A 69,312-nucleotide genomic window follows, 5' to 3' on the forward strand; every position below is an offset into this window, starting at 1 on the left:
GACCAGTCAGGCTTCGGGCACCAGAGATTCTAGTCCTTCACCAGCCCCGGGAGCCACCGCGGGTCCCTCCACCCTCACAAAGCCCAGATGCCTGGAGAAAAAAAAAAAAGAAAAAGAAGTGTGCTTGGTACTAAGCACCAGATGGCTCCTTTTCAGATAAGGCTTTCGAAGTGTCCAGAGTGTTCTTTCTTCTCAGCTCATCCCTGAAGCAGCCCCTCTGATTGCACCTGCCCCCCACCCCCGACAAGCTGCTCCTCCCTGGAGCCTCTGTGAAAATGGGTCAGCCTTGCTGTATTCTGGAAAAGCAACTTCTCTCCTGGCTTTCTGGAAGAAACAGTGCCTTCTTATACCTGCAGGACTTGGCTCCTTCACCTTCACCCTTTCCCTCCGTCCCCCTCACTGCCTGGCTTCTAGCACCTGAGTCTTAACCATCCTACAAGGCCCTGAAAAATCAAACCTCCCCACAAAGCCTTCCTAGATTGCCTAGTAGGAGTCTCTCTCTCCCTGTTCTCCTGTTGCCCTTTATTTGCTATAACCCTGTGTTAAGTCTACTTGCACCATACTTACCATAGCTCTAAGTTTCTCTCACACTGTTGATTTTAAGGCCTTGGAGACCAGAGCTGTGCTGGGCTCACCATGTTAGCCTCGAGGCCTCCCACAATGAAGCTGCTTAATCAATGTTTGCTGGGTTCATTAGAATAGGTGAGTAAAAGCTGGAGGTTATACTGTCGCAATGAGGAGAAGCAGGTGTTCCCAGAATTAGTCTGTTCTGCTAGAGCTGCCTGGATTTCATAACCTGGCATTATTGCAGGGGGACTTAGGGATGTCTGGCAGGAGCCATGGTTACAGGTCTGGGAACATCCACCAGTCAGGCCTGCCAGGGAGGAGGAGGAGGAACCACATTATGGCCATGGGAAGAGTTCAGGCTCAGACATGGTGGGTCGAATCCTGGCTGCCTGTACCAATTTTGAGCCCTGAATAACAAGCAAGTGTCTTCTCATGTTCTGATCCTCCATTTCATCACCTGCAAAGTGATCGTAGTCACCCTACTCTTGTAGGTAATTGTAGGAAGATAACTGTAGGTGCATGGGGCCTGGTACAATATAGACGCACAATGAGTTCTCTGAGTAACTCACTTATTGATGGAGAATATGAATGAGGACAAGGCACACACAGCCCGGAGATGGGGAATCCACAGCCCGTGAACAAGGGCGGTTCTTGTGATACAGGTTAGTGACATTGTGTAGGTGTGGATACATCTGTATGCTGAGCCCCTGAGACCTGAATTCTGTCCTAAAGACTCGGGTACCCAGAGAATATGTTGAATAGCTTTTCTGAGCATTGACTACACTAGGTCAAAGCTATGCTTCCCATTATCTCCACACGGTTATTGTGAATAATAAACCACCACAGGCTATTGAGTCTTTGATGAAATGCAAACATATTGCACAGCCCGGCGCCCAGCCGCTAGTAAGCAAGCCATGAATAAGGGTTCCTTTTATTATGATCTTTTTTTTCCCCTCTAGACTCTAAGTTCCATGGAGTCAGGATCTATGTCTGTTTTGTTTCCCACCCTATACTCAGATCCTTAACACAGAACCTGACAGGTGAGGCTGCAGGGAGCTTTATGAATATCTATTTAAGAAAGGAATTAATACCCATCTGGCATTTTTTAACTCTAGAGCATGGAGGCTCTGATGATCCTCAGTGTTGAGTTTATTCTATGGCATTCAATGATTTCTAGTCAGACAGGGGGACCAGTTCAAGTCAGGAAGTATTTCAGCCATTGAATCTGTGATTGTGTTGCTTCATGAATAAAAATAAATCAACATTTTTTCCTCTCTCTCAATCTAGTTATTATCTCTGTGCAATAATTGGGGATTGGGAGAAATTCTTGTTCCTTCTCTGTTAATGTTGACCAACAAACTTGTGAACTTGAATGAATGTTAGTAATTAGTATTGATTAATTTGATTTACAAGCTTGGGCACATAACTTTACCCTGGAAATTCTGCACATTTTCTTGACCACAGCCACAGACGGCCAGAGAATAATCTGAATCCTGATCACTATGAGCTTCCTCTGGACCAAAGACCCACACTTCTGACCCTTCCCAAACTCATGTCTCCAGGAGTGGAAAGGAAGAGGGAAGCCACAATGTTTCACACTCCAAACTTTGTGTAAGGACTTTGCATTTCTCTAGTAGTATTTCATGCTGCCCACCAATAAGCAGTTTAGATCTTCTTCTGGGTACATTTCCCTTCTTCCTCGAAGTCAGGTTTAGCCACATGATTTGCTTCGGGCATGGATGTGTGAGCAGAAGAGATGCACATTCTTCCTGAAATAAAGTTTTAAGGGCCAGGATGCTATTTTGCACACTCCCTCTGCCACGATGATGTGCTACACGATGAAGCCTCCTTCCAGCTTGGACCCAAACTGAGGATGATCTGGAACAGGGTTCCCAGCTAATCTCCAAGGGTGAGTGGCATTAACAAGAAGAAGGTCTTTGGAGGGTTAAGACACGGAAACTTGGGAAGTCGTTTCTTCCTGCAGCAGAAACCGAACTATCCTGACTGATATGTTAGTTCATTTAATCCTCATAAAAAAGATCCATGAAGTGGTGTTGGGAGATGATTCTTCATGGATCTCATGTATTTCTACATACATGTCTTATAAGCAAAGCTATAGCCCCCTTTATTCCAGAATATCTTCTCAAGGACATCTGGATAGCAAATGGCCTGGAAAGATAAAGATAATATCTCCCTCCAGAGGAAAAGGCAGGCATACTTACTGCTCATTATAAATTCAGGACCCCTAAGCCTGGGGTCACACTCCTATATTACACTGCTCACTGTGTGTGCAGGTAACCAGTGATACCATTTGCAAGAAGTTACACAAATATGGTGATGTTCATGTTTTGCTGTGCCATGAGGAATAAAATCAGTTGTATCTGACCCAAAAGTCCATGTCTTCTGCCAGCATCTTTGAAACTGTGACAGGCTAACATGTTAGATGGAAGTAAGGTACAATTTCAGACTTTTCACAGTCCTTGACAGTGAGTATTAGCATCACTATTTTACATATGACAAAACAGAGTCTCAGAGAGAATAAGTTACCTGAAGTCCTGCTACTAATAATTGGAAAATATCATTTTTCTCATTATTCCCCATTGCTTACTTTGAAAAAACAAAACTTTAAATACAATTCATTTTTTCCTATATTCATAAATTCACTCATCCACTTATCCAATTAATGTCTATTAAATAACTAGTTCATTTCAAGCACTATGGTAGAATGCTATTCTCCAGAGTTCTTTAAAAATTAGCATTGAATTATCCCAACATACCTAGTTTTGATACCTAAAGTAAGACATCTGAAGTTGTCTCAATCTCAGCATACACCATACCCGTCTGCAACTGCCTTCCCTCCAGCAAACAGATGACCTGGAGAGTGTGTTTCCCATAATTTAATGTCAAGGGCACATTTTGCAGCGATAGGTGTGTGAGCTCTGGAGATCTCTGGAGGAAGCACAGAGTATGTGTAGAGTCAAAGACCTTTGAGGCACCAAGGGCATTTGAATCCAAGCAGTGGCCTCACACCATCTCCCCGCCCTCTTATCAGCGCTGCAACAGCATGAAGAGACACCGGGGGCTCAGTGTTACCAGCATATTTGAGCTGCGATGGAAGTACGCACTTCCCAACTACAAAACCCAAGGCCCTCAGATCCCAGGAAAACTGAGTTGGAGCCTCACACCAACCAGCCCTCAAGCTATCCTTTTCCAGTAAGACCCAATGGAAGGGACTTGGGCCCATAGATCTGGGTTCAACTCTTGACTCAAACTCTAATCTACGCTAGTGATCTGGGTGCAAGATTTTTAATTTCTCCAACCTTCAATTTGTTCATCTGTAAAACAGGATAATAATATCTCTAATTTATAAGGTTTTTATGGAGATTAATGAATGAGATCCCATATGTAAAACACAATGTCCAGTACATAGGAGTCTTTCAATAAATAGCAGCAACTCTTATTACCATCATCATTTTGCTTTGACTGAGTAGACAGAACATCCCTTCAAACAAAAAGAAAATTAAAAACTAGGTGCAGAGCCACTGGCTGAAAGCCAAAGGGGAAGATAAAGCACTATAATTGCCTCTCCTGGGAAAAGCAATAAATCCAGGCAGCTGTGCTGCTCCCACTCTGTGGCAGTGTGAGAGGGGGGCTGTGTCAGAGAACTTCTGTCCCAGAACCTGAGTGTCCGCCATGTACACGGCACTATGTGGGGTGTTGTAAGGGGTACAGAGAAGAGGCAAGTCTGTTCAGCCTTCCAGGAGTTTATTATCTACAGAGACTGGCACAAAGGGAGGATTAGATAATAAGAGATAGATAATAAAGGTAGGTAATCTTTATTATCTACCAAATTTTGGAAAAGCGAGGATTAGAAAACTCTGCATTATGGGGAAAACTGAGAAAAAGGAAGTGATGTGCACAGGTGTTCACGATGGGTGAGCTTTCATTCTGGTGATAGGGCATTAAGACAGTCTTCATATATGGATATTTGGGATGGATACTGATGACATTTAAGAGCGACATGGGACAAAGGAGGGCAATTCAGCAAAAGGAAAATCATCTGACGAGGACTGGGTCCATTAGGGAACAGAGAGTAATGTGATTTGGTTGGAAAGTGTTATGGGATAACCAGGAAACAGAGTCTACGCAATGGATGGCCTTGAGAGGGTGCTTAATCTGGTCCTCTGTGAAGAGTGGCAGGCTTAGAACTATGTCTCAGCAAGACTACCCTGGCGGCTCTACATGGGACAGGCTGGAGGAGGAAGACTTTGGCAGCAGAGAGACAATTTAGGTTTAAGTATAATGCACCTGAGGCAAGAAGAATGGGGGCCCTGAATTGGGGGGAGCATATGCAAGGATATAAAGAATGAATCCAGGAAAGGTGAAAATTCTGGATTCAAGGAAGAGAAGCTTGAGGAGAAGCTTAGCAATATCTAAGCTATGTGGCAAGCATCCCTGAGCTGAACCTAGAGGTGCTTTACCCCAGTGATGTGGTCACCACCCACACACTATGGAGACCGCACGTTGCCGAAGATCCCTGCTAAACAGGACCAAATTGGCCAAGGATTTAGGGGATGAACTAGAACAGTAACTTTCTGACAAATAAGGGGTATTACCTACACAGCAACAGACTAAGCAAAGAACCCATAGGTTCAACTGTTCTGAAAGCTTTGAAATCTGGGCATGATGATGAATGACAGTCCACTGGTCAGAAGACTGAATTAGGTCAACTGAACTTGCAAGTTTGGCTCGGGTTTGAGTGTTTCCAAACCAGAGTACATGAGGCTTCCTGAGGAGGAGATTCCAAAGAACTCCCCAATCAGGGACATTTCCAACAGTCCTGTATGCAGTCTGGAAGGAAAGGAAGAGGAAATTAATTTTTGGTTGACTACAGACATTAAATATTCGACTATCCCTTTCCCAATAACAGCCTAGTGGGAAAAGTTAATGTGTGTGGCTTTGGAGAATGAGCTTTACAAAGTAAAGCACTGTTTCTCCTTGCAAAGCAACCTGCAGTTTGAATTGAGATTCTGACATATGTTTATGCTTTGACCCAATAATTTTACTTCTAGAAATCTAGCCTAAGAAAATGATCAAAAGTACAGACAAAATTTTATATGCCAAAATATTTATAAAGGGAAAAAAATGGGGAAAACAAACTGAACTGTAACAATACAGAGTTAAATAAATATGGTATGCCTATTTATGAAATATTTTGTAGACATTAAAAATCATGTGTTTAAAGAATAAGAGAAGATGTTCACAAACGAATGCTAAGTGGAAAAAGCAGCCTGCTAAATTATACATACATTGTGATACCATGATGATTCCACAGTGGAAAAGTAGCAAGTTCAGAGGGAGGAAATCAGGGTGGTCTTTCTTCTTCATACTTTTATGAACCTTCACATATTCCTACAAGTATCTATTAACAATAATAATTAACATTAGTTGGAGACTGTGTGCCGTGTACAGTCTTACAAACTTTATACATATGTCAAGTCACTTAATCCTCATAATGCCTCTACAAAATACACAGTTATCAAACCCGTATTATAGTTAAACAGAGCCTTGGAGACAGGTTCTTCGTTCAAAGTCAGAGTAGAGACTCGAGGTCAGGCCCCTCTGGTCCCAATTTCCCAAACTTTCTATAGTAACTCATCTCCAAGATCAATCAATATACAGGTGGGGGTAATGCTCCTAATTTCAAAAATATCTTTTTTATTCCCCCCCTACACTCTACTTTATAAGGGAATACCGGGCATTTGGTGGAAGAAAGCCTGGCCTTCAGGAATTGGACTCTGCTTTTATGCCAAGCCATTCACTTTTTATGCCAGTGTCACCAAAACGCTGATGATTGGACCTTCTTTTCTGTGGGAGAAGCAGGGATTATAAAAGGTCAAAGAAAATTACTTCACATTGCTAGCAATTAGCTAATTAAGTAAATTATGTGACATATTTAACACTAGGACTAGTCATTAGAGTTTACAAGTAGATTAAGAATAAATAGGAATGGGTTTTGTACTTTGGAATAAAATGAGATGGGAAAGAGATGTCTTTTTCTCCCCGGGGAACCCTTCTGCTTTGAGAAGTGCAGTCAGGCTCACAGAGGCCCCAGGCCCAGCCCCTTCTCAGCTGAGTGAGTCCCTTACCCTCTCTGGGTCTCAAGTTCCTCATCTGTAGGACAAAGACAGGCCCAGATGATTTATACATTCCTGGCTCTGATTACCACTGTTTCTATGACAAAATTGTCATTGCTTCTATGACAAATTCTTTGACAGAGAACAAACCTGGATCTGAAAAGGGCTGGTAGGTTGACTCCCAGGCACAGGAATCCAGCATTTTGCATGACTCTTCTCCTCTAGAAAGAGGACCCCTTCCGTTCTCCCCAGGCTAGCCCCCCAGCTGAGATCACAAGCCTTTCATCAGAGCTTTTTGTGATCAAGCAGCTGAAATGGGGGTGAGGCTAGGAGAGAAGGTGTGATCGGGGAGGATGGAGAGCTTGCAGGGGCCCTAAGGATCTCCAGACCGTATTCCTGCCCATGATTCCTGATTGGAACTGCCCAGAGAACTGTATTCTGATTTCTTTGTTATGGTTTCTTTTTCCCCTTTAAAGCGCTATCTATGGGAATAAAGGTTCATAATCTCAGGGATCGCCAAGCTAATTTATAAAATGAGAAAAGGAAGTTATTTTCTGTGCACGTAGCAGGATATTCCCCTTGACGACGCACACTCTGGGCTGGCGGTGCCTGGCTTGCTTCTCCAGCCCACTTGATATTCTGCTCACAGTGCAGAACACAGGAGGGTCAAGGCCAAACATAGATGATGCACAATAGAAACAGGCCAAGAGCAGGCTGTTTTCTGGGGACTGGGTATTATTACTCTATCACCGTTTGGGGACAGCAAGAAACAGAAAGAGGAGCAAGCCCTCAGTGGTATCAGAGAGAAAAACATCCATGCTAAATCTCAACAGGATCCACCAGCAGGAACCTCAAAGACCAAAAACCTGTCTCTGAGCCACGTGGCCCCTGGTAAAGCAGTAACAGCAACCATACATCCAGCGAGCCAGAGTCCAGGCACTCACAGGTCCCACGCAGTACGTGAAGTTGGGTGAATTGAGGCAGAGCTGGAGGCTGCCAAGAAGAAATATGAAAACAGATGCTGAGTAAAAGATCACCTGTGGGCATGTACTCTTCACCAGGAGAGAGGACATTTCCTCTTCCACAAGCCTCCCTGCTCAACTGAATGGTTCTTAATGCTAGAGCTGGAATAAACACAAGGAGCAAGTGGTGACTCCCATTTCTTGACTGATGCTGCGGACCAGAGCTGGTGCTATGGACCAGTTATTTCAGCAGCCAGTCAATCCTCCAGGACCACATTGCATAGTTACGGACACTGAGACTCAGAAAGCTTAAGAAACTTGACCAAGATAACACAGCTAGTAAATCACAAGCTGGGGAGGCCTGGAACCCGAGTTTGATTGTTCCCAAACCAGACTCTGTTCCATTATGCCACATGGTCACCTCCCAGCCATATGTTGAGAGTTTGCTATCTAGTAAACACTAGGGGGATAGCAGTGTGTGTGTGTGTGTGTGTGTGTGTGTGTGTGTGTGTGTGTGTGTGTGAGAGAGAGAGAGAGAGAGAGAGGGAGAGGGAGAGACAGAGACAGAGAGACAGAGAGAGAGAGACAGAAAGAGAAAGACAGACAGACAGATTATGTGTGTGTGTTTGTACAGAGATCTCCCAACCCTCTGGGATATGAACACAGATCAGTCCAGCAAAGCAAACCGCCCAAACCTCTGCTTGGCCGTCTTTCCTGATCCAAGAATCCTCTCCTGAGAAGGCAGCCAAGCCAAGTTGCCAGCCTTTACTGCTCCAGCTGGAAGCAGATGGGACTGTGACCCACCCCCACTGTGTCTCCCATGCTACTCCCATCATGCGGCCACCTCTCCAGCATATTATACCCACAAAAGTTACATGCCGGCCCCTGGGCCATCCGTAGGCCAGCTTACCATGCCAGCTTCCCGAAGCTTCTCTCCTGCTGCCAGGGAGCAGAGGCTTTGGTGATGAGAAGCCGTCCCAGTGAGCATTCCTCCAACCAACGCATGTTTCTGGTTGTCACTAACTTGCTGTGTAAAAGCAGAAGCCTGTGTCTCCTTGCCGCTTCCCCAAGACAAGAGAGGAAATGAAGAGATTAAACAAAAGACACAAATGAGATCTTCCTAAGATGTGCCTATGGACAGGGTGCCTGCCTATACGTCGGCAGTTTGAACTAGAACCTTTTGAGAGCAAAGGCGCCCCCCTACCCCTGCTGTTCATAATTACGTCAGGACAGTAAGCACAAAGTGGACTGGCCCATGCAAGACAAGCGATTTCAGTGGAATAAGTCTCTGCAAACAGGTCCATGTCATGGCTCTTTCCTGGACAGCATGTGGCATATTAGGAGGTGGCAGTGGTGGCGGTGGTTTTCAGTAATAACCTATGAAACAAGAAGAAAAAAAGCAACAGAGTTTTTTTAGGGGGCTGGGGAGCAAAGGTAGGTAAAGTGGCCTTTCCTGCCATTATCTCTCCTTGCAAACTGTAAACTATCAGAGATGTCCCCCATCTACACTGGCCCCACCTTCCCCAAAGCCTTTAAGCTCTTCCCACCTCGCCAGTCTTCCCTCCCCCCCCCCCCCCCCCCCCCCAAGGGAGTGGCTCTCAGCAGCCAGGGACTTTGGAATCCTGCAAAAGGTAGACAGACTTAAGTCCACTCAAGCTCCCCCTGAGGTGAGGTTTTTCAGATGAAAAACCACCTCCTTCCCCCTTCTTCACTTGTCAAAGGCTTTAAAGGGAATAACCTGGTACTCACAAATATTGAATCCTTAGGATTAACTGGTTCTAAGTTTTGTCGATATTAATGAGAGCCCAATGCTAAAAATGAGTGATGGGCCAAGCTGGCCTCCTCACCCATGCAGGAGAGGGCCAAGGAAAGTAGCACCACCGAGAAGTATAGCCCCTAAGGTTGTAGGATATTTTACCTCAATACCCAGGGTGCATCGTGGCTGGAAGAATGAACAGGTGGACACAGAATAAAATGCACAGCAGACAAAAGTTTATTAGAGTTTAAGATCAGAAAGTAAGAATAGCAGAAAAGCTCTCTTTACAGAGAGGGGGCATCTGAAAGTGAATGCCCACGGATTATAGACAAGGGACTCATTTTATAGAGTTTGGGTTGGCCCCCTTAACCTTCTCCAGTTCTGCTCTTCTTGGGTAGGTAACTCTAAATGTCTAGTCATTCCTTTCTTTTTTCTTTTTTAGGTTTATCTATTTATTTTGAGAAAGAGAGAGAGCACAAGTGGGGGAGGGACAGAGAGAGTGAAAGAGAGAATCCAAAGAGATTCTGTGCTGTCAGCCCAGAGCCCACTGTGGGGCTCGAACCCCCAGACCATGAGATCATGGCCTAAGCTGAAACCAAGAGTTGGAAGCTTAGTCGACTGAGCCACCCAGGCCCCAGAGACAAACTGTTTTGATTGACTCGTTTCCATTACTTGAGGGGTGGTATGTGGCCATACTGTTCCTTGTGGGTCCCATGTTTTATGGTCTATTTATTTTTAGTTAGGTCTTTTGTCAAATTCCTGAGGGAAACCTAAGGCGGAGTAGCTGGTATCTTTTACATTCTTAAGAGGAACTTTATGCCTGAGGGAGTTTGCTCAAGGTCAGAAGTTCCCAGGAGAAATGTTTCAAAATCTGTGTTTTTCCACCACCCAGGGACCTTCAAGCCCTAGTCTCTCCCCATCTGCCTACTGAATCTTGTCCTCCCCTTTCATACTGAGATGCCCCATCCTCTCTGGGGCCACTCCAGAATCTGCTCTCTCCTGCTGACAAAAATGAAGTTTCTTTCCCCGCAGGCAAAGAAGACGGCCATGCAAAGCAGCGCCCTGCGGCCGGCAGCAGAGCAGCACCAACAGAGACCTTCCTGGGTGTTTCTGAACTGGGTGCGTGGAATCCAAAGTCTACTAATGGCCATTTAAATACCAGCACCATTAGCCCCGTCGCTGTAGAACTACCACCAGATGCATAACAGCCGTATTTACTGGTCTGTTTGCAGCTGATTGTACCTTCTCTAGGCTCATGCCCCATTCGTTCAAATGGCTCTCTCCCCATCTGCTTCGATGAGAGCGCCTCGGTACAGCCCCAGGACATGGGTCCCATGTGCTCCCCGGAAAGGGCCAGCACAAGACCAGGAGGGGAGCAGTGTAGAGGTCAAATGACTGCTACTGTCTGATTTTTATTAAAAACAACATTTAAACAGAACAACCATTCTATTGCCACTAGAGTATTTTATTTTTCTGCTGGGAGAAGAAAAGCTCTGTGAATGTTTTATTCAGCAGGAACTAGAACACTGTTATTATAAACTTTCTTTCCCAAACTAATTCCCTGAGCTTATGCTGCCAGAATTCCTCCTCTCCAGGGCAGTTCTGCCTTCACTCATTGACTTCTGAGATCCTTCTAGAAAATCTGCCACCCGGACTCCAGCAAGCAGCAGATGGTCTCAGTGGGGCTGTGGAACTTATTGTGATGCAGCCCTGCCCAGGATGGCTCTGAGAAAAGCGACAAGCTGTGTTATCATTGGAAAGGAACACCATGCTACTGTCCTTACCATGGTTCTCTTTAGGAGTAGATCAGAGCCTGGTGAAACGCCCTTGGGGTGGGGGGTGGAGTGTCCCTGTCTGCATGGTCACCTCAGGAGTTCTGCTTAAAGCATCACCTTCCTCAGTCAGCCTGTCCACCAAGGACCCTCTAAGTCAGTGGAGTGAAATATCATCCAGGGGGAGAATGTGAGACATGGTATACCCCAAGTTCTAGAAGTTTCTAGATGGCTCCACAAATAGAAATCAGAGCCTCTCATAAGACACTAATGGATCCCTTGGATGGATTCACCTTTGATGTTGGTACCATTCCATTATCTCTGATGGAGTCTGACAGAGGAACTAGACAGTTGTAAAATTCAGCTTCCCTTTGAAAATTCATTCAGACTGACCACTGTTGGAGGAGAAAGTCTCCCGCTATGGCAGCATCAGGCAAAGCCACCACTGGGAGTGAGCATTAAAAAAAATAGTGATGAATGACCAGGACATGACGAAGGAAATGCTAAAAAAAAAAAAAAAAAAAAAAAAAAAGCAGTGACCAGAGACAAAATGGGAGCACCAGGAATGATGAAAGCAGTAGTCACCGAACAAGGCTGCTGTGCCAGAGAGTCTATTGGCACGGGTATCAGTCCCAACTTCTAACATCTTCCCTGTATCCCAGGGAAAGGAAGGGTGAAACCACATCTCCCAGTCTCCTGTGTGGCTACATTTCTGGGTTCGTGCATGTTCAGTGAACAAGATCCACTTACATGAGCTTTGGAAGGTAGAAGGCGTGGCAAGTGTGCTCGTGGATAAGTGGGCACCAGCAGAGGTGAGGGTTGGCAGCTAATGGGCTCCACATGCTAATGGCTGGTACCACTTTGGAGGGTGCAAGGATGACACCAGGGGTAGTGGCAGTTGACAAAAGTGTGACCTTGAAGCCAAATGTTAAATGGCAGCCTCTAGTTGTCATGCCTCCAGCCTTTCCAGGGACTTTTGTAAGTCTTTTTGTTCTCTATTTAAATCCATCTTGCAATACCTAGAGTAGTGAAGCAGACTGGCTAGCTCTTCACCAACCCATTTTCTTTTCTCCTGTGTACCCAACTAGCCTGTATGTCTCCTGGCCTTCCTTAAGATGAGGTGTGACCCTATGTTAATGGACTGGAACCCATTACAGTCTATCACAGTAAGACACCACTTTCAGATCTGAGCTAAGCAGCCAACACCTCAAAGCCTCCGGACTCTTCTTGCTTCTACTTGCCTGATGCAGACAAGCACAGTGACCTTGAAAGCTACATGTGGAGAAGGTGGAACGGCAGGATGGAATAGAATGAGTCTGGGTCCCTGCATCCCTGTTTGGAAGAGAAGCTCTTGGCCATCATCATGTCACCAGATAAAACCACCACCAGTCTTTGAGGTGGGGGAAAGGTATTAGATATGAAGAAGATGTTATATACACCATGACCAAGAACAAAATGGTGAAAGTAGCAGTCACTGAATAAGGGAGAAAAAAACCACCTGCTACTGTGCTAAGTCTCTAAAGCCCTGAGGCTTTTTTTAATATGGCGGTTAGTGGCACCCCAGGTACAAGGCATTTCTGTTTCTGCTTCTGCACTGAACGGACTGATACTGGCTACCAAGGTGAAATCAGTAACCTGATTTCAGAGTAAATCACTAACAATACATAAAAACATTATAGGCCACAACCAAAAAGAACACATGAGCTGAAAAAATCTACCTAAAAAGAGAGATCTGGAGTCAGTTTAAATTTCCTGAGTGAAGCCTCAGGAATGATGTCATATAAACCCTGGTCCGCGCCGTCATTCCCTCCGTATCCTCCTCCACCTGCCGCATGCACTGAGCACCAGACAAGCCACGTGGAAATCCCCAAGCACATCACAGTCTTTCTTTAATAATCCCCCGAGGGGCTGGGGCCTAGGAAACTATCCTTCAGGTTCCATGTCCAGAGATGGCACCCAAGGAGAAGCCTCCTGCTGGGCAGATTAAAGGCCATCTTTTGCCACAGTGGGCCTTGATTCCAAGAGCTGTTCCCTTTGAATGAGCTCCAGGAGCAGATGCAGATCTCAGAGACAAGTGGGCATATCCCAAGCTACAGATGTGAGGCCTGGCAACTGAATTGACAACTCAAATAGCATCTCTCATCGATGAGCCAGGCCAGCTGGTCGGTCCCACTGGCTGGGAGCGTGCCTTACCAACGTGCCTGCCTTTTATTTTCTGATGTGTCACAATTCACGCTTTTGTTGTTTCGGAACATTCTGGAACACAGGAGGCTAATCATCCCTCATGTGACATCTGTTTGAGATGACTGAGGACTCAGGCCCAGAACATCCCTACATCATCCTGAAGGCAGCCACACAGTCACCCTCGGTCCATCCACTGCCATTTCCTTTTCAGTGGCTCACGAATCAAGAAGAGATGGAAAGGATATTCTTCAGACTGGCAATGTAAACAAACCCTAAAAGAGAAATAAACTGTACTAAAAGTAGAGTTCAAAATAGATACCATATCCATCCCTGTTCTGAGAAGATGATGTTGTTGACTACTGCAAAGCAAGTAGCAGAACACATGCATCTATTTTGTCCCACCCCTGATGAGAGCTAGCCTTCACTGAGGTTTCCGGGGGTGTAAAATAAAGAAAAAGGAGCATCAGGTCCTGCTGCTGGTACCAACATGTGTTTTGATGTCAGAACACAATAAACATTAACTCTGAGGGAAACTCATGGAGTTGAGGACAAAGAGAGGGTGCTCCTGCCTTTAGACTCTTTCACCACAAAATGACACCTGCTTGAAGAGGTCCTATTCACAACAAGCCGTGTAGAGGAGAAGATGTAAACTCTGACCTCAATGAGCTTTGTATCTTGCCAACCGACCACTCTGAACCTAAAATTCAAAATGAGAAATAAGGATAACAACCCTTTGTTGAGGGTAGAACATGTGCCAAAAACTGTGCTAAATACTTTCTATATTTAATATCATTTTATTCACCCAACAGGACCCTGAGGTAGGTGGTGTTATTCCATTATATAGAGAATGACACTGAGTCTCCGAGAAATTAAGGAAATTGCCCAAAGCCATACCACTTGTAAGTAGCAAAACCAAAAGTCACGGTTTTGCTTGACTCCAAATCCTGTGCTCTAACCCACGTGCATCTTTAATAAGGATCAGGACTCATCTGGATAGAGATGCTTGCAGCTCAAGGGTAGAGATCAGAGAACCAACGTTGAATAAGTCTGAGAACAAAGGAAGTTTCAGGTTTGCAGCATGGCTGCCAGGTAAGTAGGTTTGATTGACACCCAGAGCTAGGTCCTTCCCACGGCAATTCCAGGCCAGGGGGAAACATGTACAAGGAAGGAGGTCACCACAGCTCTCCCCAAAATAATAAAAATGTAGGGAATCCTGAGAGCAATGCTCAGTTACCCCCTGGGGTAATTTCAGTCCACAGGTTCTCTTTTTCAACCTAAAGAAGCCAAACTCAAAAGGCTACATATTGTATGATTCCAAAGAGATAGAAAAGATATCAGTGGTTGGCAGGCAGTAGGAGATGAAGGTGGGGTCTGACTACAAAAGGGCACAAGAGCACTTTGGGGAAGTGATGGAAATGTTTTACATCCTAATTGTGGTAGCCTTTATACAACTACATGTGTTTGCCAAAAGTCATTTAAAGCTGGCAGATTTGGGACACCTGGATGGCTCAGTTGGCTAAGTGCCACGACTCTGATTTCAACTCAGGTCATGATTTCACAGTTCATGAGTTTGAGCCCCATGTCAGGCTCTGTGCTGACAGGGCAGAGTCTGCTTGGGATTCTCTCTCTCTCTCTCTCTCTGTTCCTCCCCCACTTGTGCTCTCTCTCTCAAAATAAATAAATAAACTTTAAAAATTGGCATGTTTTACGTCCTGTAAATTACATCTCAATAAAGCTGATTTAAATATAGGCACCCAATTTCTCCCCGCAAAGGGCACTAACTGATGAATCCTGAGATAAAGTTTCCACTGTGTAACTGCATTGCAATAAACTCCAGAACCGAATCCTTCAGTTAGTTATTCAACTTTCCCAGTATGGAGACGTCCAGTAGGCAGCCCCTTGCAGCCCAATACGCCACATCCAGTGGGAAGAAGATTCTGAAGGAAAATATCAGGCAAATGCCTCTGTAGCCATTTAAATAAGAAGCTGATTGCTAGGCTTACCTTGGTTTCCTGCCTTCTTTTCTGGATCTTCAGAGGTCATACTATGGATGTGGTAGAAAATTCATCTGGAAAATTACCCCCCCCCACCAGATTAATATAGCATCACTGTTTTTTTAACTTCTATCTCACATGACATCCCCGTCTTTATCTTCACATCTTGTTGCATTTTGAAGGCCATACCTGTCTCTATGCTCGGCCTGAAAAATACAGAATAACATTGCTAAAAATACTAAATATTGTAGCTACCACCTGCTTCCAAAAAAATATGGCATGTATTAAAAATGAGCATTTCAGTAAGACTAACTACACTAGCCAGCTCTATCTTCCCTTCCAGCTCTAGGTCACCTGTCCCCCTTTACATTGTCTTTGGTAAAGGTATTTCTCTCTCCAATATGGCCAGTTAGTCTCTTTGCTTCTGGCCAAGACCTTCTGGTTAGGGAAGATCTGGAAGCTTCTGACCCATTTTTAACAGCTCAGTTGGAAAAGGAACATAAGCCACACAAATATAGTCTAACATTGGAAATAATCAGATCAGTCATGCAAATTAATAAGTACATAAGGTCATATCCCAAAAGAAAAGAGTACAGTCTCATACAACAAAAGCTGCCAGAAAGAATGGATTTTAAAGGGAAATGAAAACTAAAGAGCCAGTCCTGACTTTGGACTCTTTTGAAAGCTCTTGATGTTATACGCTGTTAGGTGTATGCTCTCCTGGGCATTGGTATTTGGGAAGTAGCCATACTCTGTACTTCACAGCAAGGCAGAGGCCACCCTATTAAGCAGCTATTTATAATAAAAATAAAAGAGTTAAAAAAATAAAAGACAACATTTATATCAAAACACACTTTAATCATTTATGAAAAAGGGACGGTTACAGCATTTAAAGAGCCAATCCTATAGACTGGGACTCATGAACAGCAAGGGGAAACAGGCCAAGACCAGATGAGAAAGCCGTCCAAAAGCACAGAAGCACACACACCTGCTAGGTTTTCAAACTGCACTGATATGCTAGATATTTTCAATGGTTGTTAGAAAATATTTTTTCCCAAAAAGAAAACTAATTTTCTTATGACTTTCAGGCTTAAACGAAGACAACACTTGCATGAAACAATTGATATGACTTAATACAAATGTCACATATGCTCCAAGGGCTTTGTCATGTAACCAGATACGCTATTATTTTATCACTGCCATCTGTTCTTCTTAGGGTCCTGGAGTCATGTAAGTGAAATTCTGTGATGAGACCAAAAATGTAATTTTGTTTTTCTTATACCCATTCCATAAAAACCTGGTAAATTTTCATAAAAAGCAGGAGGTAGGAATCACGTGGAGGGAACTAGTTGGTAAGTCTGGTTCTAATCTTCTGTGCTGCCTTTGGAATGGAGTTATGAGGTAGGAGGGTTCTACTGACTCTTCCATAGGTGGTCAAAGAAGAAAAATCAAATCCCTCATCAGCAGGTCCATCTGGGACTGATTTCCAGTGTATAATTTAATGCATAAAAGAGCCTCTCTCTAGAAAACTCTGAGCATCTTACAGATATAATACAAGCATGCTAAGTTTACTAATCTGCTACATATAAAACATTGTCCAGCTGCTAATAAGAAAAACCAAAGATGGCGATTTGATCCCTCAAGGAGCTTCTGGTATTAATCTGCCTAACTGAGCCCAGGTTTCTTTCAGGCATGGATGAATTAGCCTGGCTACATAGAGGAGAACTGGTCATAGAGACACATCCTTATGAAGAATCCCCAAAAGCCATAGAGTTCTCTTTAAGTTCCTTGATTTCCAGAGCTGTCTCGCTGACACCTTCCTTGAACCTATAATGCCCCAGACCCTCACAATCCCATCTACCCTGGAAGGACCTTATTTTCACTAAGGAAATGCATTTTCTGGAGGCAGACGGCTTCCAAAAGAACTTATCAAATCAGGGCAAATATCCTAAGTCCTCAGCGTGATAGAACTATGCTCCCAAATATCACTACTAAGCAAACACACTTCCAAATCCCCCTGCTGATAGCTAAATAAGTGGAAAAGACCATTTTTTTCAGGGAACATTTTCTTTATCTCTTATTGTAACACATTTACTTGGGTTCCTTGTTAAAGATCAGATCGTAATTCAGAAGGTAACCATCATTATAGACAAAAAGTTTCTGGTCAAAGGGGTGGTAGTTAATGCTCTGCACTCTTTCCTGCATCTTATTCATTACAATGTCTAGTCTGCCCTCTCTCCCTGTGTTTGTGTCATAGTAGTAGAAAATCTCTTCTGTTCTGGTGTTCAGAGTGCGGGTGGCATACAGAACCCCACATACCATGAAGGCGTTAGAAACCGATGGTTTATACTGCCTGGTGTACCAAGTATTTAGCACTGTGAGTGTGGTGTCATTGAGTTTACTAATCACCATGTTACCAGTGCTGGCTTCGGTTGAATAAATCACCCACAATCCATTCTCATCCACAGCCAAGTCAATATCTTGCCAACCGACATTAGCATAAGAAAAGCGGTTATTATAGGCAGCATCAGGGAGAGTTCGAGTCAGTTCAACCCTGTTGTTATTTAGGTTAATTTTGGCAATATTCCGGGTGTTGTACCAGTTGACATACATGTAGTTGTTATAAACTGCCGTACCACTGCCTTGGCCATAGGTCATCCGATGGTCTTGGGCATTTATATACAATAGCAAGTCATCCAGTGTATTGTGGAGTCTGTAATATTCCAGAACTCTTCCGTCTGTATTCAGAGGTGCCACCCAATACAGCCCTCCATTTGGTTGCTGAGGAGAGTAATTTCGACCCCAGGCACCATACTTATAGGAAAACCCTCTCCAGTTGAGCTGAACTATAGCCGGCTTGCTGATATTCACCACACCACCATGGCCACAGCTCCCTGTACAAGAATAAGAACATACAAGGGCATTCTTAGAGAAAAATAAATGGTGATATACAAATAGTTTAATGTCCTAAGAAGCAGAGAATCCATAAATATTTTTCTTGTCAAGGTTCAGTGACAACAGTGGTTCTGATGGAGAAGAACCAAAACCTTCTTTTGGTGCCAATCTCACTGCAAACCTGCTGTCAGTTCTAGAGAAAAACTACCTCTTATGTCCATGAATGGCTTTTCATTCCAGAAATGGGGATGCTAAAAATGCCAAGAGCCATATTAAAAAGGTTTGAGGGCCTAGCAAGAGGAAAGGAGGACTTGGTGGATTTGACAGATTTTCTTCTACCAGAAACCATCTTGCATTTTTTTTTCATTTTTCTTCTAGAGAAATAAAAAAAGCAAGGTCATCCTAGATCCTACCCTTTTTCCATAAAGCCATAAGGTGCTATTTACCAAGATCAAGGACAACTGTGATGAAAGAGAAGACTGCCCTGGACAAGTGTCCATGCCCTTTACCCTTCTGCCCCTCCCTGGAGACCCAAGTGCATATGCACGCCAGGTACCAATCCTGCCCCAACCAAATCTCAGAAGAAATTTTAAACATGTTATTTGAAAAATACAAAAAGATGGTCCTCTAATGGTGGGGTTTTCGCCTGGAGAGACCATGGAAGTGATTTTAGGGCAATAGAGACTGATCTGTACCCAAAGCATAGCCCATTATGCAGATCACCTGGTAACCATCTTGCTGTAGTTGTAAGGTAGGTCTTGCTATTTATACCACATATTCTACTGGGCCATAGAATGTCAGGCATGTCCTTCACCTTTCTCAATCTGACACTGCCGTCACAACTCGTACAATCAAGTGGGACCAGACTCACCAGTCCACTGAGTCTACCTTCCCTGTACCACCAGTGAATAACCCAGACCAGACACCTGGCCTTGCACGTCACACTCGGAATTGCCTGCCAGCCCAAAGCTTTATGTGCTACAAAAATAACATAAAACTCCTCCAGGAATTTTATAATAACTATCCAAAGTTGAACACACATTTTGGGGGATCTTAGTAAGTATCTCTTTAAAAACGGGTTAACATTGTTCATTGGATGACAAAGAAAATTCCACTTCAAGTACATTTGAGGTCATTTTCCCTCATCCTACTGCCTGGAGCTTAGCAGGTGAGGGAAGGAGGAACAGAACCTGAATCACTTGATCTGGCTTTGAATGCTTAGAGGGAATCAGGGAGCCGTGGAGAGCACATGATGTGAGCTACAGCCAAAAGCAGACCTCTAAAGAATTACCCGATTTATCATGGGGGGCAGGAGGTTGGTTAAGGGGGAGCAGAGCTTTGCCTGTAAGTCTGTGCCTCTGACCCATAAGGAAAGACCCATTTCCTTCCTTGCTAAATGTTCCCCCCTCTCCCCCTCACTCAAGGACTGCTTAGAGGTGAAACCATTACTCGAAACCCTGCTTTTATTTTGCCAATCTGCTGGGGCTTTTTGGTCCCAGAATTAAATACGTGCTTCTTAAATGCTCTCATAAATCTGCAGTTGGTGGGAAAGCCAGCCAACCATACAACAGGTAGAGAAATGAGACCATTCTGTACCCAACCTCAAATAATTTTGCATATCATTAAGCAGAACACAGTCGCTGGTTTATTTTAATAATGCATGCACCATTTCATAAATAAAAAAGCAACGTGTTTTCAGCCAAGAGACTGCTCTCCACCAAAGAAATAATAAATAAAATTATAAATTATTATTTCCTCTCCTAAAAGTGATCTCTCAGATGAATGCTTGTTTGCTTTTGTTTATGAAACAATGCATGAATTATTAAAATAAAGTTAGCGGTGTGTTCAGTTTAATGATAACAAAAACTGTTTGAGTTTCCATATGCTACAAACTGAATTTTCTAGTTAAAATATCTTCCCAAGAACTTATTTATTTAACTACATTTCACTCTAAGGAAATGAAAAAAAGTCACGTTTTTCTTGCAGGCTGGAAGACTTAGGTATTGTTTGCTTAATTGAATCTTGCTTTCCTGGAAAGAAAATATCCCAAACCAACAGTAACAAGATACTTAAGAAAAACTTATGTCTAATCTTATTCAAGCATTATCATGGGGTTAAAGATAATAAAGTGTTCTGTCTTGGATGTGGAAATTATTAGGTATAAAGAAATCAAAATAAACTTCTCTTAAAAATTACTTCTACTACAACTACTACTACTAATAATAATAATAATGGCTTATCATTTTACAAGTTGACCAGGAAATTAAAAATTGTACCTTGTATAAATACCAGAACTGTATGAATGCTAACTCTCTTTTTCTCATTTCCCAACCACCCCTAAATATTCTCCTACCCTTTGTTGTTATACCCTTCCTACCCTCAGTGTCCTTTGGGCCACATTTAGGGCCCTGGCTGTGGTCAGAGGAAGCAGAAATAGGGAAGAGAACTAAGCACTGTTGCCAATACTACAACAGATGTGGCCACAGCAGTGACAGACCAGAGAAAAGGCTCTGGCGGGCTGCTCGGCGTGCAGCAAATCGTCCTGGAAATGATACTGAAACTGAGAGCCAGCCTGGTGCCCACTGCCCCTTTGGCCCAGCCAGAGCCCCCATCCCTCCTCGCCCCACCTATGCCAAGCTTCCCCCAGCCCTCCCTTACCTCATACCCCTTCCTAGCCCCTTCCTTCATTTCAAGGTCTTAGGGATACCCCATTCCCTTCTTAGCCCTCCCAAGTTTACACTCCTGCCATGGGCACAACCACCCATCACCTAGCCAGAATCCAAGAATGTAAAAGACCGAAGAATCATTTCACATTTTTCTAGTGGAAAAGAACATGCCACAGAACTATGAGTAAAGGTACACTTTTAGCAATTCCACAAGCAAGGAGGTAGAGATAAATTGGTCTTAGTCAGGTTGGTGAGTTGTCGGAACATTCTCCTTACCGTGGGAATCACACGTGCACCTCTCTATCAGAGCATCTACGGAAGGCAGCCTTGTACAGGGAAGATACTGGCAGACAGATTCCAATTCAAATTCTGACTCCAGTACTTACTGGCTGTGTAACCTTCTGAGCTTCAGTTTCTTTGTGTTAAAAAGTAATAGTTATAATACCTACTCTGTAGAACTAAGAAGAAGAGAGAGAAGGCATGTACATGTAACTCACCAAATGGTACCTATCAGCATTATAATCGCATCATGTTATAGCTGAAAGCTCACATGATGTCTCCCTTCCTACAAAGTGGGTTCTGGAGGTTCCTGTATCCATCCGGAAAACCCCAGCTCCCAGGACAGGACCAGCCAGCCAGGGGCACCAAATTATGTTTATGGAATAAAAGAATGAACAACTGATCAAATCCCCCAAACCCAGCTTACCTTGTTTATAAAACTAGCACTCTACTCTGCTATATAATTGAGTTTTACAAAAAGCCTGGGATTCACTCAGCAGAACACAAAGCAAGGAACCTTCCACACAAGTGTTGCCTTGGTCCACAATCTCATCATGCAGTTCATTAGATCTTGCCATCGTATTCTGAAATAAGACTTTAGCATACCCTAACTTGGCTTTTTTATTTTTATTTTTTAAAGATTTTTTAAATGCTTTTATTTATTTTGAGAGAGAGAGAGAATGAGTGAGGCACGGACAGAGAGAGAGAGAGAGAATCCCAAGCAGGCTGTGTCAGCTCAGAGCCTGACCCTGTGCTCTATCTTATAAACCATGAGACCATGATCTGAGCCAAAATCAAGAGTCAGACGTTTAACCGACTGAGCCACCCAGGTGCCCCATAAGTTGTCTTTTTTAAAGTCACATGGTTAGTAACATTTTTCTTGAGTCAGAGACTATATGAAGAGGAAACTTAGTCTTGGATCTATCAGTGCAGTCTCCCACCTGGACAACTGCACTTTGAGCAAAGAGGAAAATACCATTCACTTGTAAGAATTAGACAATTAACCTGATCATAAACACAAAATGATGAAGACTACGTTGATTCTGAATTATTGAATCTATACCCCTCAACACTCTGCTTTTCCTAAGGCTTGGGATTTTGACAGGTCACCCATATCTTTCATTAGCCATTTACTGAGCACCTACTGTGTGTCAGCACAGAACCTGACACCATCTCCAAGTACAATGGTGATCGACCTCTGGGCGTGTACGTATATTTTGCCTATCTCCAGTCATCTAGATTCAGGGAGAGATCAGAGAGAGAGAGAGAGAGAGTTGTTTTCAGGAAAAAAAGTTAGTGAGCAGAAGGGCAATTACTTTAGATTAGAAGGTTCTATGAAATGAAGCAGAAAAGGATGTCATTTGCAGCATAAACCAAATACGAAGCATGTGTTATTGAACCCTCACTACACGTGCTGGCTCTAAGATCAAGCCAACCACACACAGCAGCCTGCCACTGCAAGGGAGGGGCCCTGAGAACATGGACTTCCTGTATAGCTGAGGCCTGCATGCAGGCTTTTGTTCTGTGCAGCTCTGCAGTGAGAAACAGCAGACAGGCCAGATTTTAAAGTCCCATAATAGTGAGTAACTTTAATTAAAGTCTCCACAGGCTCGCAACTTTGTGGTGCCTGGGGAGTTCCCAATTCTGCATTATCAGCCAATCCAAACAGAAAGAGAGCAAGTAAAAGAAATTGATTTAAAAACATGACAAAAAGTCAGTTTAATATAAACATCATAAATATAATATGAACAAAGCTGGAGGAGGGCCAAGTGGCTTGGCCGGGATCCAGGTACAGCCAAGGTTGTGGGAAAGTGAGAGGAAATCTGGGTCCAATTTGCTTAAACAACACAGCTGGGCTGGGATGACTCACAAAAGTCTAAGTGTGAGGACCTAGGGGAAAGTTCTTGAAAAAAATTTCTAACAAAAATAATCCAACAGGCTCACTTGTTTTCCTCCTTAGGTATACTAAGAAATGGACTTTATCTCCCACTGCCAGTCTTGGGTTACTGCCATCTGACGCTCTAGGTCCTGAGCTACCCAGGGAGTGAGGGGCCTTGTATTTCAGCCTCAGCCCTGCCGCTAACCATCTGTGTGGCCTCACCCTCACCACCTAAGTTCCCTCCTCTGAGACATGATGGACCTGAGCTAGATGGCCCTAAGTGTCCCTTCCAGTTCTAAAATGTTTTCACCCAAAGGAAAGAAGAAGGAAGGGAGGGAGGAAGGGAGGAAAGAAGGGAGGAAGGGAGGGAGGAAGAAAGGAAGCCTTGCTCAGGTGTCATCAGGGTTTGTCATTGCTTTGACCCCTGTCCTCAAGGAGCCGTGCGTGGCCCAGAAGAAAGAGCTCACATTTTCAATGCACATTGACACTGCTGATCCCAGACTAAATTTAACCTTAGTTTGTTCCAGAGGACGAGGCACGGCCTTTGTCCTGAACTTCCTCTGTATGTCATACTGTGACAGGTTGCCAACAGCAGAGGGGGAGAAGAGCGTCTCCTGAACACCACGGAGAGGCTTCTAACTACGGCAGTATCTCATTAAAGCCTTAAAGAAGCCAGTTACATTGATAAGGATCCAGGAACACAGTCTAAGAGGACACAGTTTGTAGAAATAGACATTAATGAAAGTAACAAGAGCTGTATGATTTGATGAGAAGGTACAGGCCCTTTTCAGGCTCAGGTGCTCACAACCTGCATCGAGAGCTTCCCTGTGACAGGGCTGCACATGGAGACAGAGGCAGACGTTAGTTCCCTGGAGGGACGCACTGAAACACACAAGGACTGCTTTTGTTCACAGCAAGGTATTCACTTCTATTATCATCATTAATAATAACAAATTCCAGCATGTAAGTGCCAGTCATAGAACGCTGTGCTTCCCGAGACTTGTTTAACCCTCACAGCAACCCTGCAAGGTAGGCAGTATTCTCCCATTTCATCAAGAGGGAGATTAAGGATCTTTTGCTGTGGCCACATAGCTGGAAATTCAGGTCTTTGGGGTCCCAAAGCTATACTCCTGACCTCTACACTCCCGTGCCTCCATTCACAGAAGTATTAGGGGGCCCCCACCTCTCTGCTATACCTGGCCCCAGCGATTATCATTAGAGAGTAGGAGGCCTTCCCTGCCCTTCATGAACTCACAGTGCAGTCTGGATGGCAGGCCACGCCCACAAGTAATGTACATGTGGACCATGAAGTCCTCCCTGAATCCTCAATGCGCTAAAAAACAGCAGGTGCATTTAAGAAAAGCCTAAAGGAAAAATACACAGGTGGAAGCAGGGACGGAAAGAAAGAAAGAGGAAAGGAAGGTTCAAGGCATAACCCAGCTCATCAGACACATGAGCCAGTCAGCACTTGCAATCCACAGATTCCAGAGGCTTTCACCCGCTCCTCCAACTCCGGCCCCAACAACAACTCCATCACCACAGAGATGTCTTCCTTGTTAGCAAATGCAAAGGGGACACGTGTAATGTGTGGGTTTTGTTTTAAATCAACTCGTTGTTGGTTTTTCTCCTCTGTGAGCCCCAGAACGTGCCGGCATGTGGAGCTACTAGGAGAGAGCTCTCGGAGTGCGAAGAGTAAACTCGCGCTGCCAAAATCCCATCCCTGCTTCCACACGGCAATCCCAGATCCCTTCTCCGCCCCACTCTCAGCTCCTAACCGGGCCTGGCTCAGCTGGTGAAAACATGCTTACCAGGGGCAGGAGGAGGCGGGGAGGCAGGAACATTTTCACCTTTAGAGGCTTCACATTCCTTAAGCCTGTTCTTCAGAGCCAGGATTTCCCGGCGAATGGCGAGGACGTTGTTTTTGTCTAGCGTCTCAAGCTGCTCTACCAGGAGACTCATATTCCTTATCTAAGGAAATAAAAATGCAGAGCGTCTTTATGTTATTGTGCAATTTCTTTCATAAACATTCCAGAGCTGAATTTGTCACTTAGTGAAACATTGCTAGAGAATACACCCGAGATTCTTCTGAATGGTTTCATTTGGAAGAATACATTTTATGGTTTAGCATGAACGCCTGTCAGATCTCAGGCAGATGTGTGTGACAAGAAGAAAATGGCAAAGATTTTAACAGATTTAATAATAGAGCACAGGCTCAGTCTAAGCATCCACAAAGGTCCATTAAAGTTCATTTCTAATAACCTTCCCCTATAAACTCGTGTTTACTCATGTTGTATTATAATTAAGTTTCTAACGAATGGTGAGGGCCAGAGAGAACTTAAATTCTGAAATATGTAACTAGAATTCTCTATTACAGCCCACATCATGACCATGCTAGTAAATTCTTGTTGAGATAAATTACCCAACCATAACATTAATGTGATGGTCTTTATCCATAAAGCTTAAAAGGTTTCACTAAGACATAATCACACAAAATTCCTTTTAAGAGGGTTGCCAGTATGGGTAGAAGTGTTCCAAGAGGGATCAAGGATCACATGACCATTCAAAAGGAGAAATAGACCTGGCAATTCCAAAATCAGGTAAATTGTGGCTTTCTAGTCCCACAAGGATAAATCCAGAACAGAGAAGCCACCGATCTAATTTGGCCACAGAGTTGTTCAGATTTATATCATCTCCTTTCTAGAGACATTGAAAGGCCATTTGTTTCTGGGGCAGGACCCCTGGATGACACCTGCTTCTCAATGAACATGTTCCCACTGTATTTAACTCACTATTCAAAGACGTCCACCAAAAGCAGGACACGAAACATGCCACATGGTCATGAGAGAGGGCAGAATTGGAAGTCAAAAGAGAGATCCATAGCCTGGTCCCAGCATCTGCCCACTGAGGAGAACTTAGTATTAACACTCTTGGAAGTGAGCTCATGATTTACCTCCACTTCCAGCTGGTCAACAATTGTCGTACTTCCAACAAAACTGTCCTTAAGCTGTATGATCAGTTTCTCCATCTCCTTCACTTCTAACTTGATCAGCTCAAAGTCCAGTTCAGTATAAGAAATGGTATCCTTTTCCATGATCTCTACTCGGACAGTTAGGTTTACAAGCTTCTTTTCATATATGCTGATTAACTGGACATACTCCTTTACCTGAAAGGGAATAAAAGAGCATAAGTCAATTCCCAAAGTAATACTATACAGTCTTCCTCCACTACCAAGCCCTTGGGAACTACTTGTTTGCTGTCAATCTTTTTTTTCTTTTTTTTTTTTTTTTGGTAAATTAATAGATAAAAAAACATCAAGGTGCCTGGGTGACTCAGTTGGTGAAGCGTCTGACTCTTGAGTTCAGTTCAGGTCTTGATCTCACTGTCATGAGTTCAAGCCTCATGCTGGGCTCCACACTGCATGTGAAGCCAACATTTAAAAAAAAAAGAAAAGAAAAGAAAAGAAAAGAAAGGGATCAAAAATATATTTAACTAGTTTTTTATCTATCTAAATGCAAACAAAAAAAACACATTATTACAATTGGTGGTGTGGAATTTGCACTTACATAGACTAAAAATAATTCTGCTTCAGAGTCATCATTCACAAGTATATTTTAATTTCCATTTTAATGTTTGAAGATATTAGGTCTCCAAACTAAACTGGTTTGAAGCAGACTCCCTTGCCCTCCTCCCCCCTCCTCCTCTCAATGCACGCGTTGTATCTAAATCAGGGTTTCCCAACCTCAGCACTATTGATACTTTAGGCTAGATCATTCTTGTTGGGGGGGGGGGGGCGGGTTCTTGTGTATTATAGGATATTTTCCAGTATTCTTGGCTTCTAGATACCAATAACACCCACAGATTTTCAGCTGTGACAACCAAAAATGTCCCAGACATTCTAATGGTTCCCTGGGGGCAAAATCACCACCACCACCACCCTCCCTCCATGTAGAAACACTGCTCTAAATCGGAGTATTTTGTAGAAGGGAGAGAAATGCATTAGGTAGAATTCCTTCTCTGGTGGTCATATGCATTGAGTTTTGAGCCTCTCTACCTTTTACAAAGTGGCATGAAGACTCAACTTTACTACACAATATGTGAGTGTCTACGTGACTGTAAAGTGCACATTTCATTAAGTGTGCACCCACATTTATTCCAAGAACTGATTATTGCAATCAGACCTTTACGCATTTGTTGCATATATTTGAATGTCTGATCATTAAGTTAAAATACTTCCAAAAATTCCCTTGGTGGTTTAGTGTATAATTGGAAGCTCCAAATGGATATTTCAATAAACACATTTGGTGGTTCTTTTTGTATCTGATCTCTAAAAGAAATGCCATGGCTTTTTTAAGGACCTGCTCATTAAAAGTTGCTGGTTTTACAGTTTTTTAAAAATTCGAACATAAGTGATACTTTCCCCCAAACTGTGCTAATGTCAAGGAGTGAATCCGCGGCGCCTGGATGAATTCAGAGCCAGATGTTGGCCTGTAATCCTCCCACTACCAAAGGCAGCCCTAACTTCTGTCATTTTAGCCCTTCCACTTAACCCCACTGTGCAAATTAGAGCAGACTCATAGGCCAGAGACCTAAAGGGCTAGGGCTCCAGGCAAAGAGGATTTTAATGAAAGTTGAAAATGCAGCCCTTGGCACTGCTAGAGTATCTCCTTAGGCAACTGATGCTCACTGCCATCAGATGTGCCATCATCCAAGGCTGATAAGGCTGGTGACATTTTGGTGGATAAGGAGGTTAGAAAAAAATATATAAAACTAATGAGTTCCCCCTCAAAAGTATAAACACAAATATAAGGTAGCCAGGTTTTAATTTCTACAAAAATCAAGCATAAAACCTTGCCTGTAATAATAATAATAATAATAATAGTAATAATAATGATAAAGATACCAATCCATTGTAGGAATGGAAGTTTGCAAAATGAATATTCTTGTTGGCATTTGGCCTTGCCAGCTCTTGGAACAAATGAAACACCCTCTGTTTCCTGGAACATGTTGGTGGCACATCACAGCTGTTGTTCTACAAAAATGAGTGATCCAACTGTCATCTCTGCTAAATAAAATGTGGCTCTCCCAGATTCTCACTGAAAACCAAGGCATAACCTGGAATTTGCCACCTGTGAGAATGTGTGGCATGCCTGCCCTCGTTCAGCCACAAAATGAAGTCTTTAAAGATCTGTTTCGGGAATAAAACTCAAGGTTCTTTTCAGCTGACATTTAAAAGAAAGCTCAGTGAAGTTCAGGAGAACTAGAATTATCCATAGAGTTATTAGAAGACAGGAGGAAATTTGCGGACTCTACTGACTTAAGTAGACTGTTCATGTAAACCCTTTACATGTACTGATCTCTAGTGTTGAGCTGGTATGGCCAATTCCCAGAACATCCATCTCTTCCTGGAAGTGCAAGGTCAGAAGCCACATTGCAACTTGCACAGAGATGTAGAGCAAGAACACAGGTCTGGCCAAAGGGCTAGTCGGTTGAGCATCCAACTCTTGATTTCAGCTCAGCTCATGATCTATCAGTTTGTGAGTGTGAGCCCCATGTTGGGCTCCATGCTAAGTGCAGGGCCTGCTTGGAATTTTCTCTCTCTCTGTGTCTCTCCTCTCCCTCCACCCCTCTCCCCAGCTCTCTCTCTCTCTCTAATAAAAATAAAAATAAAATAATAAGGGTCTAGCCCTAAGAGGACACCACCCTGTGTCAACATCTTTACTACAAGCTCCTCATCACTAAGAGTTTAAGCTTTAAAAGACTCATCTATCCTTGCCTCCAAACCACCAACCTAGCAGAGCCCCCATTTTGTTTGTTAGGCACATATTATGTCACGGATGGGGTCTAAGAATCAACAGTTGTCTGGGCACGTTGTTTTGGGATGTGTGTTGTTATGCATGGTAAACATGGTCTCCTAATAGATAAGGATGCGGCGCAGCTGGCTTTTAATCTGAAGAATCAGTCTGGCTCAAGTTCCTGCCTCAAAACCTCTGATCATAATTATGGCCAGATTATCAGAAACAGATCAATGTACTCTGCAACATGCTGGTACTTTACTATATCTTTAACAACAAGATGAGTTGAGCTTGACCTGACCATGAAGACATAGGAAATACTTTGGAGCTAGATCCACCTAAACTCAAAGCTGACTTCGGTACTAAGTAGGCAGATCATTTGTCTAAGCTTTAGTTCCTCCTATAAACTGGGGGTAATGGTATCAAGCTTACGAGATTATTGTAAAGACTAGGGATAATACAGACTAAGTGCCTCACTTACTGGATGTCTACAAGTTACAGCAGTTCTTAGAGAAACCATGATTTCAGGTTTTTTTCAATCTCACCTTTTAATTTATTATATTTCACCACACAACACATTGTTCAATCAATGTCCTTTGTGTATAAGTTGCCTAAATGTCTCTCAGACTGCCTCAGCCTTCTCATGCATGAGGATCCATTAGCCACCGTGTCATATTAAATAACTTGCCCCAAATGCCACAACCCTCCAGACAAAGAAAACCCTGAGTTGTCTTGTTGTCGTCTCCTCCTGAGTATAGTCACAGGAAGACATACCATAAACAACAGAAAAGTATAAAACGCTTTCAGCCTCTCATGCAGAGGCGGCTCCCTGTCTTCCCCGTGTACTGACAGATAATGAATCAATGGAAGGCCGTCAAAACCCTCTTCTGCGGGCCTGTCCAATCGGGCCCTCCCCCCAGGCCTCCAGATGAATGGTGATTTCCAAGGCAACAGAGGGACGGCTCTAATAATTCACCTGAAATTTCAAAAGCCCTCAGCTGAAGAGATAGCTTTGGATTGAAGGCATTACTGTCCTTCTGCATCTCTCCTTGGAGGTTGATACCAGCATGGCAGAGAGAAAAGGGCCTGGGATGATGTCGCAGACCCAAATTCCTGACCTGGCTCACCCAGCCAAGAGAGGAATGACCTCCACATTGAGGTCTCTTGACCTTCATGAACCGCCATGTTTCCCTCCCTAGCATGGGAAGAACGCTGGCCTCTCTGCCTTAAATAGCTGCCCGAGAGTGGAGCAGGACTGAAAGCATTTAAACACGCAGCAAAGAGGGTCCCTGTGTGGCTTAGTCATGAAGCATCTGACTTTGGCTCAGGTCATGATCTCACAGTCGTGAGTTTGGGCCCTGCTTCAGGTGCAACAGGAGCCCTGGGGTTGACCCCACTTCTCTCTCTCTCCCCCTCACTCACTTGCACTCTCTCAAAATAAATAAATAAATAAATAAATAAATAAATAAATAAATACAATTCTTAAAAAGGCAGAAAAAGAAGCTGTTGTTATTGTTGTTCTTATCAATGTCACACAGAATTTCTGATGCAAATCTTAGCTGGCAGGTCAATACCTTTCTTAGGCCTCAATCACAAATTTCTTGAGGACCCGCTAGTGACGTTTTTGGAACTAAAAGTTCTCTCACCTACTCTGAGCTTCCTCCCCGCCAATTATTAGCAAGGCAGATGCCACCTGCCCCCTCACAGGACTGGTATTCAACGTCCCCTCCTCTCTGCCCTGAGGAGCCACCCGCTTCCCTGGAGCAGCTTGGGGCTTCAAACTGCCCTTCACACACTTGCCAGCAAAGAAGACATGCAAATCAGTAGCTTCTGCTATTTCAAAGCAAATGACTCTAACTGAAAAGATCTTTACTTAGGATTTTCCTCCACTTGTTATGTTTTTATGCATAACTTCTTATCTGTACTTGATTATGCTGGAATAAGGCTATGAATATTAATGATTGGAATTTATAATTTAGTGCTGTGCCTTTTCTGCTGATTAATTCAAGGACATTTTATTTCTTAAGAAGCTAGGTTCCTAGAGTAGTCAAACACATTTTCCTGGACATTCATCGAGACGTAGAATATTTATCTACCAATTCAGGTGGAAAGTTGGGTCTCAGCCTCATCATCGTTTTTGTCTTAAAGGATAACTGTGCTGGATGGTGAGGTAGCTAAGTTTAAATTTCTCAGGAAAACTTATTTTGAATCCTGCAGTAAAGCCAGAGATCCTTGTAAATTAATGGTGTTGTATTAAATAATGCATAATGTGATTATAGCCTAGCTCGGGCTTCACCTGTGCAGAAAATGGAAGCCTTTCTAATTGATTCTTAACGTGGCTAAAAATGTAGAATGGGTCAAAACTGGAATGCCAGGTCACATTGCTCCAGCCGGCTCAGAGAAAGGTAAACCCTGTGGGATAACATCCTCTGGCTAGAAAAAAAGGGTTGGAGTCAGGGTTTTTACCAAGGCTGCGTGATTTATTAGAATCGATTCAAATTCTTCAGTTTTGATCTAATGTGGGACATGTCTAATGTAATGTTCCTGCTGAGACAACAGAGAGTAACAGAGAGAGAGAGAGAGAGAGAATGAGAGAGGCAGATAGAGAGTTAGAGGGAGAGACAGAGAGACGGAGAGAAGGAAGTATGTAAATTGGAAAGAAAAAACAAGAGGAAGAGAAAGGAAAAGAGGGAGAGAGGAAGGTGAGGAAAAGGAGACGCTTCCAAGAGTAGAGGAGTGGAGGGGGTGAAGGGGTAGGAAGAGAAGGAGGCGGGGCTTTCCTAAAGTAAGAGAAGACAAAACAAAAAACAGAAACACCAATTAGGAAGGAAAGGGAGAGAAGGATCAGAAGGGTGGACAAGGGAAGGGGGAATGAACAGGAATAAGAAGACGAAGTGAAAGAGGAGGAAGAGAGAACAGAGGGTAGAGGAGAGGACAGAGAAGGTGAAGCTGGAGGAAAGATGAGGGAGAAGATCGATAGGAAGAAGAAACAATAAAACCAAAATCAAATAAAAACTGCAAGGTTGGGTTTTGCAGGGAGAGCTCAAGGCTTCTTTCCAACTGCATGCGCACAATACTGAAGTGAGTTTATCCATAGCGTGCATAATCTCCATCCCATTTTCTTCCTGTGCCCTCATTTTTCCAGCTATAAAGAACTCCATAGGTGTACTGTGAAATAAACGCTCACACCTCAACAGGATGCAAGCGTGCTGGCTTTGGCACATCTGAAGAAGCCTGAGCATAAAGTCTGTTTTCCTTGGTTGGTTTGTTCTTATCAAGAAGTTGTTGGAAGAGGAAGGAAAGCAATGCTTACTTTAGAAAGCTCTTTCTCGAACTTCTGGGAGAGAACGTGAGCTGTGACTTCCAAGCGTTCCACCCTCTGCACAGGAAAGGTTGTGTCTGGGAGGGTCACGGAGCAGTGGCAGGTCCCGTGGTCATCCTCGAAGCCAGTGAAATTGGAAAGCGACTGTAAATAAAAAGAAGTTCAACATCAGGAAGAAGCTGGGAAATGAGCTTTTCGATAACTGGAGTGACAGAAATTGGCCTGTCAAAAGAGGGCTCGGAGGCAAGCCAGCGGAGTCCGGTACATACACGAATGGCATCGGAGACACAAGCTAAGAGCTCCAGGTTTCCTAGGCAGTGATCGCACTCCGTGTTTAGCCACATCTCCACCAGTCAGGCTACACCAGTGTCAGACGCCCATACCTAAGGGAAGATTCTCTTTTCTTGAGGAAGTCTCAAGGAAATTATTACTGTTCCTAAGTAAGGTAAGGGAAATAAGGAGGTGATGAGCATCGGAACTTGAATTCCAGTTCTACCACTTACTGGATGTGAACCCTCTGTGAGGATCAGTGTCCTCATCTGCAAAACAGAGATAGCCCACTTCACAGGGTCATCCCCAAGTCATCAAGTAACGTAAACCAAGTCCCTGGCACATTGTAGGTGATCACTAAACGTCACTTTTTCTTTCTGTCCACGTACTCACTTTCTCTTCCTTTACCCCCAAACCCAAAGGTAAGAATGCCTTCCAAAGCAAAGAGAAAAATGTCACAGTTATGGGTTACAGGGAAAATACACAATGCAAATTCACATCCTCTTCACATGCAAAATTGTATAATTAACATTCTTTAAAATGGGGGGGGGGGACAGACATTTTTAAAAGACCAAACAATGCAAGAGTCTGAAGGGTTTATGCAAAAAAATTTTTAAGTTTTCCAGCTTACCGCTTGCAGAAAAGTCATTTTAAAATATTTGATGTTTCTTTAAAATATTCAGGCTCACACTTTGGTGCCGCTGCATATTTTAAAATGACAGGTTTGAAAGATCCTGTTTTTCTTTTGTCCCCCTTGAACTTCCCCAAGGGGATCCCAGCAAAATTAACATTTTTTTATTACTACCATTGCCTTCCAGAGTAACTCTTGGCAGCAGACTGGCTGTGCTTTACAGTGATCTCATCTGATGGCTAGCCCAAAGCTCACCTGTGGAACATGAGACAGCAGCGTCACCACCTTGTACCACAAGGACAGCAGTGGCTTGCAGAATTGGAAGAGATGCGGCCACACCTCTCAAAGTTGTGTGCTCTGTGCCTTTCATGTCTACCAGCCTCCATGATTCCTGAACAAGCTGGACCTAGATGCCTCTATAATCATATGTATTCTGTCAGTGTCCCCTGGACCAATTAATTCAGGTTTTTGCAACTAAATTGCTCATCAATTTAACCTAATCTTCTCTAAGATCAGCAAACATGCACACACATGCAATGCCCATATATATGTATGTATATCAGGTAACTTCTTGACACTGGCCTCAGTTTTCTTTGCCAATCACATCTACACCTGCAGGAATTGGGGAGTAAGGAGGAGAGACCAGCAGATTTATGCTAAACATCGGGACTGGGAGGAGGTTAAGGTAAGGGTCTTTGCCAGGGATGAAGAAGGGCTGGACAGGCTACACCAGAAGCCTGGCAGAGAGACCAACCTCCCTTGGAGCCAGCTTTATCACTCCCACTGAAGACAGAGTCCGGCCCAAGCATGCCAAGGCTCTTACAGGAGGACCAATATATCATGGACTTTTGAAAAAAAATAGCTTATTATAACAACTGTCTACCCCCCAAAATGTCTTGCATTGCATTTTGACAAGGGGAGGTTAATTAGCTGCACAGGACAGAGTTGAACCATGCGTAGACTTCTCTGGAAAGCTCTGTCAAATTAGAAAATAGTGGAGATCATCAAGCAGTCTCTAGACAATCAACTAGCTAACAACTTTTAGTCCTGAAGTTCACCTGAAAGGCAGGCGAATAATTATGAGCCCTGCTGACAGTCATTCCACTGTCTGCTATTGAACGTCTCTGTCCCAGCACTGTAGACTCCCCAGCTCTCATCCTGCTTATCATCAGCCCGGCATGCTCAGCTGACATCAAAATGGTCCATAAGTTTGATCAGTGTCTCCCATTAGAGATATTTCTGCTCCTCACATTCAAAGACAATGAAGCTAATGGTGATGGGTCTCTCTCTGCAGTAAATGCTTAAACTCTGTGTGAGTGTAACATGAGAAATGGGAGACACAGATGTATGCTTGTCCCCTGGTCTCTGAGAAAGTATGCAGTCCCCCTGTGGGGGGCAAATAGGACCCCCTGTACTTTACAAGACACCTCACACTAAAGGGTTCTCACTCAGCATGTGTTCAACTGGTGTCTACAACTTGCCAGGCTTTGGTGTTAGGGAGACGAATAAGACCTAATTCCTGTCCAGTGAATCGATCCCATTGTCATTAGAGAGTGTCCTATTTTCCCACAAGCCCAAGCCCCTTAGCCTGATGACAGAAGAACGTGACTCCCGCTTCCAACTCTGCCAGTTACCGTGTGGAACAAAGCATGGCGCCTTTTCTTGTCTGTGAGATGAGGACTTGCAAGTGGCCCCTTGCCTGGAGGGGGACATCTGAGGCATGTGAAGTGCTCTGAGCATGAGAGCTGAAGGTGTGACTCACATTTGTGATTTAAGGTTGCAATTGGCTCTAATTAGCAGCCAAGCCTAAGTGCCTGTAAAGATTCAAGGCATAAAATAATGGTACTCAACATTTTCAAAGTACAGAAAATGATACGTTTGGAACTTGCTCAATGACAGTTATAAAGAGGTTTTCCACCACTTTCCAAAGAGCTCATCAAGCTGACAGCCAGCCCTAGAAAATTGGGTTTATAGTAGAAGTGACACCTAGTCTGCCATAAAAAAAGAACTTGGGGTAGAGATACTGACTCACCAGAGGGAGATAAGTGAACTGGGAAGGAAATTAAAACCTCTAAGTACAATTTAACTACCTTTCCTTATCTACTTTTAAATATTTGTCTTTTTGCCAAACAACAGGCATATTGGAGTTCTCTGTTTCCTGACCTATATTTTATTTTCTGTTATTTTAGCTGATTGTCTTACCCAAATGCTACTTTCTGATTGGTGATGAGGTATCAAAATAAATTATTACTGCTACCCTCTTTTTTTTACTGTTATCCAGTTCTAATTGTCTCCAGAAATTATTTAATACTGTGGAATAAAACGATGCATCTGATTTCTGGCTACAAAGAATATTTATGCATATTCCCGATTCCCAACTCATGTTCCTCCTAAAAATTAGCAACTTTCATCTATACTCCCCCAAAACAAAAAAGCTTCCTACAGAGAGATGCTGAAAAGGATGGGCAGACTAAATTTGAGTTCTATAATTTGCTGGCTTAGTGACTTTAAGCCAATGACGGCACCTCTCTAAGCCTCAGTTTCCACATCTCTAAAATGGGACCATTAATTTTACCTGCCTCTGAGGGTTAAATAAGATAATACACATTATGTCCCTAACCGAGTCCTAGCATTTATTAGGCACTCAATGAACACTGTTGCAGCAGTTTGTATTTGAGCCTTGTCCAAACCATTTGTTAATCAACAAATTTTTGTCTACATGGTTCGGAAGGCAAAATGGAAATGACAAAAAAGCCTTTTCCTCTCCTTTTCCCAATGGCCTTTCCATTCACAGGATCATGTAAGCGGCGACCTGACCTGTGAACAAAGATCATAGAAGGGCAGAAGGACAGGCTTTGGGGGGGGGAAGACCCCTCCACCCCAAGGAAAGCCTGGGTTCTCCAGAGCAGGGCTCCTACAGAAAGGCCCAGAGCTGACACAGGCAAAGTTGGAAAAATGAAATGCTTCCTGGCCCCTAACATCTTACCCCTTGGTGCCTCTTCCCCTCTCCTCAAAGGAGATACAAAGAGGACTCATCTCCCTACAAGCTAGGCTCACGGCGCAGTCTAGTGGCATAGCCTAGCTGGGACCGTCCCTTCTTAGCACAGTCTTTGGTGGTGTTGTTGCTGATTTTGTTTTGTCTGTTTATTGCTACCACTGTTGTTGTTTTCAGAAATGGCTCTTGTGATTCCCTATAAGGAAAATGGAAGAGAGTTAATACTCTTCTGGGGACATATCTGTGTGCAAGAGCACTTTCCTGAAGACCTCCCCTGCTTCTGCCCTCCATCTCTTTTACAAACTAGGCTCACAGACACCCTCGGGCTCCAGCTGGAGCAGAGAGGTTCTCCCTCCCTCCAGGTGATTCTTCATCGTCCCCAGGGTTCCCAATGGGCAGCAACCAGACCAACCGTTCGCAGGGCCCTAGGATTTCTCATTTGGAACAGGACCTGGACATCTCTATTTTTAGTGTGCCCTTTCCCCCCCTGCCCACCCCTGATTCCAAAGGGCAGCCATATTTGAGAATCTCTTTAAACCTTAGATGCTTTTCCTAAAGCCCCCAGCAGAAGAACCAAGATGTCATCTCTCTTGCTAACAATTTAATTATTTTACCCAGGTTTTAATTCATTTCCAGGGTGCCTACAGTTAACCAAGGGAGTCGTAAATCTTTTAGAGTGCTCAGGTCTAGCCATCCATGAAATTATATTCAGGTCCCCAAAAAGTGAGAGGAAGGGAATTAGCACAGCTCTCAGACTGTGGGGCCTCCTCACCTGAGACTCGGAGTCAAGGCTGGGACGGAAGCTGTCATTGGAGCTGAAGCCGGAGATGAAGTTGGAGCTGAACCCAGAGTCAGGAAAAGAGCTGGCACTGGCATCGGGGACCAGGGTCTCCAATTGCCCTGTGGTCTGGCCAAGGAGGAACAGAAGGGCCAGGAGGCAGAGGAGGTCTGGCCTCATCTTGTGCTCTTAGCTGGAGCTACTGGCTTCTACACAGAGCCCAGGGGCTTCTTATAGTGCCCAGTGGGGATTTCCCCACGTCCAGTTTGTAGGAAAAGAGGAAGCCGCCAGGGAGCATGTGACCACCCCAGGAGGGTCAGGACACCCAGGAACCTGAGTCACCTTTACACCTTGTCGTTGAGTCCCACTCTGCAAGCCGCCCTTAGATCTAGATATCTCCTGCCAAATATTAACTCAAATGTACTTTTTCAAGCCCAATATCTGGTTTCCAACTTGATACTTCCTTGAAGCAGATGTGTTCAAAGTAATCTTTATGGATACAACAGAACGTGGAGGTCCCTGGAGTGAAAAACATGCCTCTGACCTTTGCCCAGAAGCCACTTCTAGTTGTTTCTCCCCACCCCTGCCCCCACCTCCCATTTTACCAAATGATGCTTTTCAGAAGAAGTTAGGGAACTTGGTTTAAGGACGGTGAATCTCCCCAGGGGGCGTCCCTCTTCAGTTGCTACTGTCCAGGTTGTCTCTGACCTCCCTCTTAGAATCTGCTTCTGGACAATGTTCTCCCGACAACCTCAGACAGAGGGACACCAGCAGCGTTTTCGCCAAGGATACTCAGGACTCTGCATTAGACAGCACTTGCCACTATGAGCCTGATGGAGAAAGAAGCCAAACAGAAGGCTGCTCCAGACCCAATCAGGGAGGCCCATGTTGAACAGTTTCTCTCTCTAGAAGGTTCTGTCCACTCTCCATTGTTCCAGACCCTCTCGTGAGCTAGTCAAGGCATATTTGTCATGAAACTGAGAAATAGGGATGTATCTTCAGGCTCCATTTGGAAAATCTGCCTTCCTCTTTGTAGAGTAAAAATGTGTTGTCCTGAATATTAAAAACCAGCTTTCTCACTCATTAGTTAGTGGCCTTAGGCAAATCACTTAGCCCCTCTAGTGCTGTAACAATTCCTAAATTGTTAGAATTAAATGAAATATTATATGAGAAGTTGCTTATAAGCTTTGAAGCACTATACAAATGTCAGATTTTATGCTTTTTGGTTTTATTTTTCATTTCCTAAAGCCTGGCCCAATATGTGAGACTGTTGGGTTCACAGCAGGGAAGGAAGGCCGCTGGCCCACTCCATCTCCCACCCTACCCTAGGAATGCTTTGGAAAACCTGATCTAAAGGGTTCTTTTACCTCATGGGCTACATAAGGTCTCAGATGTTAATGTGAAAAACAGAGCCTTAAACCCTTGGCACACTATTCAGAGTCTGATGGGAGGGGACAAGCAAAAAAAAAAAAAAAAGAAAGAAAAAGAAAAAAAGAAAAAAAAACTATGAGTGAATGAATGAATGAATGAATGAGGGAAGGAGGATTGGGAGGGAGGGGGAAAAGACGACTCCCTCTTTGTGGTACACCCAAGGCCCGTGGAGCTGCATCCCTGGTTCAGTGCCCCACATTGCCCCTTGATGTGGGGGCTGAGTGGATGCCCCACCTAGATCAACCTCCCCAACTTTAGAATCCAGCCAGCCAGGCTGTCATTGCTGCCTCCCCATTGAAATATACCCCTTAAGCCACATGGGAGAACTTCGCAAAAGAAGCTTATACCCATATTCGTGTAGATGTGGTGATCAGAGGCAGTTAGAGCAGACCCAGGAAGCACAGGAGCATTTTCCCAGGAGCTTTCTGGAAACAACTTCCACCTACATTATCTAATCTGTGGTGGAGACTGAGGGAAAGGTAATCCATGGCCAGGGTAAGAGGAGTATTTTGAAGCCCCCTCCCCCTCATATTCTGCCGTCTGTGGAGTTGTCAGATTTAACAAAGGTACAGGACACCCAGTCCAATGTGAATTTCAAATAATGAATCATTGTTTAATTCAAGTACGTCCCACACAATATTTGAGACATACTTATACTAAAATAATTGTATGTTGTTTATTTAACAGTCAAGTGGAACTGGATGCCCTGTATTTTATCTGGAATCCTACCATTGAAGGCTGCTTGCACCACCTGGACAGAGCCCCCTGGGGCAGGCAGGCTGTGAGCTGCAAAGTTCACTGCTCCCTACAGGAAGCAATTCAGCCTTGGCCTCTTTGGCTGAATGTTCTAGCTATTAGATGCCCAAACCAGAACAGGAGAAGCACAGGGCATCTGTGAGAATGAAAACTGGTACACCGAATGCATCATCCCAAGACTGAATGCTATGCATACGGGTAGAAGGACAGCGTGCCTCTCTTTTCGTTCACATTTCCCCTCTTCCTCCAGATTCCCACCAAAGCAAAGGGCAAAATCTCTCCTCATTTGCCAGCCTCGGTCTGTGGCTATAATGAGTTTTCTTTGTCCCTTTTATCAAGGAGCATGTCGGTGCCCTTGTCAGGGAACAGGAAAAAACAAAACTCATTAACAATAGTAGTCCGTAGTCATGACTACCTTCAGGGGCTTCTATGACCAATCCTTTAGGAGACCCTTTCCAGAGGGGTTATGTTCTTACAGAATGAGGCAGTAATTCTCCCAAACACAATTGTGTCCCAGCCAGAACAGAACCCTCCATCCCCCCACACTGTGCTCACGAGCTGCTTTGTTCCTGTGTACCTCCAGTTTTCAGAATAAAACTTTAATCTATTTGGTAGCCTCAAAGTCACAAAAGAATTGGCCATGCCTCAATAATGAGATTATTAATAATAATAGTTTGATCAGGCCCTCTGCAAATATCCTTGTCCTAAGAAACAACAAGCCTCCTGGTTCTATGACGGCCTCAAAGATAGGAGAAAATTATCAGCACTGCAAAGCAAACAGTGTATTATTTATAAAAATGTGTTCCGACACTGGGTTCTCTCTGGAGTAAGAGGTCACTGAAATTCACTTGAGTCATACAGCATTCCTCACTGACAGCTTGAGGGAAAGTTACTGTATGCACTTTATCGGGGAAATCCCTAAATCTGTACTTCTTGGACAGTTGCAACACACAGGAAAGATATCCATATAAACATAGCCGTAATTTAATTCCCTTGTCATTAAAAACCAATGCCAAACATAATGGTGGTTCTTTCAGAAGAGAGTGTCCTTAGGGTGTCTGTCTATGAAAAGACAAGAGAAGTCATGTTTAGTCTACAAACTAACTACAGAAATTGTGTTGGGGGTGATCATTCTCATGTTTGTTGACTCTGTCCCCAACAACCCTCAAACCTCTATTAGCAATGCCCGTAATCGTGTGTAAAAATAATAATCAACTGACACTACTCATGCACCCTGGAGAGAAGGTTAGCAATGTGCATTAGGCCCTCATTAACAATGTGTATTAGGTCCCACTCAGTGCAAAGTATCAGGCCCTATGAAGAGTTAGCAAGTAAGAGAAAAGCATAATCTTTGCTAATGACAATGTCTAATCCTTCTGGGGAGGCAGGGCCACTTCAAAGAATATTCTAGAAATAATAACAACAAACTGAACACAAAACCAATTATATCAATACTGAGGAATGACTGGATAGACTATGGTAACCCAATCCAGGGTTGATGGGGAAAATCTCACCATATGGTAGAGCTTCTTAGGATGGAGAAGAAGGCCTTGTTGGTTTTGAGCCTGAAAACCTAGCCCAGGGCTTGGTACTGTTCAATGTTCAATAAATATTTGCTCACTGGAAAAATATATTTAACAAATGAAGGAATGAATGATTTAATAAGGTGATTTAGTAAGAGGTGATTTAATAAGAATTGTGAAGGAAATTCTTAAATTACTAATAGAGAAAAATATGAATTTTTTTCAATTACTGACAGGAAAAAGGGAAATTACATGAGTGAAAGGACTCATGCAACCTGAATTCTCTCCAGGGCCCTGATTATGCCCATGCCTCTGCAATCTCATATTGCCAATCCTAGCAACTCATCCTCAGATCAGAATTCCTAAAGTTGTTCCTTAGCCTCACCCAAAGCCCCAAATCAACATTCCAATTCCATAAGCATATCATATATCAGGAACTACCTCATTTTTGCTATCCCATAATGGTTTAAAAGATTCAAACCCAAATTACAGAATTTTCAACCAAAAACTTATGTATTCAGTCTGCAGGAAAATCATCAACATTGACAAAATGCAGAACCAAACTAGTTTGTTTTTTTTTTTAAGTGTAACTTGGGGCTCCCGGGCAGCTCAGTTGGCTGAGCGACCAACTCTTGGTTTTGGCTCAGGTCATAATCTCATAGTTCATGAGATGGAATCTTGCGTCTAGCTTTGAGCTGACAAGCACGGAGCCTGCTTGAGATTCTTTCTCTCAAAATAAATAAGCATTAAAAAAAGTGTTTTAAGTGTGAAACTAATGCAAGCAGTGCAAAGTTCTGTGCAGGTGCCAAAAAGCAGCACCAACAAAAATGCGTTGGAAGGTAACATATAATGTACTAATTTTTTAGTAAGGAGAAAAGCTTTACACTTTTTACAGAGAAAGTTTGGACTAATGAGCCATATAAGCGTGCTCAGAGTATTTCCCTCAGGGACCCTGGTGTGGAGTCAGGAACACCCACTACTACCAGGGTTATCTCTGGAGCCCCCAAGAGAGTTTCTGCCCAGAGACCTAGGACCATGGACTGCCCCCTAAATTCCTCTTGCCATCTCCTGACCACAGCATTGAGGCACCGCTCACTGTATCCTCAGCAACACCTGAGTTTGCTATTGGATATTGTAAGTCACCCGCTAGCCCTCAAAGGCCAGGTGAGTCAGTTTTCCCAACCAGAAGTGAAGGTGCTTTCTCCTCTCACTTCTCTCCCCCTTCACAGAAGCTTGCCTCATATCCAAACCACCTGAGTTATAAAGTCAGGCTTCTCCACTAGTTTATAGTTAGTGGTATGTGTCTAACTTCATACATCTCTCACTGTGAGAAAGAGTCAAACTCTTTCTGCATCCAAGAAAAGTTGTCACCTGGAAATTCTGTATGTGACCACCACAACCACAGCAGTATTTTCAGATTTAGTCATGTCTTTTACTTATTGTTGTTTCCATTACTTCTCTGGACTGAATCTTCACAAACCCTACAAGTGCCAAATCCAAGTTAGGAATTCTGTACTTAGGGGCAAGTCAATGTAGTGAGAAGGACAAAGAGTCCAAAATACCGAGAGAAACTGCTGATCTGCCAACTTCCTTGCTGAGTGACTTGGACACTTAAGCCCAGCAGAACATGTCAAACCTGAGCTGTCCAACATGGTAACCACTGGCCACATGGGTCTGTCAAGCCATTGAGATGTGGCTTGTCTGAACCGAGGTATGTTATAAGTAAAAAATGCATACTGGATTTCAATGGCTTGGTATGAAAGAAAAGAACATAAAATATCTCATTAGTAATTTTTATATTGATCACATGTTGAAAGGATAATATTTTAGATATATTGAGTTTAATAAAATATTTATTAGAATTAATTTCACCTGTCTCTTTTTATTTTTTAATGTGACTTCTAGAAAAATTCTAACTACATATGTGGCCTGTATTATATTTCTTTTGCACAGTGTTATGATGGAGCATACAGCATTATTAATTGTGATGGAGAAGCTTTTGGAGGTTACGGAAACATCGGAAGTTGTACCAAATGGCTCTTTCCACTGACAGGAGGTTAGCTAACCAGGTGGGTTACTGTCATTGGATTTCAAATTTAACATTTCTTCATGAGTGTTAAATGTTACAAAAATTCTCTCTAAAGAGGCTCAAAGTGAATTTATAGGTAATTTTTTCTTTATCTTAAAAAGTTTATCTATGAGAGAAAGGAAAGATATTTCAGAGCTATTTGGGACAAAGGGAGGAATCATATTAAGAATTACCTCTAAGACAGAAGTCACGTGGCTTTTATTTGAACTCAAGAGATTAAAAACTAAGGTATTTCACATAAATTTCTTTTTAGAGTTCCTTTGTGGGTAAAAGAAAGATACAGTAATGGCAGACCTCCATTCCCCATCTTGATGAGCAGGGGTTGGGAAGCAATGGTCCCTTTAAACCACACACCTATTTCCCAGCTGGCCATGGTCTATATCATTCATCAGATCCCTTTCCTTTATGTGTATGACCTATCTAGCTTTTATAGGCCTTTTGGATATGCAATTACTATTCCAAAGATTTCACATTTGAAAAACTAGCTTTTCTGAAGCAAAGAAAATTTCCTCAAAAAAAAAAAACCACACAACAAGAATGTGGCAATTTGGATATTGCATTTCCTCAATTTCTTCAGAAGAATAGCATAATGTTAAAAGGTATTGCCACAGATTACATGCCATATTACTAAACATAGATTTATGAGTTTTGGAAAACAGAACACAATGAGACAAATTTTGAAACTGCTATTTAAATAGAACAAAATTTAATGAATCATAAAATGAAGCAATAGCCAAACATGTGCAGGAAATTTATGCAAATATGATCACAGAACTATCAAATAACTCAACCTCATCTATGATCACTTAAATATAATTGAAGTTGGCTGTTGGCTTGTCCATCCTGGGCCTCACTTAACTATCTAGCCCAGCTTTGACTTATCAGGGAGTTGGCCCATGAGGGCATAGGCAAAAATGAAAATGTGGGAGACTCTTGTTCCAAAATGACTAAGAATTCTAAGTCATAGCAAAGCATCAAAGCAAGCACATCCCCCCCTAAGTGTGGGGCCCTGTGGGACCTCACAAGTTGCATGTCCATTAGGCTGACTGCGACTATGAAAAGGGCCCCAATCAGTTATGGTCAGGGGTTAAGTCTTTCTACAGGAGGGACGTCCAAGACAATACCTGAAACATACTTTCCTCATCTCTATCATCTAATCACGTAGGTGGCAGCAACCAGTTGGAAAAGTTAGTCTCGAGGTATTACCTGTGTCTATCAAGTAGGAACTGGCAACTAACTGCTAGAACCTGAGAGATCAAGTAATATTGTGATGAGGGGGACAGAGCCTCCTCTGATGTCATCTCACTTTTAAGAGAATTTTGCATTTCAATTGCTACATGATGACATTTCACAGTTTTGACTTTCCTTACAGGACAACTTGCTGCTATATTTAGAATGAATGATGGTGACTTTGATGTCATTGGGAAAATTAATATTTAATGAAAATTTTCAAGATTATTTTAAAATTTTTTAAATTTTTAATGTTTATTTTTGAGAGAGAGAGAGAGAGAGAGAGAGAGTGAGAGCACAGGTGTGGGAGGGGCAGAGAGAGAGGGAGACACAGAATCTAAAACAAGCTCCAGGCTCGGAGCTGTCAGCACAGAGCCTGACATAGGGCTCAAACCCATGAACCATGGGATCATGACCTGAGCCAAAGACAGACACTCGACCAACTGAGCCACCTAGGCACCTCTTTGAGATTATTTTTTAAATAAGTAACATTTATAAAACATTAACTGATTTTTTAGGTATATTGCTTCATTACAATTCTCTAGTGACTAGACCAATTATTACCAAATATAAGTAGTCTATGTATATCTTGAACCAGACCATTCCCTGGGTATAGCACATTGATGATGTTCTACCTGTTCTTGTTAAGTTTTGTTTTGTTTTATATGAGTAGGTATCTATATGTGCATGTGAATGTTTGGTGTTATTGAATTCTCAATTCCTTTATTCATAGAATGGAGGAAAGAATAATCACAATGTTTACTTAATAGGATGATTCATTTATTTACAAATCTTTAATGGGCATGTCCTATGTGTGAGGCACTGTTCTAGGCGTCAGGTGACATAGTAATAAAAATAAAAATCCCTACCTTTGGGGATCTAACAGTTTCATACCAGAAAGAGAATGAACAGTATAAATAAATACAGTATATAGTATGTCCAATGGTATTAAGTACTATGGGGGAAAATAACATAGGAAAGGGAGATAGGAGAAGTTTGGGCAGGGGTTGCTTGTTTAAATAGGCTGGTCAGGGAAGGCCTTTGTGGGGAGAAGACATTTACATAAAGGTGTGTAGGGGGTAAGGGAGAAAGACATGAGGTTATCTGAGGAAAGAGCATTCCAGGGAAAAGCAAATGCAAAACCCTAGGGCAGGCATGTCACCTGGAATTGAACAACACAGCAAGGAGGCCATGTGGCTGGCACAGAATCAAGTGAAAGAGGGTTGGTGGTGTCAGAAGGAATGCCACACTGCACTGGGCCTCAAGAGCATTAGAAGGATGTTGGTTTTTACTCTGGGTAAGTGGGAGCCATTTGAGTAGAGGAGTGACATAGTCTAATGTATGCTTTAACAGGATCACTCAGCAGACTGTGCTGAGAAAGTTATGGAGGTTTCCAAGAGGATCTGGGCAAGAGATGACATGGGTCTGTCCAGAAGGGCAGCAGGGCAAATGGTGTGAGAGCTGAGAGTATTTCCTGTGGGCTGTAAAAGAAAGAGAGGAGTCAAGGCTAACCCTCAGGTCTCCGGTCTCAGCAAATGGAAGGATGAAGTTGGTTTTTAACTGGAAGGAGCACATATAGAGGGGAAGTTCTGGGCTGTTTGGGAATGTCAAGGTGGAGGTATTTTTAGACATCCAAGTTGTGATATTGTGTAAGTAACTGGATCTATGAGTCTGGAATTAAGAGGCTCAGGTCCATGATACATATTTAGAAATTGTTAGCATAGTGATGATACTTAAAATCATGAGACTTGGTGAATCACCAATAGAGTGATTATAGATTTTTTTAAAAAAGAAAAGACATTGGAGATCTGAGATCTGAAAGGTTTCAAAGTGAAAAGTCAGGAAGCTGTGAAGGTAACAGCCCAGGAGATGGAGAAGGAGCTGCCCGCAAGGTCAGAAGAAAGCCAGGCAAGTGTGACATCTTAAAGCCAAACGAAGAAAGAATTTCAAGGGGGAAAGAGCGATCAACTATGTCAAATGACTCAAATGAGTCAAGTAAAATGAGTAGACTGAAGATTGATGACTGGATTTAGCAACATGTGGGTTAGGGTGACCCTTTGGGAGCGCAGTTTCAACAAAGGGGTGAGCCCGAAAGCATGACTGAAGATGCTTATGGAGAGTGAAGGGAAAGAAATGGAAGACAGTGAAGTATAGACAATTCTACAAAGACATTTGTTTACAAGGGCACCAAACAAATATAAGACTGAAGGAGAGAATGTGTGGACAGCATATTTTGAAAATTATAAAAAGCCCCATGTAAATGCTGACTGTGAATAGAAATACCCAAATGCATTGTGTTCTTAGAATATGACTTTCAAAATTTCAGCCAGACTCAAGAATTTCTGTGGCCAGTTTTAGCTTTGGCACCTCGAAAGACTATGCTTCATTATGCCTATTGCTGTTCCAAGCAACAACTAAATCCTCAAAAAATCAAAGTTTGAAGCTCCATGCTTTAGTAGCATGGGCTACTAAACTCACCTTTCCAACCTAGTTTTACAATCAGCTCACAAAGTACAGAATGAGGAAAAAAGTCAGAATATAGACCCAAAGAAAAGCTACAGTTGCACTTTAATAAAAGGTTCTTTGTTCTTCAAGGTTGCAGAGCCTTGGAACGTTCCCAAAATAACCAATACATCCTACATCATTACAGCGTCAAGATATTATACAACAAGAAATTTCCAGTAAGAGAAGTGTCCTCACCCTCTGCCGCTGAGAATGAACACCTCTGATACTATCAAAGGGTGTTGCAATTGTTCAAAATGAGCATCTGTCCTGTTCCCAATTCAGTATGTCAAGTTAATATTTTATTCCAGAGATATGTGGAAGGTTTACAGTGTGCCTGTGGGAGTCACCAGTTAAGGCAGGGTTTTCACCCCAGTTTGCTCCATCCCTGGGGGACACAGGCCCACAGGTCACTTAGAGCCAGACTGCCCAGCTCAGAGCACTGAGCTTGAGAGGAGAGTGGGGTCACAGTTGGGGCAAAGCCAGCATTTAGAGCAACATGAGCTGAGGCTGAGGGGGCATCTGTGCTTCTCTCTAGATTCACCCAACAGTCTTATCAGTCCAACAAGCAATCTATATAAAAATTATGAATGAGAATATAAAATTATCTCACATTCTTCTTCGTCTTCTTCTTCTTCTTCTTCTTTTTTTTACTGAGTCTTTACACCCAGTGTGTATTCGATACTTCTAGCACATCTCAGTTGAAGTAGCTGCATTTCAAGTACTCAGGAGCCACTTGTGGCTAGTAGCTACCATATTGGCTAGTACAGCTCTAGACACTGGGGATTCCATTGTGAATAAATCATGTCTTGTCTTTAAGAAGATTTAAGGAGATGTGGGTACTAAACTCTGCTTCTCCACCAACTTCCTGGGTGTCCTTAAAAGAGCCACTTAACCTCCCTGAGCCTGAGATACAGATTAATATGCTCTCGGCATTTCACAGGCTGTAACTGGAAGCCTCCTCCAGGGACAGGAGTGAGGCCCAACCCTGTCCAGAAATTCATCAAGTGAGACAGTGAGTCTGGAATGTGCCCATGCTTATTTTAAAATAAAAATGCATTTAAAATGGATATACCCTAGGGCTCCTGGGTGGCTCAGTCAGCTGAGCATCTGGTTCTTGATTTCAGCTAGGATCATGATATTGTAATTTGTGGGTTTGAGCCCCATGTTCAGCTCTATGCTGACAGTGCAAAGGCTGCTTGGGATTCTCTCTCTCCCTCTCTCTCTCTGTCCCTACCTCTCTCTCTCTCAAAATAAATAAAGAAACTGAAAAAAATAATAAAACAGATACAGCTAGAAGACACAGCACAGCCATCCTGTGGCTTTCCAGATTGCTGGCACATTGAGAGTAAGACAATCATAGTCTATGTGCTTAGCTCCACTACCCTGTGTCCATCTGAAATGTCATCTTAAAGATTATGTAAGATCGGGAACGGGATACAGAAAGTGCTGATGATCAGGGGCCCAGCTGTGAGCCCACGAGGACACAGGGGGCTCTGCAGGGCTGTGGGAATATACCAAGGCTGGCATCACCCTCTTGAGGGGTCCTGAAAACAACCCCGGGGCCATTTACTGAGCACCTGATGTGAACAAGACATTAAGCTCTATGCCTTGTGGGATACATAAAGAAGCACAAGGAATATGTCTGCCCTCTACATTCTCAAAATCTAGTTGGGGGGCATATAATGTTTCTATTGCTGCTATAAAAAAAAATGCCACACAATGGGTGGTTAAAACAACACAGATTCATTGTCTTACAGTTCTAGAGCACATCTCACTGGGCTAAAATCAAAGGCATTGTCAGGACTGTGTTCCCTTCTGGATTTCCTGAGGGAGACTCCACATCCCTATCTTTTCTGGCTTATAGAGGCTGCTGGGCATTCCTTGGCTTGTGGCCACTTCCTCCATCTTCAAAGCCAGCTGTGTCTGGTCAAGTGTTTCCCATGTTACAACTCCCTGACACAGACTCTTTTCTTTGCCTCCCTCTTCCAATTTTAAGAACCCTTGTGATTACATAGGGGCCATGTGGATAAGGAAGGTCATCTCCTGATGATCTCTAGGTCAAGGTCAGCAGAGTAGCAACCTTATTTGCATCTGCCACCTACTTCCCTTTGCATGTAACATAATACATTCACAGGTTGCAGGGATTATGACATGGACATCCTTGGTGGGCAGTGGGGAGCATTACTCTGTCAACCACAGGAAGGTTAAACATTCAAATACAAAATTATTTCTGACATGAAATAAGAGCCACATAAATCATAAGTGCAGCAGAGTTCAGGAGGGGAAAGACTCCTCCCTGCAGGGGGACCCAGAGAGGCTGTCCAGGCCAACAGCCACTTGATGTGCACGAGACACGGGGACATGCCGTGGGGTGAAAGGCTTGATCTCTGTGACCCCTGGAGTCTGTCCAGTGCTAGGGCATTCTGTTCTACAGAAGCAGCAACAGGAAAAATAGCAGCAGTGGGAAAGGCCACATGGTGGTGAGGGTGCTCTAGGGAGATAAGCTTCCATGGCCAGCCACAGAGGATGTGGATGCCCGGCCAAAAGCTCATCCCCAAAATCACTGAGCAGTAATTGAAGGCTGACTAAAGAATGCATCTGATGGTGATGCGGGGGATATGGGGGCAAGAAGGGAAACAGTTTCAACAATCGAGACGGATGGAAAAGGGAGCAGGCTGAATGGGGTGGGGAGGGAGCTGAGAAAGAAGGCCAGGCACATGGGCTTCTTGCAGGCAAAATGAGAGGATCCACGGGTTGTAGGAAGTGGCAGGGACATGGGGCAGAGGGAGAGAGGACATCTTAGGAGCAGGAGTCGGAGATGTGGGCAGATCCCCAGGAGTAAGTGTTCTTGTTGGCAGCGGAAACACTGGCTATGGTGGGGGGAAGTGTCAGGAAGTAGCTAATGTCTGTGATCAAGAGCAATGTAATGGGGGTGGGGGGAGGGCAAAGACATGACCTTGGATGACATCCTGTTTAGGGGTCTGGAGGAACAAAGCGGCCACTGAGGGAAACAGAAGCAAACAAACCCTACAGGCCACCCAGAGGGAGCATAGTAGCTCTGTGGCTTATGGCACTATTAAGATATGAACACTTTATCAGAGAGGAAATATGGTCAACCATTATCAGCCAGGGTGCTTATCAGCAACTAGTCTACTGAAAAACCACAGAGAACCAGGAGGGTGCTAAGAGTTTGGAACAGGTGGGTTAAGAGTGACAGAATGTCCCAGCCTGGGGCTTTGCCAAGAGGATGCTCCTGAAGCGTGATGCCACAGGATGAGTTGGGAGTGCCGTCTTCACTCACAGAGGGCTTCTGAGAGGACACCTAGGGGCTGGGGCCAGCTCAGAGACTGCTGTGGCAGGGCCCCTTCCCCGTTTCTCCACAGAGCCTTCAGGTTGCTGTTCTGTAATGTCTCTTGGGCAACCTGTGTGTGTCCACAGCCGCTGGCACAATGCCCCGTGTATAAGATACCAGCTGTGTTTGCTGATTACAGAGACAGATGGAAAGAGGGGATAGAGCCACTCAAAGTACTTCCCGTCGTGGCATTTCTTTACACAAAACTATACTATGGTAAAAGAAGACACACTGTATTGTCCCATTATATAAAACTCACAATAAATGCAAAGCTAACGTGTGGGGCTAGAGGTCAGTACAGGGGTAACCCTTGGGGGCAACACATGGTGACAGAGTTGTGGAGCAAGGGAGGCTTCTGAGGGGTAGGAATGTCATCTCAAGGTCCATAGCTGCTTACACAAGGAGGCAGAATTGGTGAAAATTCATCTGAGGTGTAGTCTAGGACTTGTGCATTTTTCTATGTATGTTATATGTATCGGAAAGAGCTTGTTTTTTAAACATGCTATGGTGGGGATGCCTGGGTGGCTCAGTAGGTTGAACATCTGACTTCAGCTCAGGTCATGATCTCATGGTTTGTGGGTTTGAGCCACGCATCAGGCCCTGAGCCTGCTTCAGATTCTGTGTCTCCCTCTCTCTCTCTGCCCCTCTGCACTCGTACTCTGTCTCTCTCACTCTCAAAAATAAACAATAAAAACAATTTTAAAAAAAAATTAAACATGCTTAAATCATGGAAGAGAGCCCTGTGCTCTGAATGGGAAGTCAGGAGCCCTAGAACAGGAAGAGGAGGAGATGCCAAAGGCAGACAGGAACACAGAACGAAACTTTGGCCATCCTATAAAAGCCACACTTAGCTTTTCTCTAGAGGGAATCTGGTTGGATGATGGAGGAAACTCCCAACTGTGCAAGTTCTGCAGGCAAGGTCAGGGTGAGAGGCAGCTTTGGAGTTCACTGCTTGTCACATGAAGAAGGCACTGTGGGCCCCGCAGTCAGCAGGACACTGGTCTCTGTGTTGATCAAATTTATATGTCAACTCGGCAGGGCCATGGTGCCCAGTTGTTTGGTCAAACACTAACCTGGGTGTTGTTGGGAAGCTATTTTTTAAATATGATTAACACTTGCAATCAGCTGACTATCAGGAAAGTAGATTACCCTCCATAATGCAAGGGGCCTCATCCAATCGATTGAAGAGCTTAAAAACAGTTTCCCCCAATAGAAGGAATTCTGCCTGTAGAATGCAACACAGAAATTTTACCTGAGTTACCAACCTTCAGACTCAAGACTGCAACATCACCTCTTCCTTGACTTTCAGCCTGCCCCACAGATTTTGGATCAGAAAGCCCCCCACAATCACATGAGCCAATTTACCTCAATATTGGTTTATATGAGTTCCTATTCATATTGGTTTACCCTGCTGGTTCTGTTTCTCTGGAGAATCCTGACTGAGGCAGTTTCCAATAGGCTGTTTTCCAGAATCTCAGCGCATCTTTCTTATGCCTCCCAAGAGAACAGACAAGGTGGAGACAGCACTTTCACTCTGGGGCTACAGCCCAACGTCAGAGGCTCTTCCTAAAGGAAAAGGAAGCCACAGCCAGGCTAGGCATCTAACTCTCCACTCAGTGAATGTCACCAGGCACATTCTAGCTAGCACTGAGGGGGGAAAAGGAAGTGCAAGAAGGAAATATCGAGAAACCAGCGTCATTTCCAGTTTTTCCAGCTAAGGTTACTTTTAAGACTTGTTCTGGGAGTCCCCCAAAACTCCAGACACACAGCCACATTCCTAGAGGGATATCTAAACCCCCTCAACTCTGACCCAGTTAGATGCAGCAGAGGAACTGGGTGAAACAAACAGGAGTGTTTGCAGGGTTTTAATCTTCTCCAAACACTGAAATATTGTTGAGATGTTTTATCTTCTATTGCACACGGAGGAGATTAAAAAGCCATGATAAATGGTGTGCTCTCCGGGAGGGAATGCCATATATAGGGCAATACATAATTTCCTGCTTCTGGTACCATTCGGGATAATTGTCCTGGTAACGTGAAAACAGGAGGGATATTAATTTAAGATTAAAGCACAATTATAAGCCCTGTCATACTGTTAATTTCTTTTAAATGTTCCTCTGAATAATTCCACCTTGCAAGATGGAATAAGCACACAATTAAAAACTGCATTAAATAAATGAATAACTAATTAATGAATAAAAAGAACTCTGAAAATAAAATGGGCCATGCAAATTCTAAACAATAATTTTAACAGCAGGCCAGATCTTAATCCTTCAGATCTTTGAAGGAATTGTACTTGGGTGCAGATAGATAGCATCTCTCTCTAGATTTAGCTGTCAAATGGCTGTGTTTTTTGCACACACATGGCCAGCAAAAGCTTTAGGTGGAGGCCCTGTAGGCAAGGAGGCTACATAATTGACCAACCCGAACACCACTCTCCCTCTCCAAACCTTAACACCACTGTCTTCTCTATAATGCCTGAAAGTCTACACTTCGCTTTGTCCTCCAGCCAGAAATTCTACCAGGGTGATTCTGCCATTGATTAGGAATTCCATTACAAAATGCAAATATTCCTGTAAAGCTTAAAGGTGGACCATTCATTAGCACATTGATATGAATCAATTTAATTAGATTGCTTTCCTCCCAACACCTAATTGAGGCCAACTTCTTCGGGGAGTAGAGTGAAGGACAAAGGAATGGTCATTTTGCAGCAAAGAGTAATTGTAGGCTGAGAAAGGTGGAAATGCCTGATGCAGGGGCATCCTGGGCCCAGGGAAGGTGAGAGAGTCAGTCCATAAGGAGCCTTCATGAAACTTCTGATGAGATTTTGGGGTGTTAGTGGGGTTCAGAGCTGACAGCCAAGAAAGAATTCTTGAAGATGTCTTTGGTGCAAAACGGTGATTTTATTACAGTCCCGGGACAGGACCCGTGGGCAGAAGGAGCTGCACTGGGGTTGCAGAGAGTGACTGGTTATATACTAGGGAGTTGGGGGAGGTAAAGTCAAGAGGAAGTTCCTTAAAGGGATTTCTATATGCTACAGAAGACTTAGAGATTATTGGAGGTCTGCCTATTGTCACGCTAGGGTTGTTTTTCCCTCTAGCAAAGCATTAAGACAGTAGAGTTCCTGGACACTAGGCTATTGATAAGATTGTCCTTCTATTGTAATTGCACTAAGATATTCATAAACGGGTGGAGACTCTATCAGTTTAACCATTTGTTTTCTGTCCTTTCCTTTGTTCCTGGGCAGCCAGAGGTGCCTGAGGAATATGACACATATCCCACCTGGGGGTGAGGGGGAGTGCTAGCTTTTGCTTTGCCCTCAGCTTGCCTTATGGTCCCTCATCACTTCTACAAGGGAATGAAGACTTTAAGGATAAGCCACACAGATGAGGAAGAAAGGGAAGGCACTATCACCTAGGATGGCCTTTGCCTTCTGCAAATGAAGGTCACCAGGATTATACTCAACATACCAACTTAGGAAACTGAGACTCTTAAAAAGTTATTAACAACTGAGACCACATAGTAATGTGGCATACAGAAGACAAATAAAAACCTCAGTCCATCTGTCTCCAAAAGCCATGTTCTTTCAACCCCACTACACATCCTCGCAGCAACTTATGAGTGAGAAATGATTGCCCCCATTTTTTAAATGAGCAAATCAAAGCTTCTAGAAGCTAGAGAAGTAGGATTACTGGATAGTTCCAGATTTGCAAACATCAGCAAATACTCTGGATCCTTGTACTGAACATTGGGCCAGCAGAAAGCAAGGCTGAAATGTTTAAAGTGAGGCTATGGGGACCAGGAAAAACCGCTAATGCCAACCCTCAAATCTATGAGTCAAGCTCAAATCCTCACCTCTGGGCTCTAACAGGATGTTCTGACCTTGAACTAACACAAGTGGCCAAACCTGGGAGAGAGTCCAAGTTACACCTGAAAGCATTGCTTTCATTTCAAACCATCTTGCCCTAACGGCCATTGATAAGAGCTACAGTTAAGAGTTCTGTTATCAGGGGCGCATTACCAACATAAAAGCTTGCGGTTATTTAAATTATCACTTAATTCTGGGAGGATTGTGAGATAACCCTTTTCAACAGGTGCAGGGAAATTCTGAGAACACTGGGCTCACAGAAAGGCCTGTCACTTGTATCCAAGGAACCTTCTCATGAGGCCAACTATGGCAACAGAGTCCAGAGGCACCTGCACGTCCAGCCTCTGTGGCTCTCTGCTTGCCTGGTAGGGTCCCTTGGGAAGCCGTCCCAGGCTGGAAGACTGCTAGCAGCCCGACCTGAGTGCCCACCAGACACAGCCTTCTCAGCTGGCCACCACCAGCCCCTCTGGGTCCCCAGAACCTTCCTTCTATCCACTCTGCTCCAGCTGGTTCCCCCAGGTCCTGCTCTTCCCTGGCTCCCCCTGCTCACTCATGTCTTCCTCCCCCAGGGACTCCACCACCCAAGCTCCCCAGACCTGCTGGGGAAAGGGGTTCCCTGCAGTATCCTCTCTTCCCTCATCAACCCTCAGTCCCTGGCCCCCCACCTGTGTCCCTCTCCCCAGTCTTCTCTCCCTTCTCGAGTTAATCTGATAAACTCACCCACAATCCCCCCTACAGTTCACCCCCTGCATTCATCATGAATTGCAGAGGGTTGTGGTGATGCCTAGCTTCCATCCATTTGTTAAGCTCCCACTATGTTCAGGGCCATGTTGGGGTCCAGGTATCCAGTGGTGACAAAAAGGCAACATGTTGGGGGCACCTTGGTGGCTCAGTTAGTTAAGCATCTGACTTCAGCTCAGGTCATGATCTTACAGTTCATGGGTCCAAGCCCTGCATTGGGCTCTGAGCTGACAGCTCAGAGCCTGGAGCCTGCTTTGGATTCTGTGCCCCTCTCTCTCTGCCCCTCCCGATTGTGCTCTCTCATGCTCTCTCTTTCAAACATAAATAATAAACGTTATTTTTTTTTAAAGGCAACATATTGGCCCTTAAAGTCAAATGCCTTTGAAGGCAGGGTCAAGTTGTATTCATGTATGAAATCCCAGTCTGTATTAAGGCACCTTATACATAGTAGGTAGTCAAATTGCAATATTAAATCTAAAGAGCATAATTACACTTTACAGGGACTTTTGATTACTGTCTTAAAATGCTTGAGTGTAAATGGCCAAACAGAATCAATAGGTTTTCCATTATAGATAACATATTTACATCTTAATGAGAACCATTAATTCCTTAATTAATCATCACTGTTCCCACCCCCACCCCCACCCAACCCCATACAACAGTGGTTAAGATTTCAGTTCCTGGAAGTCCTAAGAGGGAGATATTTGAAGGAGAAGCACCTCCAAACCACACTGAATTATCAGCCGTCTACTCTATGCACATGAAAAATAGGCCTAGGTTGTCCCATCTGGACTCCCCACACGACAGCTAATCGAGTACCCTACTTAACATATTTTTGGAATTTAAAACTCATGGCCCAAAGCCAAATTCAGCCCAGAAGTGTTTTGTAACATCCGCAATTGGTTCCACATTGTTTCATAAAACTTGAGTTTTACAAAATGCATGTCTTAAGTATGCCGTGGGCCTCACCATTCCCTAATATCTTACATCTGGCCCCAATTAACAGATACATGTCACTTGCCTGTATCCCACTCCCACCCCAAGAGGCAGTTGGATTTTTGATTCTCGAGTAATATGTAACCATTTAAAACTACTTTGATGCCCACAATAACCTGATGAGTTAAGTAGGGAGGTAAAATTACCCCTATTTTGTGGTTGAAGACCCTGAAGCTCAGGAACAATGTGAGTGATTCCATTTTCCATCATTGGTTTTTGTGGTCTGTGCCAGCCCAGCTTGTAGGGTTTTGATAGGTTATCTTGGTGGCAGTGATCACTGGTGGTGGTGATGGCATGTAGGGTCAGGCTTCCTTCAGAGACTTTTAACCTGGTCTCCATGTACCACTAGAGGTTCCAGAGCTGGAACATCAAGGGTTCCATCTGACCTTTAAAATAGCACACAATTTTAATTAATTAATTAGCACACAATTTTAATTAATTAGCACAATTTTGATGGATGTGCCTCTGCTGGGAGATGTACCTGTTCTGGGGGAAATGTCTACAGCCTTCATTAGCTCTCATCAGTGTATAACAGCAGTGTGAGGTGACTACCTGGTTGGAAATCATTTCCTGGAGAATATCTCCCTCCTACCCACTATATATAAAGCCACCTGCTTTGGCCTGGGAAGGTCCCTGGGGGTTTACAGCTAACCAAGTGAAAGAACCATTATCTGCTTTTGCTAGTAGTCCCATGCATTATCTCTGTAACTGGTGAGCAAGAGGGTAGCAGCGGGGAGGGTCTAGCGAGCCCTTGTGAGCATCTTACCTCAAAGAAGACCCAAGGTTTTCAGAATTATCTGGCACTAGCAGCAATGTAAAATATTGCCCAGCAACAGATGAAGGAGGACACAGGACACAGTGTCTCAGCAAAATTTATCAAAACCAATAGAAAATGAAAGTACTGAAAGTTTCCTAAAGATAGTGGGGGGAGGATTGCCTGGGTGGCTCAGTTGCTTAAGCGTCAGCTTCAGGCTTCGGCTCAGGTCATGATCTCACTGATTCATGGGTTCAAGCCCCGCGTCGGGCTCTGTGCTGACAGCTAGCTCAGAGCCTGGAGCCTGCTTTAGATTCTGTGTCTCCCTCTCTCTCTGACCCTGCCCTGCTTGTGCTGTCTCTCTCTCTCAAAAATAAATAAAAAACATTAAAAAAAACTTTTTTTAAGATAGTGGGGGGCAGAGGGTGGAGATCTAAAAGGCAAAATTGGCCATGAAACACAAATTCAAGAGGCCTCTGCAAGACCGCCACACAAGACCTTGCTGGAGCTTCTCCCTCGACCTTGCCCCATGCCTCACACTCATAATCTTCATGACCCAGCCACCTTTCATTCACCCATTTTTATAAGGCACTTGATTGGTCTTTTTAAAAATGGAAAGTAAATTTCATACTTCCTATGCTTAAAACCCATTGTTCTCACCCAAACATCACCAAAGAATACAAAACCTTAATACCATCCAACTCTTGCTTCTCCATCTTTATCTCCCACCTATACCCAGATTCATTTCCTTCATGTACTTACCAGTGTGAAATGATCTTTCTCACTCATTTATTCACCAAATACTTATTGAGCACCCAAAATCTATCTATCAGGGCCTACTCTAGGTGCTGGCAACACAGCAATGAACAAAACAGATTTTAAACAGTGTGCCCTTGTAGAGCTTACATTCAGATATCAACAAATAGGGAGTTTGTTTACTTATTTATTGGCCATTTCTTCTGCTAGAATGCAAGCTCCTTGGGCACACTTTGACCATGTTGATCCACTGTATATCCACTATGTAAAAGTATGATCAATCGTAAATGCCTAAGGGCACCTGAGTGGCTCAGTCGGTCAAGCATCTGACTCTTGATTTTCAGCTCAGGGGCCGTGAGATCGGTTAGGCTGCATTGGGTTCGGTGTTCACAGTATAGACCCTGCTTATGAGTCTCTCTCTCCCTCTTTCCCTGTCCCTCCCCTCCTCACACACTCTCTTGCTAAATAAACACTTTTTAAAAAATCATAGATGCTTAATAAGTATGTATTAAATGAATAAATGAAAGAAATTTTCTTGATTCAAGGCCTTATCCTCTATTTTAGAACAGGTGTCTGATTATGCTTTCCTCTGAAAGTGTGGAAGACCATCTGAGAAGATTCTTCTCATACTGGGCCTCACCACTCACTGGTACAGTTAATCTACCCTGTGCCTACTTTTAAGCTTGGGCAGTGAATAAGACTTGACTTTTCCTAGCCAAGGTGCTCCAGTCTGTCCCTCTGCCTTGCAGGAAGCCTCTGGCTACCCCATTCTCAGTCATGAGGCCCCCTCCCTTTATCACCAACCCCTAAGACAAGAAGTCTCAAAGGGGCCCCTGCCTACTCTGGCCCTGGCTGCATCTGCTGTCTCCTTTGGGTGTGTTCAACCAGCACCCTCAGTTCATAATAAGGTCTTCCATTTGAAGTGAGTGGAGGAAACTGACCTCTGTTTCCATCATCAGACCCCCACTACCACCATCCCCCTACCAGCCATTTTACCTTTGAGAATGGGTTGCATCCACCCAGACCCAGATTAATGGATGAAGATCCCTATTACACAGAATGGATTAAGAAAGCTAACTTTAGAAATAATGCTTAGCACCTTCTTCTGCCAGAGCTTAAAACACTTCATAGGCAGCATCTAATTAATCTTCACCAAGTCCTCAAGAGGGAAGAAAAAAAAAAGCTTTTATTATCTTCTTCCAGCAGCAGAGAAAACATGGAAAATCAGCATTTTCCTCCATGAAGTGGATCTGGATCCAAACTATGAGGCTGCTACCTCCACAAGCCAAATGCTGGCCATCACACCACCCTGCCCTGTTCTTGGGAGCTGAAGAAGAAGAAGGGACACAAGAGAAAAATCTAACGGCGCCTCCAGCTGTGATGGGAGAAGGCGTCAATGACATGCCATGTCGTAGCAGCACTTGTGACTCTACTTTCCCACTCTGTCCTTGGGAAGCACCAGCGTGCTTTGAGATGTAACAAGCTTTCATACTGAAAGATTCTTTTTCATCTCCCTGGGAAGTTGGGATACCTGGAGACCGAGTTTTGAAATACATATATTGACATCCAATTATACAGCTCTGCCTCCATGGTGTAACTCCCTTTATCAGATCACTCTTGCTGTTATGATCTGCTCAGACCCTCTTCACTTTCACCTGGATGACTCCCTCCCTATCAGGGCTTCTCAGCAGCTGGCTGCCCCAGGGAGAAGAAGTGACTGAGCAGAGGAGGAAGCCCAAGGAGAGAATGTCAGGCTTACTCGGGTTTCGGAGCAGAGCCAGGCAGCTGGGAGTCATTGAGAAGAGGTGCCCCAGGAGAGTGATTTTGTGAAGGAAGCTGATCTCTAAAGACCAGTTTCTAAAGACAGTTCTACTGTCTGTGTGCCCTCTGTTTATTCCCTCATGGGACATACCAGAATCCCCTGGGTCTGCCCTTCCAGTGATCCAGGTTCTAAATGTGACAGGTCAAATGACTTTTGCTCTGTGGTCACAGGCCTCGGTGGCATGATGTGATAGTTCAACCAGGGACAATCTAATTTGAGCCCCTGGAGACACAATCCTCTCACCTGGAGATCTTCATCTGGATTTCAGAAATTTACAAACTTCCTGAAATTATTAGAAAAATGTCTACCTATGTGAATATGCCTGTTGTTCTGGAGAAAAAAATCCAGAATTTTCATCTGATTCTCCTAAGGTTCTACCTCTTAACAGTGTTAAAATTATATATGAAAAAGAGTGACCTCAAGAGAAATTTTCCAATAGTCTGACCAACAAATTGAAAGAGAGATGAGGGACAAGGGAATCTGTTCACTAATACTAATGGCTGGCATGCATGGGAGATTTCATAGATACCAGGAACTACTCTAAGTACTCTGCACTCAGAAATTTGGGGCACCTGAGTGGCTCAGTCGGTTGAACATGAGAGCCTTGATTTCAGCTCAGATCATGATCCCAGGGTTGTGGAATCAAGTCCCATATCAGGCTCCACACTAAGGATGGAGGCTACTTGGGATTCTCTCTCTCTCTCTCTCTCTCTCTCTCTCTCTCTCTCTCACTCCTACTCTCACTCTCTCTCATTAAAAAAACAAAGAAATTCATTTCATTCTCATAGGTGTCTTATAAGGAGCCATTATTACTAGCCCCATTCTACAGATAATGAAAATGAGGCACAAGACTCACAGCAAGTAAAGGCAAACCTGGATTTGAAGCCAGGAGGCATGGTGGTGAGGTCTGTGCTCCAGATGCACATGTGTGGGTGCCCAGTGGCCCATCCCCAGTCTTGGGTTCCTCTTCACCCACGAAACACTGAACAGTTTGACTCCAGGGCTACAAAACCAAACTCTACATACCAACTACAACAGGAGAGACAATGGCTTTGGCAAATCTTTTCCCAGAGACTATACACTTGAGATGATCTATTATAAGCTAGTGCTTTGTAAGCTGCACGGTGCTATACAAATGTGAATTAGGATGACAACTATGGTCTACGTTTTGTCTGATAAAGTACAATAAGAAAAAAATCTTGCCAAGTGCTGCAGGATATTTCTGCTTGAGCCAATTGGCTTTCTGCTTTCTCCACTGTTGACCACATTTTACACTTAACAGCTACTCCTCACAAAGTTAATTTAAATGCACAAAATCTGACATTCCTGTTTAGAAGTACTGGAAACATAAAACTCCCACAACTAGAACATCTGGCTTCACAGCGGCACAGATGTGTGTGCCACACATTCAATGGGTTTTTTTCCCACTGCTCTGCACCCAGTGGGCACTCAAATATTTTGTCAGTGTCGATGGTGACATTACAGGAGGGTATACTTTTCCTAATGTTGTTTCATTTAGTTTCAAATTTCAAAATTTCTAATATGCCCCAAAAAGATAGACTTTAACAGGAATTATTCAAATAAAAATCCTCTACATCTAACTGAAATTCTTTTACCCACAATCTCAAGACTTTATAGACATAGAAAATACCACTTGAATCCAATTCAATATATCTTATTTTCCAGAGTTAAAAACAAACACATAAGAAAAATCAGGCTGCAAAAATATCCAACTGTGGGAACAAAATTGAGCTACTCCTGCTTCTCTTGTCAGTATTAAATCTACTTTAGGATGACTTTCAGCAGACTTCCCATTCATTCATTTATTCATTCATTGAACAGGCCTTTACCAAGTACTTCCAATGTGCCAGGCACTGTCCTAGACTTTGGGGCTGCATCAGGAAGCAGAACAGAAAGATTCTAGCCCTTGCAGAACTTACATTCAAATGAAGGAGTCATAAATAAACAAAAGCAGAATAAATAAGCGAGTTAGAAAACATTTAAGAAAGGAACAAGTGCTCTGGGCAAAGCAGAAATGGATAAGGAGGATCAGGAGCACTTGAGGGGCTTGAAGAGGTTGCAGAATTAAATGGGTCAGAGTGGACTTCAGTTGTGAAGGCAAGAGTGAGCAAAACCATGAAGTCAGCCAAGAAGCCAGCCACCCAGATGTCTGGGAGAAGAGCAGTGCAAGCAGACAGGCAGAGGCTGAAGAAGAGGAAAAACAAGGAGGTCAACAAGGCTGCATCAGGAAGCTGCAGGAACACAGTGATAGGGGCAGAGGTCAGAGAGCAGGGGTGCCTAGAGAGGACCCGTCTCTGGAAGGTTCTGTGAGTCATGACAATGACTTTTGCTTCACTGTGTGTTATACGGGGAGACACTGAGAGGTTGGAGCAGAGAGGAGTCAGCATCTGAACAAATTCTAAAAGCATCTCCCCCCGCCCCCAACTGCTCTAGTAAGTCCAGATTGTAAATGTATGTGTGGAGGTTGGGAGGGGGACTCACGAATAAAAGGAGGAAGACGAATTAGGATGTCATTGCAGTTACCCAGGCAAAGAGAGGGTAGGTGCCTGAACTGGGAAGGTAGCAGCAGAGATGGTGAAAAGTAGCAAGATTCTAGAGGTGTTTTGAAAGTAGAGCCTTTGGGATTTCCTGATGGTAGATATGGGCTGCAAGATAAAGGGTCAAGATGACTCTGATGGTTTGGGCCTGAGAATTTTATTATCAAAGAAAACAAATTCCTCAGTTCTGTCAAATGAAGAGGCAAAGAGAGCAGTGGGGGGACGGGGGAGGGCAGGGATGGTCTCCACTTATAACAGCAGATACAGACTGTGCAATGGCCAAGGGACAATTACCAAGGACATCATTCTCTGCTCTCTGCCCCACCCTTGACAAGGCACCAGGGATTTTTATTCTCTCCACCCTTTCCCTCTCTATCTTCCTACAGACCCAGAATAAGAACTAATAGACCTAAGTAGTGTCATGCATATCTAGATTAAGTTTTTTTTCTCTTTCCTTTTCTGATGTCATTTGTCCTAATCTTCTTCATTCCTCAAGCTTCCAGGCGTGCTCAGAGTCCTGATCTGATGGGAGCCATGAACAAGTGTACCGTTCATGGTTTTAGAGACGCTGATTCAATTTCCCTTTAACTTTCAACGCTATAGAAGCAAAATGGGTTACACACAAATTTCATGGATTGAGGAAATTTTGTAGGTTTTCTTGAACCCATCTGAAAAACTGGTTTAGTAGGTGACATTTCAGTTACACCCTAACCTAAGCCTAGAAGTTCATATATGCTCCTTTTACAGAAGGCACCTCATTAAATCACTGTCTAGTCCGTTACCGGCTTTATTGGGACATAAATTCATTTCACTAAACCAATAAATGTTAATTCTTCACCCTGGAGATTCTAGTCACTCTGGTTTTATTCTGCTCAAGCTCCTGAGGCTGCCATCAATTACTCATGTTTGGGTTTATATGTCATTATGGAATCACTTTAGCTAGAACTAACGGGAAGTGAAAGGGACAATAAAGCTAAGCCTCATTCCAAAGAGAATATACAGAAGAGGGCATTCACCTGAACCCCATTATTCTTTTCTATAAATTAAAATACCCTGTTATTCTGCAGCAGCAATCCATTATATTTAGATCCTCTGCGAAAGCTGGGGCAGGCAAGTGGCGGGTACTAATGGCGGCAGCTGGAGGCCCGGATTCAGGAGGCTTGGGCTTGAGACCCGCTTTGCGATAACAAAGTGTGTGACTTTCAGCCAATCGCTAATGTCACAGAAACTCAGTCTCTTCATCTGCAAATCGAGCACACAGCAATACCTGTCTCACAAACTGGGGAGAAGTACAGGTGGGTGCAGGAGAGGGGGAGCATCTGGTTCAGAGGTGTGCTCTCTCTTTCTATTCTCCATTATTAACCCCAATTTGCCCCAGCAGCCTTCCACTCGGGTCTTAAACAAGTGATTTAACTGCTCTGAGCTTCAATTTTCCCATTTGAAAAATGGGGCTGATCATATCTCTCCTCCATTTTCCCCTCACGAGGAACACTGATATAGATCACCTCTGTAATGTTCTTAGCATCTGACCGGAAATAGGGTCAATTTCAGAAGAATGTAATACCACTGAAGCAGGATTCCATTTTTAAAAACAAAGGCATTATCTCTCCAACCAAATGTTCTCTCCTATGATGGAAGGTTTCTCTTTAAAGCTGTCAGCTCTTTTTTTTCCCCTCAGATAGAAAATGGCTTCCTTCTCAGAATCATATATAACTTCAGAAGCAAAGGGGAAAAAAGCAGAGTTGGCAAAAAGTAGAGGTGAATTGAATGCCTGTACATCCCATTCAGGATAAACTGCCCTTGGTGTAAAACAGTCAGTAACATTTTACAAGGAAAAAGTGCGGATAAATGACTGCAGTCCCAGGACAGTGCTCCTGATGGCTTTTTATAAACCATGCACGCTGCCTGGACGCCTCTGTGCCTGCTCCCCCGCCTCCACTCCGGAGAGGGAGCGTGAGCCGGGCTTCCAGCCAGCCGCGCCATCAGCTCCGGACAGACCTCGCTCCATCTGCAGGCCAGAGATGCTCATGTTAGCATGGGCTCCTTCCTGGGGCTGGAGCAGGTCCTACAGCCAGACTTGGACCTGGAAAAGTGGAAAGAGCCCAGTGCTGAGCACTGAACAAAGGAGGAACCGAGCCACGGGGTGAAATGGGACACGCATGCATGCATTGCCTTGGGAAGCCAGCCTGCCAATTACAAACTGTGTGACCTTGAACCACTTCCTTAAAATGAGATCTGTAAAACCTATCATATAGGTTTTGGCAGGATCAGGTTCTAAAACAAATGCATGCAACACAGAGCTGGTATTCGATACATTTATCCCCTTCCCTAGTTACTGGAGTTAGCTCATTTAGTGCCCACCAGGATGCCGCCAAATAATGAGGATTTGTAAATGAGGAAACTGAGGCATGAAGTGACTTGCTCAACTGTCTGTTGCCAACACCATCCAACTGTGCAGAGTTCAGCATTTTTATCAGTAAGGAAACTGAGACTCAGAGAAATGGGTTAAATGTCTTTCCCAATCTCTCTGCAGGTCAAAGTCAGGACTTCAGGTTTCCAATTGAAGCCTCTTTGTTGCATAAGCTTAGAGTCTTAGAGATCATCTTCATTTCACAGATAAAGAAACTGAAGCCCCAAAAGGCAATGACTTGCTCATGACCAGTCTCTAAATATCAACAAAGGACCTTGAACTCTTTCAGAATACTCTAATATGTCTTTGGACCCTGTGAACTCCTAGCCTGGTGGTTTCTAATGGACTCATTGAGAGCCTGCCTTGCACCAGACACAGTCTCCACTCAAGGAGTTAACAGCCAAGTGGAAGAAGTCCACATGTCAGGACACCTGAGTGACAGGTGTTCTTGCAGGGGAAGCCTGGGATCGGAGGGAGTGCATGGGAAGACACTGATCCAGCCTGGAGACATGGAGGTTAGTGTCTTTGAGGAAGATAGATGTCAGCTGATGGCTGTGCAGGAGGTAGCAAAGCGAAGTGGAGGGAGAAGAGTGTCCAGTGTTCAGGAACTGGGAGAAAGGTGCTAAGAGCTGCAAGTTTAGGGAGTGTGGCCCTATGAAAAGAATTGGACCAGGAAGGGGAAGCAAAGAAAGACCAGGCTGGAAAAGGAAGCCAACTGGTTAAGGCCATGTCAGCTGCTCCAAAAGTTGGAACTCCACACTGTGAAAGGCAGTTATTGCTTGTTACACAATGGACATGCCTCTGAGTGGGAGGGGAAGACTTCTTTCACCCAGAGTTAGCAGAGTTAGTAGGTCTGCTAAAATATACCATCAGTCTCCCCCATCAAGTCCAACTCCCCATGAATATCAGACAAAAGGGGGGAAATCAGACTATTGCATAAGGTATCTTGACTTCAGTAGCTTTCCTTTCTCCGTGAATGAGATGGAGAAACACTGACTGGACAATCATCCTACTCTATGAATGTATTGTATATTCATTCTGGACATTTTAACCCAAAGAGTTGATGAAAGGGCTGGTGCCCCACTCAAGAGAAGTCTCTAGCAACAAGCCACAAAACTCTCAACCTTGATCCTTTTCTAGAGGGCATGTATCAAGGCTTTCAGGAAGAAATGCATGGCTTGCTTATCAAAAGTGAAGATGTCTTCAAGACAGCAGAAATACCCAGCCCTTCAAAAGAAACAATTTTAAATAACATCAGCAAAGTCATATAAATAAATTAAATGTAGCCAGGACAAATGTAAAATCCTGCATTTAGACTCAAAGAACTATATTATGGGGAAGAACTTGATAGTGGTTTGTGTTGGGGAGGGAAGTATTTTCGTTAACTGTGTGGTCTGGGGCAGGCGTGGTCCCAGTGAGGGTCACGACGACGAGGACTTCTGTGAGTGATTCCTGCCCACCCCACAGGAACACCTCCCATACACCCCCAGGTACAGAGCCCCTCCAAGCCTCCTCTCTTGCTCCCACTAGCAATGGCGTAACTGCTGGGAAGATGCAACACGGGAGGCTGCGGGGACACCTCCTGCATTTCCATATTTCACCCCATTAATAGGTTCACAAAGCAGCTTCAGCTAGTGCACTCAGTGACTTGAAGAAACTATAGGTCCAGTCCTTTCTAACCCCTAAAGCCCTGGCACAATGCCCTTTCCTGAGAGTCCATGACCTTGCCAAGCTAGTGCTCATCAACCTTTTTTTTATATTAGTGTGTGTTTCATTTCTTTCAGTGACCCCTGACCCAAATAGATCTGCCGGCCCAGCCCTCCAGACATGCTAGACTGGTCTGAGTGCTCCATCTTAGGGCCCTGCACACATGACTCTCTCTGCAGCAGGATTCTGTCCAGTGCCAGAGGGGATGTTACTCAGCTGTAGTGTCTGATGATCAACCCAAAGTCACTAGAGGCATGGTGAAGTTCCTAAAAATTGTGGTAGGAGAAACAGCTGAATGACTTGGCCAATTTGTCTTGGGGAAGTATTAGTGAAGATACAATATTTGTCTTTGGACATCTGAATGGTCATCTCATAGGGAAAAAGTAACAAGCATGTTCTGTGGAGTTCTGAAATAAATAGCCAGCTCTAAAATGTGTAAGATGAGATGAAACATATTTTGGTTCATGGTAAGGCAGCACTGCCTAACAATTTAAGCCATTTATAAATGAAATGAGCTGCTTAGTAAAGTAACGATTTTTCTGGCATTGCAGGTGTTCCCAGCATATTCCTGAAGGCCAGGGGCCAAAAATATGCCCACTTTGGTAGGAAGTTGGAGAAGAGGTTGGGTACTTTCTAAAGCTATGGTTCTGTACCCTTCTGGATCTTGTTCAGATTGCTAGGGTGCTCTGTGTCACCTGTGTAAGTGCCTAGATCCCTGAAGATCAAGAGACAGGGAAGAAAATGCAGGGGACTTGAGCCAGTCATTATCTAAGCTTCCTTTCTGATTTTATTCCATGAAATGAATGAGACTCTGGAAATTGTGTTATTTCCCTAGACAAACTATTCTAGTTTATATCCCTTATCAGGAAGATTTCCATTTTCTTCCTTCTAAATCTCTAGGCCTAACTCTTAAGCCCATTCCTTCTGGCTTGATGCTCACTGAATATGAAGAACAATCAATCATATCCCTCATTATACCAATTCATATAACTAAAAATGTGTCGCATAAGGCTTCTCTCCTTTAGGCTGAGAAATTCCAGTTCATTTCCTGCTCTTCTTAAGTGCTCTTTCTAATGATCACCTCCCTGAGTTCCTCTAAAAGTTCTCTAAAACTGAGGACAGAACTCATAATGCCTCCCTTTGCTATAACAGTGTTTCCCAAAACGTGTTCCGTGGAATATTAGTTAATGGGAGTTTTTTCTGAAGTGCCCTGTGATCCGATACATTTGGGACATTTCAATCTAAGTGAAGTTAATAAGATTCGTCAGAGCTCTCCCTGGGCATTATGAATCTCCTACATGGGGATGCAATATGTAGCATCTCCCCAAATTCATGTGCAAAGAGATCTCTTTTAGAGCATCTCAAAGGCCTCATGTTCCACCATAGAACACAACCTAACAAGTGCTCCACTGTAAAATGAGGTCCTCCCCTACATCGCCAGAGCTCTCCGTCCTGGAGCCCTGACCTAGCTATGTGACCAGGCCTCTTTCTCCTTCCCTCAGGAGTCAGCTCCCCTGCCAGGTTCATCTCACAGCCCTACCTTCCCACCACCACCCCTGTTAGCTTCACTCCCCGCCACACCAGACCCTATCCAAACTTCAGGCCCAGGCTGAGCTGAAGCGGTATAACAGACTGATGAGCAATGGAGGTGTCTAGAATCTCAAACAGGGCAACCCCTGCAAGAGACAGAGAAGGTCAAGAATGGCCTAGATGGACTTTCCCACAGCTGGAGAGAGGAAGTACTGGGTCTGTAGCTCCCAGCTCGGTGCTCCTGAAGCTCACCGGGGAGCTGGTCCACAAGCCAGGAATCCACCACAAAAACACTTTCCTGGGCCTCACTTCAACCTCATGAATCAGACTATCTTAAAAACCTTTTTTTTTTTAAAAAAAAAAAAGCCCACAAAATATCCTAGCACTCTGCCAGGTTTGGGAACCACCACATCACATTGCACCAGCTGCAACAGCAGGGTCACATGTAAGTCCTATTTGGCCTCTGCTCCCAATTTATTTATTAGTCTGGGCAAGTCAATTTATCTGAGCCTCTGTTTCTGCATTGGGAGAATGAGTCAGTTGGACCAGTTGACCTGTAAGATTCTTTCCAACAATTGGATTCTGTCATTTCTAAGGGCTATCTTAGTTACGCTCAACATTTACCCATCTATTCTGGTGGCACAATTTTCTCCTGACTCTGAGTATTTGCATAACTATCTTTGCATAACCATAACCAAATCATAATATATATGTAAAATATTTCCACCTTATCATAATATTTTTGGAGTGTCTCTGATGAAACAGGTGCATTACAAAGTTATTGCTAATGCTTACAACAATCTTCAAGGTATTAATATCCTGTTTTAATAAAAAGAAACCAGGTGCCTACAATGTGAAATAAAATTTTCAAGGTCATGCCATTTTTAAGCTGTGGAACTGGATTTCTAAACCAGGTCTGCCTGATTCCAGACACTATGCTCTGTCCACAGTGCCACACTGCTTATAATGTGAGTCATGTTTCCTCATTAAAGGTGTAAGTTTTCTCCTCATGCATCCCTTACAGCACCAGCACCTAGCCGAGTATCAAGTAGGCACTCAATAAATATTTGTTGACTTGATTAGTAGATTAACTCTCTCCTTCTACCTGGAGCATAGACCACATCTTTTCCATGTTGTAAAAAAAAAGCACAAAACCCAGAGCCCATCTGCAAGTTTTCAGTTAGCTCAGAGCGGCAAATTACATCTGTGTAGATGGCACCTGTAGATGGAAGCTTAATTAATAGGCTTATCTTGGATTGAATGAGTCAAAGATACAGTTCCTTAGGCAAAAGGCACGGGGGAATGTGTTGACTTGGAAGGGGCATGTTTCATTTCTCTCGTTTCATACCATTAAAACCATGTTAATGAAAATGTATTATTAGTAGTAATAATAATAAAGATGAAAATCCTCCCTTTCCTGATCCCTTACAAATGTTGTTTTTCATTTTGAATCCTAAATCCTCCAGGGAGAACAGGGAGGGAGTGTCACAAATCCAGATAATGATCTTGGGTATTACACTGTTCATTTGGAGCTCTGATTTAGCTAAGCTGACAGATGTTGGGGAAAAACATGTCTAGCCTGAAAACTCTCTGGTGGCTGCCCAGCTGTGGCTGCAAAGAGGAATTGAGGTTTCTCCAACAGAGCTTCACATTCATTTAGATTCCAGATTTGACATGCAGAATCGCCCTGCTCTAAAGGTAGAAGTTGAAGCTCAGCAATGTCAGGAACTGACTCCAGCCTGATGTTTGGGGACGGACAACCGAGCCTAACCACACAGCTCACTCAAAGTCCTTGAAATTACTATCGCTGGTTATGCCCCGCTGTCTCAACAAAAGTGCCTTTCTTATTACCCAGTTACCATTTACACTCAGAAAAAAACAAAACACCTTTGTGTTAACCGCCATTATGTGACACTTCCTTTGTTCTCTCCCCATAGCAGTTTGGAAGAGGGGAATATTTAATTCACCTTTAAATGATACCAATGTCCCTAATGACAGTCGGAACTCATGTTTTTTCCAAAATAAATAGGCAAGAGGCACCCTGGGAAGACCCAGTTCAGAGAGACAAAACAACAGAAAGGGCGACCTTTGATGTCCTTGGGCCTTAGTTTTTCCACCTGAGAAAATTTTTAAAGGCATTTTGATCTCAAAGGAGAAATCTGCTTATTAAATATAAGGCAGGAGTTCTGCTCCATCAACGGTGGTAGGAGGTCAGCACTTGGCCTCGGCTTCAGAGAGCAGAGGTCGGATAAAGAGGATGTGGAAGTATATACCACATCTTCTTGATCCATTCGTCAGGTGATGGACATTTAGGCTCCTTCCATGTTTTGGCTATTGTTGACATTGCTGCTATGAACATTGGGGTACATGTGCTCCTATGCATCAGCATTTCTGTCTCTCTTGGG

The 69,312-nt window shown here is 43.7% G+C and overlaps 1 protein-coding gene across 1 annotated transcript; it reads right to left on the reverse strand.

Moving 5' to 3' along the window:
* Positions 1–16,209: 16,209 nt before the first annotated feature.
* OLFM4 (olfactomedin 4) lies at positions 16,210–37,059 on the reverse strand. The gene is made up of 5 exons (XM_029938436.1): positions 36,874–37,059; positions 32,197–32,349; positions 26,042–26,254; positions 24,900–25,059; positions 16,210–18,266 (listed from the first exon to the last, which is right to left on the reverse strand). Exons 1-5 carry the CDS (start codon positions 37,057–37,059, stop codon positions 17,464–17,466), a joined length of 1,515 nt encoding a protein of 504 aa, XP_029794296.1. The 3' UTR covers positions 16,210–17,463.
* Positions 37,060–69,312: the final 32,253 nt, after the last annotated feature.

The sequence above is a fragment of the Suricata suricatta genome, chromosome 4 (assembly GCF_006229205.1).
Source record: "Suricata suricatta isolate VVHF042 chromosome 4, meerkat_22Aug2017_6uvM2_HiC, whole genome shotgun sequence".
NCBI classification, from domain to species: Eukaryota; Metazoa; Chordata; class Mammalia; order Carnivora; family Herpestidae; genus Suricata; species Suricata suricatta.

Coding starts and splice junctions, on each gene's coding strand:
- OLFM4 (XM_029938436.1), bottom strand. CDS start 37,059: ATGAGGCCAGACCTCCTCTGCCTCCTGGCCCTTCTGTTCCTCCTTGGC. Junction 32,350..36,873: donor GCCTTGACTCCGAGTCTCAG/GTGAGGAGGCCC, acceptor TTTTATTTACAG/TCGCTTTCCAATTTCACTGG. Junction 26,255..32,196: donor TCGAGAAAGAGCTTTCTAAA/GTAAGCATTGCT, acceptor ATTCCCTTTCAG/GTAAAGGAGTATGTCCAGTT.